The sequence below is a fragment of the Phyllostomus discolor genome, chromosome 5 (assembly GCF_004126475.2).
Source record: "Phyllostomus discolor isolate MPI-MPIP mPhyDis1 chromosome 5, mPhyDis1.pri.v3, whole genome shotgun sequence".
Classification (NCBI taxonomy): Eukaryota; Metazoa; Chordata; class Mammalia; order Chiroptera; family Phyllostomidae; genus Phyllostomus; species Phyllostomus discolor.
In genome coordinates this window covers 125,558,600-125,630,688 of record NC_040907.2, presented here as the reverse complement: position 1 = coordinate 125,630,688, position 72,089 = coordinate 125,558,600, and the positions used below count along the sequence as shown (strand labels likewise).

The window sequence follows — 72,089 nt, the reverse complement described above, 5'->3', positions numbered from 1 at the left end:
AGGAAGTTACTTTAAAGATTTGCAGTAAACGTTTGCTGCCTCTATTCAGGGTGGGGGAGTTTTAGCAAAAAGCAAGTTTCAAAGCGGCCCAGGTACAATACAGGTCTGTTCCCCATGGGAGAACCTATCTGTGGGTGTGGGTCCTGTGTGCCGAACCTAACTTTCTACTGGCCTTTCCGAGTGGGAGCTGGCTACATTCCCATGATACACAGAACGATCTCCTATACTTTTTGAAGGAAACGTAGGTTTAAATCTTCTTGACCTTGGAATAAGCAATGATTTTTTATATGTGACATATAAAGCACAAACAACTAAAGAAAAAATAGATAAATTAGACTTCATTAAAATGACAAACTTTTGTGCATCAAAAGACACTACAAAGACAGTTACAAGATAATCCATGGAATGGGAAGAAATATTTGCAAACTAATATATCTCATAAGGGCCTACTATTTAGAATATATAAAACACTATTACAACTTAACAATAAAAAGACAAAAAATCAATTTTTTAAACAAAGGATTTGAATAGCCATTTCTCCAAAGATATACAAAGAAACAATAAGCATATGGAAAAGATGCTCAACCTCATTAGTCATTGGGGAAAGACTAATCAAAAACCACAATGAGACACAACTTCACACCCATATGGCTATTAAGAAAAGAAAAGAACAAGTCCTGGTAACAATGCAGAGAAATTGGAACCCTTATACATTGCTGGTGAGAATGTAAAAGTGTGCAGCTACTAAGAAAACAATTTGGCAATTTCTCAAAAGTTAAAAATGGCTTACCATGTGACCCAACAATCACACTACTAAGTAACCAAGAGAAGTGAAAATATCTATTCATATAATAATTTACAGAGGAGTGTCATAGAAACGTTATTTGGAATGGCCAAAAAGTAAGAACAACATAAATGTCTACCACCAATATGCTATGTCTATACAATGGAATATTATTCAGCCCTAAAAAAGAATGAAGAACTAATACATGGTAAAACTTGGATGACTCTTGAAAATTCATGCTAAGTGAAAGAAACTAGACACAGAAGGTTATACATTATATTATTCCATTTATATGGAATGTCCAGAATAGGCCACTCCATAGAGACAGAAAGTAGATTAGTTGTGTCTGGGCTTGCAGAAAGGAGAAATTATCACTGGGGAGTGATTATCACTGGGCATAACGTTTCTATTTGGGGTGATGAAAATGTTCTGGAATTAGATAGAGGTGATAGTTGTACAACCTTGTGAATATGCTAATAACCACTGAATTATACATTTTGAGAGGGTGAATTTTGTGTTATGTGAAATTTTATGTTATATGAATTATATCGCAATAAAAAGGAGCTACATACAAATTTTTATTTTTTTTGGAATGAGTTTTGGTGGTTTGTGCATTTCAAGAATTTTGTCTGTTTAATCTATGTTGTCAAATATATTGGCCAAAGGTGTCTTGTACTATCCTCATATTATCCTTCTAATATTTATAGAACATGTGGTGATGGTTCCTCTTTTATCCTTTATTTTTGTAATTTGTGTCTTCTTTCTCAGCCTTATTTTTTTTTACCTGATTAGTATGCCTAGGGGTTTGTCAATTTTGCTGATTTTCAAACAACCAGCTTTTGAAAGAAGTCTCTTTCTCTCACTCCCCCTGCCCCACCATCCTCTTTCTATATTTAAAAAAATTCATCTCATATCTTTAGTATTTCTTTTGTCCTGGTTACTTTTAATTCAATTTGGTCTTCTTTTTCTAGTTTCTTGAAGGAAGCTTAACATATTGATTTAAGATCTTTCTTCTTTTTCCTACACAATTATTTATTGTTATAAATTTCCCTCCAGGCACTGCTTGAGATGCACCCCAGTCATTCTGATATGTTTTTTTGCATCTTCGACCAGTGAAAAATATCTTCTGATTTCTCTTGTGACTTCTTCTTTGGCTCATTGTTTATTTAAAGAGATTTCATTGAATTATCAAATATTTGGGGATTTTCCAAATCTCTTTCAGTTATTGATTTCAAATTTATTTCTGTTGTGTTCAAAGAACATATTTTGTATTAATTCCAATTTTCTTGATTTTGTTTTATGGTCCAAAATACACTCTATCTCTGATAAGTGTTCCACAAGCACTTGAAAAGAATATACATTTGCTGCTGTTGGTGGAGTGTTCCATAAATGCCAATTAGGTTAAGTTGATGGATAGTGCTATTCAAGTTGTTTCTATTCTTACTGACTTTTTGTGTACTTGTTCTGTCAGTTACTGAAAAAGAAATGTTGAAATCTCCAACTATAACTTTAGATTTGTCTCTTTTTTTTAGTTTTATCAGTTTTTGTTTTATATAGTTTGGAGCTCTGATGTTAGTACACATACGTGTAGCATTGTAATGTATTTTTAATTAATTGACCCATTTATCATGATGAAATGTCTCTCTTTATCCCTGGTATTATTCCTTGTTCTGACATCTACTTTTTATGATTTAGTCACTCTAGATTTCTTTGGATTAAGATTTGCATTGTATATTTTTGTCTATTTTTGAACCCTTTACCTATCTGTTTCTTCATATATAAAATAGGCTTCTTATAAATGATGTATAGTAGAGTTTTGCCTTGTGTCCCTGTATTAAATTTTTTGGCTTTTAATTGGAATGTTTAGACCATTTTACATTTAATGCAATTATTTATATCACTGGCTTACACTTTCTTGTTTTCATTTTCTTTGACTAGCTTCGCTCTTTATTTGTTTTATTTTTTCTTAGTTGCTCTAGGGTTTACATTGTGCATGGTTAGCTTCTGCCATGAAGGAGAAGGCAGCTGTTGTCTATATAATGCATGTATGATAGGCCCAAGAAAGAGTTAAGGGACCAGATATACCCTCCCATCTAACACAATAGATTTAAGAAAAAACAATGACAATATAAGAAGCAACATTTTCAAAGACATTAGACATCAGGCAATGATGGAGAATAATTTCTAAGAAACAGGAAATGAACCAAGGGAGCCTGCAATTGCTGCTTCTTGCTGCCTTGGAAGAGTTTTCAGGCCTTGGCGCAGGGAGGGGGGATCCAGGTGCAGCCCAGTGGACTCCCTGAGTGGTGGGAATGAAGCTAAGCATCAGAGGAGATGAAGACAGCTAGAATTTCCAAAGCAGAGTAGCGTAAGGAAAAAATGTTGCCCAGAGAGGGAAACCCAAGCATCTGCAGAGGAGCCCCCTTAAATATTCAGCAAATCAGTGCAGACATGTGAGAGAACCACACAAAGCTGAGGGAAAAAACAACACGAGAAGGTTAGAGAATAGTGCCCGAAGCTCACACAGAGACAGATAATGTACGTCTTACATGCCAGACTGGAAAAACTAACATTTCATGGGTATTGAGTAGAACACTTGGTAATAGGGACTAATTAACCATGGGCTAAGCACAGTCTGGACCTGCCCAACAAATCATAAAAGCTAGATCCAAGAGGGTCACAGCCTTCCCAAGTAATTTAGCTGCATCATCCCAGAAAAAAATATAAACAAGAATATTTATAGAAATATAAAGAGATCCAAGACTCAACAGGGTAAAATTTGTAATGTCTAGGATCCATTCAAAGGTTACCTGGCGTGCAGGAAAACATGGTCCGTATTGAAGAGAGTAATCAGTCAACTGAAACAGACCCAGGGGGCAACAGATATTAGAAGGGGCAGACAAAGGCATTAAAACAGTTATTGTACTTACATTCTGTATGTTCAATAGATAAGTGGACACATGGATGATAGTTTTTAAAAAGTGATCATCTAGAATTGACAGCCATAACATGTGAGAGGAAAAATCTCAGTGTCTGAGAAGAGATAAATGGCATATGAGACATGGTGGAAGAAAACATTAGTGAATTGAAAGGCACAGCAATAAAAATGATCCAAAATGAAACACAGGAAGAAAGATGCATTTTTTTTAATGATAAGAGCATCATTGAATGGTGTGACCTGAAGCAGCCTAGTATATAACTGGAATTCCCAAAGGAGAGAAAAGATGAATGTGGAGGAAACAGGAAAAGTATTTGAAGAAACAATATTTAAAAAAATCTAGATTTGATGAAAACTATTCACCCACAAATCCAAGAAAATAAATTAATCCCAGGCACAAGAAACAAGAGAAAAATGAAAGCAAGGCCTAGCCTAATTGCTCAAAACCAGTGATAAAAAGAACATCTTAAAAGTAGCTATAGGACAAAGGCACTTTACATACAAAGGGGTGAAAAAGATAAGGATAATATTGCAGATTCTCACCAGAGTAATGAAAGCAAAAAGACAGTGGGATATGACTTCTAAATTGCTGGAAAAAATGGTTACCTTAGAATTCTATGCCCAGTGAAAATATATTTAGAAAAAAAACACTGAAGACATTTACAGATGTGCAAAATGGTCTAACCACCCCAATTAAAAGGCCAAGATCATCAGATTGGATAAAAAAGCAAAAACCTAATTATATGTTATCTATAAGAAATGCACTTTAACTGCAACACAATTAGGTTAAGGTAAAAAGAATGAGAGAAGATAGAACATGCTAATATAAAACAAAAGGAAGATGGAATGGCTACTTTAATATAAGACAAAGAAGATTTCAGAGCGAAGAGTGTTACATGGGGTAAAGAAGTTCATTTAAAATGATAAAAGTGGTAAAGTGAAAGAGGAGTGTGTAACATTATGACCTTAATAGTAAAGCTTCAAAATACATAAAACAAAAACTCATAGAGCTAGAAGGGAAAATAGAGAAATCCACAATTACATTGGAAATAATCAATACCTCCTCTCAGTAGTACATAGGACAAGTAGGCAGAAAATCATCAAGAACACGGTAGCTTTTAACAACAGTGTCAACCAAACTGACCTAACGGACGCGGAGCTCTCCACCAAACGGCAGCAGGATGTCACTCCTTTGTGAACGCGAATTCACAGAACATGCATCAAGATAAGCTATATTCTGGGACATGAGAAAAGTCACAATTTAAAATGATTCAAATCATAAGGTATGTTCTTTGACTATAGTAAACTTGAATTGGAAAGAAATAACAAAAAGTTATCTGGAAAATCTCCAAATATTTGGGAACTGAATAACACATACCTAAATAACTCGTGGGTCAGAGAAGAAATCAAGAGGGACTAATGCAAACGCAGCAATGTCTCCTTACTTTTCAGAGCAAATTCCTAGAAAGACAGCATTCAGTGTTGCTGGTGATGTGAGGAAGTGGGCATTCTCCTTAACTGTGGGCAGGAATGTAAAACTGCAGTGCTTCAGGAGTCACTTGGTGGTGTGCATCAAAATGTAAAACGCTCCTGCCCTGTGAGTCAGCAGTCTCTTGCTGACATTTATCCTCCGGCATGGTGGCAGAGGGTGACCAGTTCAGAGCCACACTGCACCAGTAAAAACAGGAAACACCATCACTGCTCAGTAGATCGGTAAATAAACAGGACACATACAGGCTCAAAAGGCTCAGTTCCAATAAACATGCCCCAACTTATCCCCATGTGTACTTTTTTTCCTGGTTGCCTTTTAACTTAAACCCATGTTGAATATTTCTCTATTTGGGCTAGAAGGAGGGAGTTGGCCTCTGGCTAGATCTCCAGTTTAGGCGTTAAGGGGAAGCAACTGAATGTGCCTTGTCCCACCTGTCAGCTGGGAGAGGAGGCCACAGCTCAGCCCCCGAGGCTCCCTCACCTCCCTGCAGTGTCGTCTTTGGGGCAGGCTGCAGCTTGGAGCAGTCCTGAGCAGGCCTGGTTTTACCACAGTGCCTGGGGTTAAGACGCGCTCTCCTTCCGCGAGCTCTTTTCTTCCTGTGGTACTGTCTTCTAGGGATCCATGAAATGCCAGGGTCATCACAGGTCGAGTCTGAAGGCCTCTCCATTGCCTCCTGTTTCTGTGGCATAAAAATCACCTGAAAGATGTTACCTCAGCCAAATAATTAAGGCCAACAGCAACAATCATCAATCCCTTCAGATTGTATAGACCACTGTCAGTTTCCTGGGGCCACTGTTAGAAAGTACCAAACATTGGGTGGCTTGAAACAACAGATATTTAGATTCTGGACACTAGAAGTTTGAATTCTAGGTGTTGACAGGGCCATGCTCTCTCTGGCAGCTCTAGCCTCTTCTAGCTTCTGGTGCTTGCCAGAAATTCTTGGTGCTCCTGGCTTTTAGATGCATCACTGACATCACCTGGCCCCCTTCTCCCTGTGTCTCTTCACATCATATTTCCCCGTGTGTGTCTGTCTCTGTGTCCAAAGTTCCCCTTCTTACAGGGGCATCAGTCGTATTGGATTAGAGCCCATCCTAATGACCTCGTTATAACTTGATCATCTCTGTAAAGACCATATTCTAAATAAGGTCACTTTACGAGGTAGTGGGGGTGAAGATGTCAACATATATTTTGGAGAGACACAATCCCACCCTTAACAAAATTCAATCCATTTCGATATGCTGTGATGAAAAGGGCATTTTCCCTCTATGGTCTTTCAATGATCCATAACCCCAGGGTCATCATGGGAAAAACATCAGACAAATTCTGAGAGAGATGACACAGGGGTTTACACCTGACCAATTCTCCTCAAAACTGTCAGGATCATCAAAAACAGGGAAAGTCTGAGAAACTGCTGTAGCTAAAAGGAACCTAAGGCAACGTGATAACTAGATGTAATGTGGTACCCTAATGGGACTCCAGAACAGGAAAATGACAGTAGTGAAAACTAAGGAAATCTAAATAAACAAGGGACTTCAGTTAATAATAATGTGTCACTATTAGTTTATTAATTAGAATAAATGTATCATAGCTATTTAATATGTTAATAATAGGGGAGGTTGGGTACAGGGAATTCTCTGCACTATCTCAATTTTTGTGCAAACCTGAAGTTGTTCTAAAAAATAGTTTGTTGAAAAAAGGGGATTGGACAGCATCTGATGACATGCCGGAATCTGTGGGCTCCTGCTGAAGCAGCACTCGGGAAGTTTGTAACAGTAAACAACCTGTGCCAGAAAAGGAGCAAGTTCTCAAATCAGGGCCTTCAGCTTCCACCTTAAGAAACTAAAAAAAAAAAAAAGAAAAAAAAGCTAATAAAATCCAAGTAGGCAGAAGAATATAATAAAGATCAAAGTATAAATTAATGAAACAGAAAACAGGAAAATGATAGAAATGTTAGTGAAACCAAAAGTTGCTTCTTTTAGAAGATCAATAAAATTGCTAAATTCCAGCAAGACTAATGAAAAAAAAAGGGACAGGGTATATAAAAGACCAATATCAATAATCAGAGAAGAATTATTACTACAAATTCTGAAGAAAGAAAGAAATTAAAAGGATAATAAGGAAAAACTATTTAAAAAACAACTTTATGCCAGTAAATTCAAGAAGTTGAATAAAATAGATAAATTTCTTGGAAGACATAAACCACTATAGCTCACTTATGAAGAAATAGGTATCCTGAATCACCTTATACCTATGGAACAAATTGAATTCCTTCCCGTAAAGATAACTCCATGCTCAAATGGCTTCACTGGTGAATTCTATTAAGCATTTATGGACAAAATAATATCAACTCTACAAAAAGTCTTCCAGAAACAGGAGAGAAGGAAACCGTTCCCAATGCCTTTTACGAAGCAAACATTATGCTGGTACCGAAATCGAAGGCATTATAATAAAGGGAATCTATAGTCTCACACTGTACTTCAATGAAAAGCAGAACACCTTAACAAGATATTAGTAAAGGGAATCTAGCAATACATGAAAAAGGCCATGAACCATGACTAGTGGAGTTTATCCCACAAATGCAAGGCTGTGTTCACCACTCAAAGATCGGTGTATTTCACCAGCTTAATGGACTAAAATAAATCATAGGATCATCTTAACAGACACAGAAGAGCCATTTGAGAACGATGAATACTCTTCCATGATTTTAAAAAGAAAGACTTCAGAAAACTAGGAATAGAAGCACCTATGAAAACCTGACAGATAACATCACATTTAATGGTGAAAAGCCGAATATTTCCCCCCTAAAGTTGGAAACCAGGCAAGAATTTCCACTCTCACCACTTCTATTGAACATTGGAAGGGAAGCCTTAGCCAGGCACGCAGGCAGGGAAAAAACAGGTACAGAGACTGGAAAGGAAAAATTAAAACCGTCTTCTTCACAGATGACAAGGTTATGTCTAGGTAGAAGACCCTAAAGGATTTTTAAAAAGCCACTAGATTTGATAGGTGACACAGTGACAGGTATAAGAACCTATTGTATTTCCCTATACTAGGAATGAACAATTGGAAATTCAAATATCTAAATGCCATTTTCAAGAGCAAGAAAATATTAAATACCTTAGAATAAACTTAATGATATATTTAGGTCTCCAGAAATTGTAAATTTCTATACACTGGAGACCTAAATGATGGTGCGGCACACCATGTCCATGGATCAGAAGACTTAATTTCATGGACGTTGATTCTTCCAAAATTATTCTGTTTGTTGCATGGAATCCCAATCAAGACTCCAACAGGTTTTTTTTGTAGAAATTGACAACTTGATTATAAATTTTGTATGGAAATGTAAATAACCTCAAAGAGCCAAAAAGCCTTGGGGAAAAAAGTTGGAGGCTATACTATCTGATTTCAAGACTTATTATAAAGCTATAGCAATCAAAACACCATGGAATTGGCTTAAAGACAGACAATAATTCAATAGAACAGACTAGAGAGTCCAAAAATAGAACCACACATATACAGATAACTGATTTTTTACCAAGAGACAAAGTCAATTTAGTACAACAAATGGTACTAAAACAATGATATATTCTTACGCAAAAAACTTTGACCCTTACCATGTTATATACAAATATCATATACAAAAGTTAACTCAAATGAAGCATATACCTAGATATAAAACCTAAAACTAAAGAACTTCTAGTAGAAAACTTAGAAGAAAATCTTTGTTACCTTCAGTTAGGCAAAGGTTTGCTAGACCTGACACCAAAAGCATAACCCATGAAAGAACAAACTGATGAATTTGACCTCACCAAAATTAAAAATGTCTGTCCTTTAAAAATTATTCCAAATAGGATAAATATACAAGGCACAGACAGAGAAAATATAATCCAGTCATTCTATTATTAGGTATTTTCCCAAGATACTGCATATATTCATACAGAGACTTGTACATAAATATTCATAGTGGATTTGTAACACTCCCAAGTGGAAAAATTCAAATGTCTAAACATTCATCAACAGGTGAATGGATCAATGAATTGTGGTATATCCAAATAACAGAATACCACTCAGCAATAAAAAGGAATATAAGCCATTCACACAAAAAATGCATACTATATGATCCCATGTTTATAAAACTCTAGAAAACTGCAAACTGCTCTATGGGGGACATAAAGCAGACCAGTTCTCACTCGGTAGGGGTGCAGGATGTGGGGAGATGTTGAAAGAAGGGTTACAGAGAAGCATAGAGGAACTTTTTGAGGTAATGGATATACTAAATTTCTTTGTGGTCTGATAGTTTCACTGGTGTATGCATATGTCAAAATTGACCTCTCAAACATTTTAAATACGTGTAGTGTGTGTCAATTAGATTTCAATAAAGCTGTAAAGTATTTTCAGTCAACTGTACTTTAAAGAGATCAAAAATTATTTTTAGACCATCTTTTATATTTCCTCACCTTTCTACATTTCCACCACTTTTTCCCACCACATATCTAATGATATTTTAATAGAATGATACACAAAAGTATAAAGATACTAACCAAACCAGAAATGAACCCAAAAACCATCCTCACTAAGGGTCACGTGTTGGGATGTCTGACAAGCCCTGAAGGGGTCCTCACAGGAAGAAAATCTAAACGCCTTCAAGTCTTTTAGAATCAAAAACCCTAAAAATGTCCAGCCTAGTGTAAAAAGATAACACTTACAACAATGACTTTAAAACAGTTTAAGAAATGCTGTGTCTTTAATTTTATATTCCATTATTTTAAAAATGTATAAGGCATATACTTAGTACATTCTAAATTATTCAGTAATCACCATACTCATTTAAACAAACCATCCAATTCCTTAATCTCTCACTCTGAGTTTATTATGGCTTCCCCAAGCTTATTCAACTAATGGATTGTTGCAGCAACCAGGCTGTCACCTCTCACGAGAAGACTTTTTATTTTTTAAAACCGCACTTTGAGTAAATGAGCGTGCACTAAAAAGAGTTTGTGGGGTGGGAGGACACTGTAGAACTCCGATGGTGCTCACATTGATTGGCAAGTTTTGCAGCTTAGTTATGTAAATCTTTTAACGCAGAACAAAGACATTAGAAAAAGGTTTGGTGTTAGTAAAAAACAGTGCCTGTAAGGCATAAGTTAACCCCTTTCAATATATTGGACTGTTTCACACTGTGGGTTAGCATTATTCATAACTTTAAAAAGTCTACACAAAATCTGATTATGATTACGACACCCTGTCTTGAAATAAAGATCGCAGTGTATGAAAACCCTCCCACTCAAAAGACTTGGGGAGCAAAGAGATAGGCAGTCAGAGCTGAGGGGTATAAAGAAAAACCTTTTTCTCACTTCATTTCATTAAAATTTCTGCAAGCATACCAAACTGTGGAGGAAGTATTTGTTTTGAGGGTAGTGGGGGATGTTTTGAGAAACTGCAGAAAAGTATAGAGAAATATGCCTTACAGTACACATGTACCGTATTTGTCAGACTATCAGATACACTTTTTCTGCCCAAATTTGGGAGGAATAATGGTTGTTAATGCTGCTGTTGAGTTCTGTTTACATTTACATTGGTGAAATACTATGTTATTTATGTTATTAAATATTTCACCACAGTTTTTGCTTCAATTTTTGTTTCCTATTTTCCTCCTCTAAAACCTAGGTGCGTCTTATGGTCCGAAAAATACAGGCAAGTATCGCACTGGTTCCCAAGGATTCTCATTGCTTTATCACTCGATAAGCATTTGTGAGAAATCCACCGAGATGCGCTGGGGACGGCTGTTGTAAAGAACACACACACACCAGCAACTGCCCTATTCCCTACCAGGGGTGTCCAAACTTTTGGCATCTCTGGGCCACACTGGAAGAAGAGTTGTCTTGGGCCACACATTAAATACATTGTGACACGTAATTGCAAAAAATCTCATAATGTTTTAAGTAAATTTACGATTTTTTGTTGGGCCACATTCACAGCCATTCTGGGCTGCACGCAGCGCACAGGCCACAGGTTGGACACCCCTGAATGTTTAGGTAATGCTCACACATGCCAGAGAAATACTGTCATGCCAGCTTCCTAAGGTTACCTGATTCATGTACCTGTATGTCACAGTGCCTGATCCACATTGATGCTCATTACCTAGTCCGCCAGGAGGTTTTCAAGTGAAGCTCAGATGAAGAAAGTGATCTCATATAGAATTCGCAGGTCAGCAAATTCAAGTCCACACTCACATCAGAACATCAACACCACCCAGAAGGGACACCCGACACATGATTATGGATTTAGAATCTCCAGCTGCAAGAATGTGTGTGGCAGCTCACTGAGCTTCTCAGAGTTGTTCCTTCTCAGCCATGTCTATGCATTGACCAATCCCCAGGCATTCTACGGAAGAAGCTCAGTGTTAGTCACTGGATTGGGACAATGGCCGCAGAGGTGACCAATCAGGAATGGGTTGGCCCCTGGGCAGATGACAAGAAATGGCAGCCTGAGATTTGAACCCTTGCCATGCTAATCTCCTGAGGACCCCTGCCTCCACTCTTGATTTCTGTCTATCCAAATTTCTACCTGGTATTCTTTCTTTCCTTCCTGAACAACTTGGGCATCTCTGTCATTTCTGGTCTATTTCTAATGCTTGATTTTTTACCTGAAATGGGTCATATTTTCCTTCTTCTTTGCATAACTGGTAGAATTTTGACCCCCAAGACAATTCTATTCTTTAATACAGGGAGCTGTGATTATATTAACTCACATTAAAAGGGTACTTTACAGATGTAATTAAATTTACTAATCACCTGACCTTAAAATAGGGAGATTAAACTGGGTTATCTGGGTAAGCCCAACATAATCACATGAGTGAGTCCCGCAAAGCAGAGGTGGAAGAGGAAGTCAGGGAGATTCAGAGCATGAGTAGAACCTGATGCACCACTGCTGGGTTGAAGACAGAGGGGGTGTCACAAGCAGGAATGGAAAAACCTCCAGGAGCTGAAGGCAGCCCCTAGACGGCTGCCAACATGGAAACTGGGGCCTCAGTCCTGCAACCACGGGTCCTGAGGTTAAGCTGGGAAGACCATCCCAGGCTCCAGAAGAGAACTAAGCACACCGACACCTTGATTTCAGCCTTGTGAGACCATGAGCAGGTGCCCAGCCGTGCTACGCTATGCCCAGACTTCTAACCCAATGAAACTGTGAGACAGTAAATGGTGCTGTTTGAAGCTACTGCGCTTGCGGCCACTTGTTACGTGGCAACAGAAAATACACCTGGTGATTTTGGGTTGGGTGCCAGACATTGTGAACCTTACCTTTCTGAGTGCTGGACATGTATGTATTCCCATAAATATTCTTAAGTTTTGCTCTGGGACAGAAGTTACTTGAAAACAGTTGGATATTTTCCAGTCTTGTTTTACCTTTTTCCTGGTGATTCTAGAGCACCCTATACTCTAGGGCTCATTTAGCCCTACTGCTGAGATCCTACGTTTCTGGAGACCCTGGCTGATGTCTTCCATGTTACCGGGTGGGCCGCTCTGACTGGGGCAAACAAGAACAGTTCCCGGCCCCGTTAGAGCTCTGGGACTTGTTCAGTCCATTGCTGTCCGGTGGTTCTTTTCCTGGTGGTTTTCTTTCACACGCGCTCAGGTGGATTCTCAGCCAAAGACCCGCAGGGACCCCTCTGCAATGCTCTGGGGCTCTCGTCCTTTCTTCACAGCGCTCACCTCTCTCCCCAGAACTCTGCCCCACAAATGCCAGCCACCTCGGTCTCCCTGGACCTGTCTCTGTTTCCTCAACTCCAGGTGGTAACTGATGAAATCGCAGGGCTCACCTTGCTTGTTTCCTTTCTCTAAGCAATTTACAGTCTTGCCCTGCCTGTTGTTCCATGCATAAAAACCATCACATCCTGTTTTTTTTTTTTTTTTGTCCAGATTTCTAGTTGTTTAAGCTGGAAAAGTAAATTCCATTTTTATTACTCCCTTATAGCTAGAAACAGAAGTCTCTGGGGAACACTTTAAACATTGAAGCATGGATCTCGTCCCAGGATGTCCTGGGGGCAGACCTAGGCATTTTGAAAAGCTCCCACAATGGCTCTAATGTGCAGCCAGGGTTGGGAACCATTGAACTGGAGGCTCTATAAAAATTCTTATTCATAGAAAGCATCTGCCATTGGTGAGTACTCGCCATGCCCCAGGCATCCTGCTGAGTGTTTCCGTATCTATCCCATCTAATCCTCTCAACAACTCTGGGAAATGGGTATCATCTTTATTTTACGGAAGAGGAGGCAGAGGTTCAGGGAGGTTAGTGACCTGCCCCAAGTCACCTTGATGGTAAATGAAAGAGCTGAAATGTGAAACCAGCCTGCCTGAGCCTGAAGATTCTTTCCACAATATATACTGCCATGTCCTTCTCATCTTATTGTGGGAGCCTAGGCCGCCTCAGGCAGGGTTCTGAGGAGGATGGACAGGCCCATGGGCCAGGATGCCCTGGACAGGGGCTGGGCTCTGCTCTTGACTTCCCAACTTCCAAGTGGCTTCACAAGGGGCTGAGGGCCAAGGGGACTCTTTTTACCTTCTCCTCAACTCAGAGCCCCTCCTAACAGTTCAACTCCCTTCTCTGTTCCTGCTTGAAGCTGCTGAGAACAACACTGATGGTCCCTTGGACTCTGCACTCACTCCCTAAAGATGGGGAAGTATCGGTTGCTAGGGAGATGGCACAGCTGGAGCTATTTGGTGGGGGCAGATTGGCAAGGAGAATGGCTTCTCTGGGTCCTCCATTCACTCAACTCCTGGAACGGGGGTCTGGATGTGACAGGAGAACACAGTGGTGTCAGGAGAAAGTCACAGAGCTGACAGGATCCTTAGAGACTTTTTGTCCAGTGCTTTCCTTGTGTAAATGGGGACAGTATGCCCAGAGGCAAAGGGACTCTCCTAAGGTCATTCAGAAACCTATGGGGAGGGGACAGCCAAGTGTCCTACCCTCCTGCCCACCCCTCCTAGGACCAGGGGCCTGCTAAGGGACTCCAGCTGCTCCTAGCATCCTTGCCAGAGGAAGCTCAGGGAGGAGGTGCACAGGGAGCCACCCGGGATCCCTCAGTGGGCTGCAGCAGAGCGGGGGTTTTACTGTACGGGCTGCTGCTCTGGAGAGTTGAATGGCCACTCCATCCTGGCTCACCCGCCCTTTCAGGGGCCTTGATTGAGCCATGTGGTTCCCTTGGAAACAGAGCCGCTTGTCTCCTGGGGTCAGCAGCACTTAATCTGCAGTTACTGCAATTTTGATGCTAGTGGGGGAAGGGATCCCAAAGTCCCCTCCGCATTCCTACACCACGCCCTACACCTGCTGCTTCTGAGAGCACACACTTTCCGTCCTCATTCTCACACTCAGGGTCCCTGCATGTGGGGGCACACATGCACACACACACACTTTCTACCATACTCAGAGAGATTTTAATGACTCTGTTTTCTAACCCCCAACTGAAAAGGAACAATCATGTCCCTACCAATTACCCTCCCTTTGTGCCTCATGGTTGTCGGAGAACGGGAACTGGAACACCCTTTCCTCTCAAGTGCTGTCTCCACAGCCTTAAAATCAGGTTAGCAGCGGGATGGGGGGAGTGGGCCAGATAATTCACTTTCCTTACCCCTCTGCCTTCTAAGAGACTTCAGTGTCTGCAGGGAAGACCAAGGCTGCATTGGGGCATTATTTTGGACACAATGAAGTTTTAAGTAATTACATGATAATTTGTCAGTGTACAGTCTGCTCCTGGCTGAGTCCTTTGAGACTTTCTGGCTTTCTGTCTAATGCCCACTGTGGCTCCCTAGCCCCCAGACACCCGGCGTGTTTGTGCTGAAGAAAGAGAGCCTTCAGGAAGGCAGAGATGGACGCATCCTGTGTCCTGATTCTGACCTGTGAAAGCAGATGACATCATGGAAGAAAAGAAGAGGCTCTTTAAATGCCAATTAAGCCCTGGCTGGCATAGCTCAGTGGATTGAGCGTGGGCTGGGAACCAAAGTGTCCCAAGTTCGATTCCCAGCCAGGGTACATTCTTGGGTTGCAGGCCATAACCCCCAGCAACCGCACATTGATGTCTCTCTCTCTCTCTCTCTCTCTCTCTCTCTCTTCCTCTCTAAAAATAAATAAATAAAATCTTTAAAAAAAAATGCCAATTAAGTCTCATCAGAGACCCAGGTAGAGAACGGAAGGAGAGACACAACCAACACCAGCAAACAGGAGTTGGAAATGAACCTGCAGTTTGGAGGATAGTGCCTGGAATGAGGATAAGTGGAGGTGGGGTGGAGGAGGAGCGAACTCCATCAAGACGGTAAGAAATAATAATAATAAAGGCGGCAACGGGACTTTTCACGGCACCCAGAGCCTGCCGTCACTGGAAGGCCCCGGGCGGTGCAGAGCTAAACCAGGACAGGGACAGGAACCTCGAGTCCTGTCTGGCATCCTTCTCCTTCAAGGACACGGTCAGGATAGAGCCTGACATGGGGGCTCTGGAACACCTGAATGGTGGGAACAGCAAGGGGCAGGGCAGCGTTTTTTAAAAATTACAAGACAAGTGCATGTATTTGGTAAAGAAATGAAATTCTAATACAAAGATCAAAATAAGATAATTCCTCCCCTCCTCTCCACACCAGTCCTATTCTCCAGAGATGCTTAAGGGTTTTTTTTTACATATCCTTCAAGATATTTTTTGAATATATATATACAAATATTAATAATTTTTTAAAGGTTTCATTTATTTATTTTTAGAGAGATGGGAAGGGGGGGAGAGAGGGAAAGAAACATCAGTGTGTGGTTGCCTTTCCTGCACTCCCAGCTGGGGACCTGGCCTGGAACTCAGGCATGTGTCCCGACTGGGAATCGAACTGATGACCTTTTGGTTCACAGGCCGGCACTCAATCCACTAAGCCACAGCAGCCGGAGCTACATATACATAATTTTAAAACACAAATAGAATCATATTGCCAGACAGTTCTGCATTTTTCTTTGACTTAATGTGTCAGAGCTCTTTCCATGTCAGCCCAGGAAGCTCTATTTCATTTTTGCTAATGGCTGAAGAGTAGTTCATTTCATAGGTGAGTCGGCGTGAGCAGCCACCTAGAGACAAATCTTCCGTTTGTTTCTAGTGCTTTTACAATCTTGCAATGAATATTCTAGTACATTTATATTTGAGTTGTGTGATCAAATCCCTAAAAGCAAAGACATATGCATTTAAACTTTTCATAAATATTACTAAACCACCTCTCAAATACTATATTGTGGCCATTTACGCTTTCACCGCCCATATGAGCAAGCGGCCGTTTCTCCAGGTCCTGGCTAGCATTAGGTTTTATAAGATTTAATCTCATTGTTTTACCTTAATCAGAAGAGACTGAGCATAAATTCACATGCTTATTGGCCTTTTGTATTTCTTCTTTCTATAAACTGCCTATTCATATCCCCTGCTCATTTTTCTATTCCTTTTCTTATTGATCTTTATGACCTGCTTGCACGATAGGAAAATTAATCCTATGTCATAATTGAGACAAACATTGTAATCAGCTTTTATTTTGGAGAGGTTCTTTTTTGTTGCATAGATTTTTTGCTTTTTTTTTTTTTTTTTTTTTTTTGCATTTTTAAATGTTCCCACGTGTAAAGGCAGACACAGGGATTTTGTCCCTCCTAGTTTGGGGGCAGTGTGGTTTTCTGCTTGGGGAAGTGTGCCTTCTTGTGTGAACAAGTCATCTTTGCAGCCTTTTGAAGAACTAGGAGATGTGTTTGCAGGCAGCAACCCTTGAAAAATCATGGAAAACGTGAGAGGGGTGAAAGGAGGACCATAAGCACCCCAGTTTTCTAAAGAAGAGGAAGACAGATTCCAGAAATGTAGACAAATTAATTTTATGCTAGTTCCAAATAAAACCGTAGAGTGGATCACTAAGCAGGCAGTCTGGCAACAATTATTAGAGGGCACGTGGGCATCAGGGGCTGGCCTGGGGTCACCAGAAGGAGGTCATGCTAAAGCCAGGCACCCCATGTTCGTCAGGGTCCGGCATAGACGAAGCAGGGACTGCTGTGGGCCCAGGACTGCTGGGTGGCAGTACAACATCTGAGGAAGCCTCCAGACCTCCCTGGGGGCAGGGTGCTAGGCAGATCCATAGCTGGTTGAACAACTGTGTCCAAGAGACTGATTTGTGAATTAGTATCAAGTAGGAGGGCTCTCTAGAGGCTACAGGGCTTTCTCTAAACTTGACCATGTCTAGTTTAATGCTCTTATCAGTGGCTTGGATAAAGCAAAGGCACAGAAGGTCACTTATCAGATTTACAAAGGACACAGGCTTGGAGAGAAAGCTAATATACAACAGGATGTTGGAATCCAGATACAAAAATATATTGACAGCTTGAAACAGAGTTAAGAGGAGTAAATGTAAAACCTTGCACTTTGTGGGGGTGGGGGAGTGGTGAATAAGCAGACCTTGAGAGAGATAGGAGTTAAAAGCAGTAATTCACGTGAAAAAAAGACGGCAGATTCCAGCTGTGCCTGGCTGTGGGAGAACAGTCTCAGGAGCCTCCAGGGACTGTCCCGCTCAGCTCCTGGATCCCTCATTGTGGGGAACGTTCCAAGAGGCCATTCACCTGGAGAAAGCCTGAGGGGACATGCCACTGACGCTAACTGTGGCAGGGCCATCCTGAGAACAGAGAGCAGACGGATGCCTCCTGGCTCCAGTGGGCTGAATGAGATCCAGCTGGTACAATTACAAAACAGGAAAACTGGGGTTCACAGAGAAAAATTTCCTAAACAGCAGATTGCCCAAGGGTCAGGGATCCATGCCCAGGCTGGGAGCTGCCTGGCTACCTTCTGGCCCAGGTGCAAGGTTCAAATAGATAGCTTTGCTGTAGCTTTGGATTCCATGAAGATTCAAGGTCACCTTCAAATGCAAACACAGCTTTAAGACAAGTCTTGGCTCCCCTTCCTGCCAGTCTGCTGCTCCTAAGCCCCTATGTACAAAGCCTGGATCCACCACTGTGCTTCTCAGACACTGCTCTTTACCCCTGGTCTCGGGAGCTCCACAGACATTTCACGTACTGGTGCTAGCCGGTGACAGAGCAGACCCCAGCATCTGGTACCTCATCTCATTTTCAGAGACTTTCTGAACCCTTTAGGCAGAGCAGGGCCCAGCATCTCCCTCAAGTGGAGCCTGGATTGGGGAAGCCTTGGGGTAGGACTGGCTGGGAGAGCAGCTGACTTCTGAAAAACAACAACAACAACAACAACAAACAAACATGATCTTCTGTCCCTTCAGCACTCCTTCCTGTGACTGGAAGCCATTCACATAGTGTGACATGCCCAGGACCCCAGACCAAGCCAGTGTCCAGGGTACATCACAATCTTCAGAGTTAGCTTGTCACAGGAACCACATACCCCGCACCCTTAGGCACTGGCGTAACTGCTGCTCAGTCCACCACGCCCACCTCGGGGATCCAGACACCACCGCCCTCTCCAATGTGTTCGAGGTGGTCAGCTAGGAAGGTCCCGTTCACCCAGCCAGCTTTGGGCCCCACATTTAATATTCTCAATGTACACCACCTGCAGCCACTTCCTGTCGCACAGTCACTTCCTGCCACACACTCAGCAGTCCAGAGAGCCCTTTCAGCTGAGGGGCACCCCAGCTAACTCACCTCCTACCCCGTTTCCACCCTCCCCTGGCATCTGCTTCCTGCTTCCTTCCCTCCCTTCCCTGTTCTCTCCTGCCACTCTGCCATCGGCCCCAGGTCGGCTCCCAGCTCTGAAGTCACTTCCCAATGCCCCAACGCCACCTGTCTGCTGGGGAGTGGGGGAGTGAGGTTTATTGTCCATGTTATTCTCTGACTCCTTTGCCTTGGGCTTTCAGAACCCCAGCTTTCTCTGTACAAAATGAAGATGATATTCCTCCTGCATCCAGTATCTAATACCCTAGCATTTTGTAAAATTCTGCAAGTCCTATACAAATGGTTTGCATGTATGAAGTGCCTATTACCTGCCAGGCTCTGTCTGTAGTGGGCAGTATCTCGTTCATGCGTCCAGAATCCCTAAGAGGTGGTAGTGTTAGCAGCCCAGTTTTGCCAGAGGGGAGACTGAGGCAGTGCTGAGAGGCTATGAACTCATCCACAGCGAGTGAGCCGGCCTGTGCAGAGCTGGACGGAAGCCAGGTGGTCGGGTGTGTTCCGGGTCCACACCTCAAGTCCCAGCATGGCTCAGGCTGCAGGAGATTCTGGAGTCTGAGCTTCCACCTTATTTGTGATGAGGATAGAGCAAATGAAACTCTTTTGTCCTGACAGCCTCGAGCAGTGATGGCCCCCTACTGTCAGGGGGATCTCCAAAGAATCCCTCTCAAAGCTGCTGCCCACCCTAATTTGTTCCAAGACTAGCATGACAAGAGATTGTCTTCCAGTGTAACAGGACAGACTTGGGTTAGGCAAGGTTAAAAAATAATTTTTCATTTTTGCCAAGGTGGAAGAACCAGACAGGGCACATGGGCTTCAGTGAGAAGAGCCTGCCTCGTTGAGCCCCACCACTCAGCGCAGCTGCCCTGAGGCAGCCCTGTTTAAAACTCTCGGCCGCTCCTTCCCACAGTTCTTTCATCTTCCTGTGGTACGGTTTGCTGTTTCTTGTCACTGGTTTTAGCCACTTCTATTAACTTGAACGGAGGACTTCTGACAGGATATGTACGAGTGCTCCAGGAGCAGATGTGGAGGGGATGGGGAGCGGGGCAGGAAGAATGCACTTTTCTGGAAGACAGGGGTTGAGGAGCTGGGGTCTAGGGACAGGGGTGGCCTATTAGTATGAGGGATAGAGGGATGGCCCTGCTAAAGGGCAGGGGACAGCCGAGGAGTCTGCGGCTCAACCGTTGAAGCCCAAGGCACCCCACGGTTCCAAGACTAAAGGAGCAAGTCTCTCCCTTCTCAACTCACGTGGCAAGCCACATGCATTTCCCCCTCCAGGCTGCCTGGAACGGGCTTGCTTCTCCCACTCCGCCCTGCAGTGCCCTCTCTCCTTTGTAGCCTTGTGTCTAAATGCTACTTGTCCCTCCAGCCCTAGCTCAGTGCTTCTTCCTCCATGAAGCCTTCTTGGCCTCCCTGCCTCTCCCTTTCCTTGAGTTTCTGAAAACTGGGCCATCAGAACAGCACAGCTCATACTTCTCAGTTCTCGGTCAACTCGGGGTGCATACCTGGCCTCTCTGGTCGGACATCAAGGCCCAAAGAAGCAGGGGCCTCCCTGTTGGCTCACTGGCACCCCAGTCCTGAGTTTCACCCTGGCCCTCATGAGGGTGCAGGGCGCGGGGTTGGGGATTATCACAGGTTCTGCAGGAGGCCCCACAGCAGGGGGGAAGTGAGTCAACTAGATCCCACGTGGCATCACGTCTCTGCTGCAGGGGGTTCTAAAAGAATAAAATGTCCAAATTGCCCTTTACATTTACAAAGCACTTTTAGAACCACCCTGGGCATTATGCATTGCCAACTTGACAACTTGAAGGAGGAATTAAATGAGGCTCAGAGGAGTTTTCCAGAAGTCCCACAGCTAGAAGGAGCAGATCTGGCCTAGAAGTTTGGGTCTTCAAACTTGTTCCTCTGTCCCAGGGCCCTATCCGCCACAGCCCCCTTCTCCCCACTCCCCACCAGCCCACACACACATACACAGGAGTGGGTATTGAACAAAGGCTGCTCTGGGAAGCTGCCAAATCATGTAGGGGAGAAGGTCAAGTGTCTCCCAGACTGATGGCAGACAAGGCCCAGCTGCTTCCCTCTCCTGCGCGTGGAGCTCTGTCAGCAGCCATCTGCACTGCCGTGTCGCTTTCATCGCCAGGCCCTTGCCCCGAGGTCCAGGCCAGGCCCAGCTCACCTGAGGGAAACACCCTCACAAGTACCCACCTCTCAGGGATCTCACATAGGAGGAAACTGGGGCTTGGGTGGGGCCACAGCTCACCCAGTGCCAAGCTGCCAGTTGGTGGCAGTTAGGAGAACTGGGGCTCCGGACTCCCCACTGAAAGGTTATTCTTGTACTTGCAGCACCTGGCCAGTGGAGTGAGGGAAGAGGGGAGTCATGTGCAAAGGAGGGGGAGAGAGTATAGCGTGTGCCCGGGTGGTGGGAGACGTGCGTGTCCACGGCCAAGGGTGTGTGTGTCACTGTACCTGTATGTGGGTTTCAAATAAAAGAATGTATGACTCCTGCAAGTTTACTGTTGCCTTGGCCAAAGCAAGTTATAAGATAATGTACAGCCCCATAGAGTTATACACACACATAGACATAAATATTTTCTTAGATCAAGTTGCCGTAACAAAATGCCCCAAACTGGGGGCTTAAACAACAGAAACTAAATTTCTCACCTTTCCTGGGGCTGGGAAGTCAAAGATACCAAGATTCCAGCCAGTTTGGTTTGTTTGGCTTCTGCTAAGAGCTCTCTTCCTCGCTGGCAGATGGCCACCTCCTCAGTATGTCCTCACCATGACCCTTCCTCACCCGGTGTATGTGTTCGGGTGGGGGACACAAGGTCTCTGGCGTCTCTTCTTACGGGGCACTAATTCTGTGGGATCGGGCCCCACCCTAATGGCCTCGAGAACCTGCATTACCTCCTTGGAGGCCCTGTCTCTGGCCGGGGTCAGGGTTCCGACATACGGATGTAGGGCAGGGACACAGACACCCAGCCCAGATCACACATGCAACTAACATGCGTGAGTGTGAGAGCGTGTGTGTGAACGTGGATGTGCATCAACCGTGCCCTTTGTCAGTTTCCCCTGGGACAACAACATACTTCTCGTAAACATTACAACTTTTAAGAATAAACAAATCTACCACGAAGACGCAAGAGGGGAGGGGGGACAGGACAGCCTCACCTGTGTCCCCGCCTGCAGGCTCGCAGCGACGGCGACCTCAGACACCCGTCGAGAAAGTGGAAATTCAGCCAGACATCCAGATATTCCACACCGCTGCTGGGCACGGGCACGCAGAACATCTGCTGGCCCGAAATACCCCTGTCCCTCGGCTGGGAACTCACCCTCAACTTGTCCTTTACCATTTCCTGTGACAAGAGCCTGACGGGGACTCCACCAGGTGCTGCGGGCCGCATGTCTGGCAGGGACGTGGCACACACGGCCTCCCGCCGAAGGCCCAGCCAGGGGAGGCCGGCACCAGTCGTCCTGTGGCCCTTCTGTCGCCCTGCTGTACCTGCAGGCCCAGCGGGCCAAGGACAATGTCGTCCAGCTCTTGGCCCATTCTCTGGAGGCCCAGCCAGCAGCAGACGTCTGGAGCAAGCACATCCAGAGGCACGAAGGAAAATCAATGTCCCATTTATCCCGGGACTCAGACGTTCCGTGTCTTTGAGATGAGCAGTCCGCAACCACCACGGCTGCTGGTACCGAAGGGAAACCGAAGGCTCAGAGAGAAAATCCATTTCCCATGACAGAGTCTGACAGTCCCCAGCCCCATCCTGACTGCAATGGGCTGCCTCCTGGCTCTGGGGAGGGTGCCCCTGCCCACACAGAGCCCAGAACAGGAGGGTGGCACAGGCTCTCCCTCCCCCACGCCCCAGCGGCTCCTGACAAGCTTGGCAGCTGGATCCCAGGGAGTGGCTGAATCCATCACCGGGGTCAAAGACAGGGCCTGGGGTATGTGTTAAAACAAGAAAACCAATCAGAGCTGAAAATGAAAGGCAGCGGAGGTGTGAAGCAGAAATGGAGACTGCCAGACAGGGAGCAAGGTGGCTGGTGAGGCGCAGGGCTGGCGCCCCCACACCTGCCCCCCCTCCTGTCAGCGTGGGTCCTCCCAGGTGCCCCGCCACTCTGGGAGGCAGGTGGCCCTTGGGAACCTTGGGCCTGCTTCTCTCCACTGACAGAGCAGGGCCCCAGCCCAGGGCTCCAGTGACAAGTAGATGAGAGAGAAAGAATCTCCATATTTATAGTTTGTCTGCAAGAGCCTGTCAAAGTCGGCACACAAAAGTCCCCTGTTGTGACACCCATGACAAGCCAGTTCTCACCCATCGAGAGTGGTCTGGGGTCCTTGGATGACAGAGTCCATGTGGCGTCTGGCTTCCTGGCTCTAAAGCCCGCCTCTCCCTGTCAGAGCTGGGGGGGAGCAGTGTGGGGGCGCCAGGTCCAGGAACGGGAGGCTGACTCCGACCAAGCTCATGTCCTGGGCTTGCCCACTTACCGTTTCACTGAGTCCTGTGTCACCCTGTGAGAGAAACACTATTTTTGTACCCACAGACTGAAACTCTGGGTGCTAGTGACTTGCCCAGGGTCACAGAGCCATGGAGGGGCAGAGCAATGAGTGACAGCTGGGGGTTGCTGACAATAGACTGTCCCTGCTAGGGCAGCTGTTCTCTCCTGGGCTGTGGCCACGGTCTGACCCTTTTTGAGGGGTCCATGGCCTCCATGTTCAGTCCCTGGGGCAGACTCAATCTTGGTGTCCCTTCAACAAACACTAATGGAGTGCCTCCTGTGTGCTGGGCACAAGGCCACAGTGAGGCCAGCGAGGCTCCTGTCCTCTCAGAGCTTGCCATCCTTAAGAGGACAAAGTCCAGAATCCTTCCTCCTTCTGTCCCCTCAGTGGCACCCTCAGTGACAGGAGACAGATCATTGGCCCCTGTTGCTGACCACCCATCAGCACTGCCACTTGTCTGAGCTCCCATCTGACAGGATGGGAAGATGAGGTCTGTTGTCACACAGAGGCACGTGCTGAGCGGGGGCAGCCAGTCTCCTGAGGCCTCCTGGCAGAACTCCCTGCAGGCCCTCCTGGCTCATGAGGCAGCAGGGCCTGAACTCTCCTCAACGGCATGGCTGAGGAGTGAGGCCACCACCTGGGGGACCCAGGAAACGGCCCAGCAGGAAAGACAGCAGAAGGAAGGGGTAGGGTGGGAGACTGGGTGGTATGCGGAGCCTGGAAATGAAGGGAGTGGGCAGAGTGAAGCCTAAGGAACACGTTATGCTCGGAGGCTCAGTGCCAGGCACTGACTGGGGCACCAATAACCGGGGCTGGACTTGAGGGGACTAGGGAACTTGGACGCCAGGCTGGGCCAGCAGGGTGCCTTCCTCAGGCCGGGGGCTGCGGTGGGCTTTAGGCTCTCATCAGCACCCCGCTTAGATCTCCAGACGAGAGAGCAGAGCCAGGTGGCATAGTCAGACTGACAAGGTGACTGCCTGCTCTTGGAGAGAGAGAGGCCAGCCTGGGCTAAGCTCCCACTTTCCCCTCTGCCTGGCCACCCCGGCTGACAGGCCCAATTGCTCATGCTGGCCTTGGGCGCCCAGCAAAGCCCAGGAGAGGGCTGGCAGCCGCTCTATTAACACACAATCCAGTGGCCCGGCAGCTGCTGACACTGGGGTTAATTAAATCTATCTTCCCATCAATTCTCATTCAACTACTATCGACAGCCATTAGATGGGTGACAGAGTGACAAGGAAACAGTAATAGACTTGTCGTAACCCTCATGCTGTGCGGAGAGGGGGCTCCGCACTAGGGTCTCCCAGGAGAACCCTGCCCTCCTGCCGTAATCCCAGCCCCCATCTAGGTAGAGTTTGGCTCAGTATAGCCGCTATTCCTCCTCCCAGCACCTGTCCGCCAGCCAGGTTCACCTCATCCTTGTTTGCTTTGCAAATTCTTCCTAAGCGCCTCCTCTTTGCCAAGCTAATAGACAGAGAAGATCATGGCAGCACTTAGACTGTCCCCTTCTCTGCACCTGACTCAGTTCTTCCTCTACCAAGTCAAGTCTATCCAAGCCTGTCCCCTCCAAGAAGCCTCAGGCCAAACCTAGCTCCTATAGCCCTGACGGTTGCTGCCACCCAGTCCCTTTGTGGCCAACAGAATAATGCCTCTCCAGAGACATCCACATCCTAATGCCTAGGATCAATGACTGTGTTATCTCACCTGGCAAAAGGCACTATGCAGTGTGATTAACTTAAGGATCTTGAGGAGAAATTTTTCTGGACCATCCAGGTAGACTCAATGTCATCAGAGGGTCTTTATAAATGGAGGAGAGAGACTAGCAAATTGAAGATGATGTGACAAGGGAAGCAGTATAAAAGATATGCAAGGTGAGAAAGGCTGGCCATTGCTGGCTTTGAAGACAGAAAGAGGCCATGAGTGAAGGAATGTGAGAAGCCTCTAGACTCTGGAAAAGGTGTGGAAATACATATCCTTTAGGGACACAGCCCCCGTAACACCTTCATTTTAGCCTAGTCAGACCCATTACAGACTTCTGACCTCCAGGACTATAAGAAAGTAATTTGTGTTTTAAGCCACTAAGTTTGTGGTCATTTGTTACAGCAGCAACAGGAAACACCCCTTCTGCCTATTCTGTGCTCTAACCACAGCAGGCCACCTGCAGCTGTGTGAGCATCCCAGTTCCCATCTCCCTGCCTCAGCACGTGCTGTGCCCTCCTCCACCTGAAGGCTGTTCCTAGCTAGTTGCCAATGTCTTACTTCAAAACTCTCCCCAGCATTCCTTGCTGAAGCCTTCCCTGATTTCCCTTCTTTGTGAGGGGAATCTCAACCTTGGGGTCCCACTGAACTTGCTCACTCCTCTTCCTGAGTGTAGCTCAGTTTTGCTCTCAGAGTCAACTCCTATAGTATGGAGTTTTATCCAACTGCATAACTCCAGATCCTGTCACATGTGGCAGTTCAGGAAACATCTGTAAAATGAGGAGGGATGGCCTGGTCTGTTATGTGCTACCTGAGTGCAGAAAGAGTAGACCCTGGCAGTTGAAAATGTAGGTTCATGTCAATGTTACAGCAAAAGAAAAAATTAGGGCTTCCAGTCAAGGTGGCAGCCTAGGCAGACATGGCTCACTTCTTCGCACAACCACATCAAAGTTACAACTAAAATATGGGACAACCATCACTCAGAACCATCAGAAATTGAGTTGAATGGATGCCTGACAACTACGGAATTAAAGAAAACATCCATGCAGACTGGTAGGAGGAGGGCAGATGCAGAATGGACTGGTCCCACACCCACATGTGGTAAATAAAAATTTGGGAGGGATATCTCCAGAGTGAGGAGTTCCAGCCCCACACCAGGCCCCCTAGCCCAGGGTTCCAGCACCAGGAAGATAAGTCCCCACAACCTGTGGCTGCAAAAAACAGTGTGAATTGAGTAGGTAGAAGAAACTGCTGGAGCCCCAAGCACTTCCTCTTATAGAACCCACACATGGACTTACCTACTCAGACTCACTCCCTCTGAGCTCCAGCACTGGGGTAGCAGCTTGAAAGGCACCAGTGGCATACTGGGAGAAACTGAAGTGTCTGGAATCAAGGTGAGCAAAGGCTATTGTCCCTTTTCTAAGACCTCTCCCAACATAGCCACAGAGCTGACAGGCTGGTGCCATATATGAGACTCCATCAACCTGGCTAACACTGTTTGCCCTGCCCTGGAGATCCTCAGAGACTCTGTTCCACCCAACTTGTGGGCCCACCCAAGCTGCTTTTACATATGAATGGCTAGTCTTGGCTTATGCTGAACAACTTCCTAAATCCTATCAAACAAGCAACAGCTGGCCTCAGTGAGCCCAGGCCTGGCACTAGCAGCAGCAGTCAGCCTAGATTCACAGCTTGGCTTCACCTGGGAGTCTCCAAGCTCAGCACAAGTAACAGCCATCTCAGATTGCTTTATAGCTCAGGCAGGGTGGCCCAGGCAAAATTCAGATGGAGGCTGACCTTGGCATGCACCACCTGGGAAACCCCAGGGTCTGTGCACCCAGTAGGCAGCTATAACCATGTCAGAGCACCACCACTCTGCCTCTGCACAGCTGATCCTCCACAGAGGGTGGAGGTTGGTGGTAAGTGGTCACAGCCAATTCTTGCAGCTAACTGGCCTCAGTAAATCCCTCCCATTGACCTGCCAATAGCAACCAAGGCTCAGCTGCAAGAAGAGGGAGTACTCAGTCCACAAGATGGGTGCACCTTGAGTACCCAGCTTGGGTGATAGGAGAACCTGTGTCACTGGACTCTACAGGACACCCACTACATTAGGCCACACTACCAAGACACAGAGTCAAAGCTCTACCTAATACATAGAAACCAACACAGGGAGGCTGCCCAAATGAGAAGACAAAGAAACACAACCCAAACGAAAGAATAGATCAAAACTCCAGAAAAAGCTAAATGAAATGGAGATAAGCGATCTGTGAGATGCGGAATTCAAAACAATGGTTATAAGAATGCTCAAGGAAGGCCCCAACAGCATAAAAAAGATCCAGTCAGGAACAAAGGCTAAACTAATTGAAACAAAGAAAAATTTACAGGGAAACAACAGTAGAGTGGATAAAGCTGATAATCAAAGCAATTATTTGGAACACAAGGAAGAAAAAAACAACCATTCAGAAGAAGAAGAAAAAAGAACCCAAAATAAATGAGGATAGTATAAGTAGCCTCTCAGACAACTTCAAGAGGTCCAACATTTACATCATAGGAATGCCAGATGGAGAAGAGAAAAAGCAAGAAATTGCAAATCTATTTGAAAATATAATGAAAGAAAACATCCCTAATTTGGTGAAGGAAATAGACATTCAAGTCCAGGAATCACAGAGTACCAAACAAGATGGATTCAAAGAGGCCCACTCCAAGACACATCATAATTAAAATGCCAAAGGTGAAAGATAAAGAGAGAATCTTAAAAGCAGCAACAGAAAAACAGTTAGTTACCTACAGGGGAGTTCCCATAAGACTGTCAGCTATTTTCTCTAAAGAAACTTTGCATGCTAGAAGGGGTTGGCAAGACATATTCAAAATCATGGAAAACAGGGACATACAGCCAAGATTGCTCTACCCAGCAAAGTTATCATTTAGAATTGAAGGCAGATAAAGAACTTCTCAGATAAGAAAAACTAAAGGAGTTTATCATCACCAAACCATATTACATGAAATGTTGAAGGGACTTATTTAAGAAAAAGAAGATCAAAACTATGAACAATAAAATGGCAAAAAACACAAATCTATCAACAGTGGAATCTAAAAAACAAACTAAGCAAACAAGAAGAAAAGAGACATATCATGGATATAGAGAACATTTTGATGGTTTCCAGATGGGTGGGGTGTAGGGAATGGGTGAAGAGGTGAGAGGATTAAGAAATACAAATAGGTACTTACAGAATACTCACAGGGATGTAAAGTACAGTATAGGAAATAGAGCAACCAAAGAACTTAAATGCATGACCCACAGACATGAGCAATGGTGGGTAATTGCCTGAGGGAGTGAGGGGTGCTGGGTGGAGGGGGGAAAAGGGGGAAAAATCAGGACAACTGTAATAGCATAATCAATAAATTATAATTAATAAAATAAAGTGCTTGCAATACACCCTTAAAAACAAAAGAAAAAATTAAATATTATATTCTAGTTAATATTTATGATGAAATATTTAGGGAATATACACAAATATTTACAACTCATTTTTAAATGCACCAAAAATAAGACTGAGGGGTGATGGGACACAACTGAGTGATGAAACAAGCTTAGTGGAATGTTAATAGTATATGGGTGTTCCCTGTAAAATTCCACCAACTGGTCTGTATGATTAAATTTTTTTATAATACTGGGAAAAATATACACTGAGATTGTTAATTTTATACACCTTCTTGACTGGACTAAGGGATGGCCTATCACTAGTGAAGCATTATTTCAAGGTGTGTCTGTGAGGGAGTCTCCAGAAGAGATTAGCATTTGAATAAAGACCCACCCTCATCAGTGGCAGTGGGCACCATTCAGTCTCTCCAGGGCCTGAATAGAACAAAAAGGAAGAGGCAGGGCAAATTTGTTCACTGCTTGACCTGGGACTTCCATCTCCTTCTGTCCTTACACAGTGGCATTCCTGGTTCTCAGGCCTTCTGACTCAAACCCCTGGTTCTTAAGAATTCAGGTTTGTTTCCTGGCCATTGTGGCTCCATTGGTGGGAGTATTGTCCCAAAGCCAAAACGTTGCAGGTTTGATTCCTGGTCACGGCACATACTTAGATTGTAGGTCCCATCCCCAGTCCAGGTGCATAAAATCCTCGGTCCAGGCACATAAAGGAGACAACCAATCAATGTTTTTCTCTTATATCAGTGTTTCTCCTTCTCCCTTCCTCTCTTTCTAAAAGCATTGAAAAAAAAATGTCCTTGGGTGAGGATTAAAAAAAGAAGAAGAATTCAGGTTTGGACTGCATCTATACCACGAGCTTTCCCGAGTCTCCAGTTGGGAGATCATGGGATTTGTCCATCTCCATAATCATGTGAGTAAATCCCTCACAGTAAATCTATGTATCCTATTGGTTCCACTTCTTTAGAGAACCCTAATGCCCTAGACAGGGGTGTCAAACTCATTTTCACTGGGGGCCACATCAGCCTCGTGGTTGCCTTCGAAGGGCTGAATGCAATGTTAGGACTGTAAATGTAACTACTCCTTAACAGTTAAGTGAGAGCTCGGAGCTGCTGCCAGGTAGAAACAAGGTGACAGGGCAGATAAAACAAGGTGGAGGGCCAGATTCAGCCTGCGGGCCTTGTGTTTGCCACCTGTGCACTAGAACTAGACAGTCTGAGACCAAATCTTGGCCCTACTATTTCCCAACTATATAAATGTAAGCAGATTGTTTAACCTCTCTGGGCCTCAGTTTCTCATTTATAAAATGAGATAATCATCCCTTGCATGGTGTTATTGTGAGGACTGAATGAGTTAGTGCACACGAAGTACTTAGGAGCAACCCAAGTGCCAAAGAAACATTAGCAGTCATCATGGTCTCCTCTTCCCGATAAGCCCCACCTCTCCTGCCTCTTCACCCCCAGGAGTCACTAAGCTACACATGGCAGACACTTGGGAGCCTCTTGGTGTACTGGGGAATGGTTGTCCCAGGACTGGGGATAGAAGGGAGAGAAAAGAATCTGCTAGGCAGCCTATTTTCCTCAACCTGAGGAAGGATTGAGGACCTTCCCAAACATTACACCCAGCAGATGCCAGGCACTGCTGCTCCTGTCTTTCGACATCAGGGCTGCCTTGGAATTCCAGGCAGAGGGAACAGCCCAATAAGGCACAAAAGCATGAGAGCAGTTTCTGGAAACAGTAGTGGTTACTGGAGGTAACCAGGGCCTCATTGAACAGAGCGTCTGAATATCCAGTCATGGGCTCTGTGGGGGAAACCATGTTCACATGTGCTTAGGACAATTACCCCTGAAACATGGCATATGAATGAATGGGAGGGCAATGGGAACAGAAACCCAGGGACCAGTTAGGAAGCTCCTGCTATAATTTAGGGTAGACATGAGACACAGTGGCAGAGACAGAACTGAGGGATGACTCTCCTCTTCTGGGTCTATGAAAAGGATCATCTTATTCAACATTCTGTCTCTAGCCTTTACCCCAAATCTGACACATCAGGTTCACACCAGCTTTTAAATTCAATTGGTGCCATTTTCACCCCACCCAGCACAGAGGTCATCCAGAACAGGAGTGATCAAATCAGTTCACATCCTACCTAAGTAGGTGCTTATTAAGTTTAAGAGAATAAACTGACCCCTGCTAGAGTGCGGAGGTCACAGCTTGTGGGGTCCTGGCGCTCAGGGATGGAGGGAAAGGGTACTGGATTCTTACTGCCCAAGCCCTAGAAGGGGGACTTCAAGGCAAGGAGTGAGACCAGACTAGACCATTTCTTCCCTCTGGGCTTAGAAAAGGGCTCTGCATCTTGCAACCAAGATTCGAGCCATCCAGAAAGGTACAGGCAAGAATGAGGTCTGTGGGTCAGAGGAGCCCAGAGACCCAGAATGATCAGAGACAAGAGGGGCATTAGCTTCATATAGCTCTTGATAAGCTTTCTCCAGGTTAAGAGTGAAGGACAGTTAGTGAGCTAAGACCAGTGGTGAGGAGGCATGCAAGATCAGCAGTACAGGGGACTCTGAGGGTAACTGGCATTGGAATGGCGAAGAAACCTGAGGCCACTTACCCTAGAAGGAAAGGCTCATGCACAAGTCTAAACATGATCCTATAGATGTTGCCCATGTGTAGGTATGAAGGTTAGAGAGAAAATGAAGAGGAGCCAGCTTTTAAGGTAAGAGCCAGAGGGCTAACAAGCTTGCCTCCAGCCCATCAAAAGAATGAGCCAGTGGCTTAATTAAGACCAAAGAACATGCATCCAGAGCATCTTAAAGTTATTGCACAATGGCCATATCGATCAGAATGTAACTGAACACAGGTCCAGCTGCCAGCCACTTCAAAAGCCAATACTTGAGAGGCAGGTGCTGATGTAAAAAGAAAGTATTGGGTTGGCCCAAAAGTTTGTTTAGTTCTTTCTGTAAGATGACTACACTGGTGCTTAGTTGTGTCTAACCCCATTCTAACTGATTTTGTTAGATTGTACTGTGACAGCTGTCACACCAGCATGCATTTAAAAAATTGGTGTTTTTTTTTTGTGTAGCCATTTTAATATTGAAGATGAAAGAAAACGTAATGTTTTTGGCATATTATGCTTTGTTATTCCAAGAAAGGTAAAAATACAAGTGAAATGCAAAAAGGATTTTGTAGTGTGTGGAGAAGATGTGACTAATCGAACGTGTTAAAAGTGGTTTGCGAAGTTTCGTGCTGAAGATTATTGCTGGGCGATGCTCCATGGTCAAGTAGACAGTTGAAGTGATAGCAATCAAATTGAGACATTAATTGAAAACAATCAATGTTATACCACACAGCAGATAGCTGACATATTCAAAATATCCAAACTAATAAAGTTATTGGTGAAAATAAAAGTGTGTCTTTTATTTTATAGAAAAAAAACCATATTCACTTTTTGGTCAACTCAGTAATTTTATTCAGGTGCTGGTAACCTGGAAGATGGGGGACTCTCATCTCAAAGCCCATCTTAGCATCTCGGGCGTCCTGGCTAGTTTACATAGGGGAAGGGAGGGGAGAGGGGGACTAAGGAATTTCTGGTGATGAGCACTTTCTCAGCTCTGCTGCTGGGTGTTTCAGTGTTATCTCCTGTACATGTCACCATGTTGTTTCATCAACTCCATCTGCAGTTTCACTGCTGACACCTGGACAGGATGTGCAGACAGCGTTTCTGCTGGTTCTGACAGGAGTCGCTGATGCCCAGTTTGTCGTGGTCAGGGCTGTTCCTTGGTGAAGCAGGAGCTGCAACTGCTGATGTCTACACAATACTTCTAAGGATGCTTTTAATACACGAATCTTCTATGAGGGTGTTAGTACCTTTTACTCTAATTCCATTTCATGGTAAGTTAGAGTAGTATAAAGCTTTTATTCTCTGTTATAAGAACAGACTGACTGAAACAGAAGAGGAATTTGTTAGATAGCATGGAAGCCAGAGAACAAGGCTCAGCCAGAAACAACCCCCTCCCCAAAATCACAGACAGAACTGCTTCAAGATCCCACTGCTGCCACCTCCAAGCACAAACTGTAAGATCAGCTGAGAAAGCAAATTTAAGATACTTTTATTTCTGCAGTAGGAAGACACTGACACATCTAGATGGGGAAATGCCTAGACAGAAGGAGGACTTAGGTTCACAGCAAAGGAAACAAATCCTCAAGCATCCACTAAGTACACCCCTTTTAATACCTAACATCAACAGCCTCTTCTTCCTATTCTTCAAAAAAGTATGATACTTATTACTTAGGTAGCCATCTCTGGCCCCCACCAAGAATATCCAAGTCATTCCACTGCCATCCAACAAAAGGTAATATCCATTCTTTTTAGTTCTGTTTGAATTTTGTCACAATACTGTGACATATGGTCTAGAATGTGCAAAGAGTCTCCATCACAACTTATATAAGAGGTACACAGTAGTCACTGTAAGGAAGATAAATGTAGACCATTGTCAATGATCTTTCATTATAACAGTTACAAGGCAATGGTTATTTGTGGCTCATCTTCCAAAACAAACTCCATTGTTCCCTTTTCCCTTAATCTAAGATTTCAGTTTATTTTCAGGGGTGTCTATCCTGTGGACCATAGGCTGCAAGCAGCCCTGGATGGCTATGAATGGAGCCCAACACAAAACCATAAATTAACTTAAAACATTATGAGATTTTTGTTTTTGTTTTTGTTTTTGTTAGTGTTTGTATATTGAATGTGTGGCCCAAGACAACTTCTCTTCTTCTGGTGTGACCAAGAGATGCCAAAAGGTTGAACACCCCTGATAAATGGGGAAATGATCCAAACTTTTATTACTGAAATAAGTATATCCTTGGTAGTGCTGCTAATGTAAGGTTCCTATGGTCTTCTAATCTACCCAGCTATTAGGGTTTTTTTCAGGGGGTTCCCTGGATCATACTATACTTCCCCTGCCTCTCTTGCATAAGGTAATCTTATTTTATTTGACATCATTTATAAGTGTCTAGATTTTTCTCCGTGAGTCATAGGTGGCAGTACGACAGGTTTAGTGATACTATGTAACCAACTATTTGTGCAATTTACATGTGTTCATAGGATGTACTTGGGCCCTTGGACTACTGGACATGCCCAGTAATGGCTGGACACATCATCTCATCTGGTCAGTGTAGGCAGTATTTGCTTTCTACTAGGGACCAAATAGACAGTCAAGCACCACTTCAAGAGCAGTTACTTGGGGGACTTCTGGTCAAGATGGAGGCATGCATAGACATACTTCACCTCCTTGTGCAACCACAAGAATTATAATTAACCTCAAAACAACACCCAGAATTGCCATAATATAGAACTGTATGGAAGTCCAACAACCAAGGATTTAAAGAAGCCACACTCATCCAGACAAGTAGGAGGGGAGGAGAAGCAGAGTCAGGGAAGCAAGGCAAGGAGATGCAGTGTGGTGTAGAGAGCCAAGGGTGGTGGTGGTGGAACGGGTGGCCCCACATTTATGTGTGGTGGATAAAAATTGGGAAGGACACCTTGGGAGTGAATGTCTCAGCCCTAGGCCAGACAACACAGCCCAGGGTTCCAGCACCAGGAAGATAAAGTCCTATAACTTCTGGCTATAAAAACCAGCGGGGGTCACAGAGGCAGAAGAAACTGCCAGTTTCTCAGGATAATCTGTTTAAAGGACTCGCATGGACTTAGAATGTATAGAAACCCACCCACTCTAGGATATATCACCAGGGCAAGAACTGGAAGGGTGCCAATTACATATAGGAAGTAGATGAAATAACTGGAAATGGGGTAAATGCCAGGCAAACTTCCAGAAGCCAGGCAGCAGAATTGTCCCCTCTCCAAGCCCTCCTCCCACAGAGAGCCACAAAGCGGTGAAACAGGTCTCCCTGCCCTGGCGAATACCTAAGTCTCTGCCCCACACAACTTAACGGGCACACTAAGACAGGGAGTCAAAGCAGCTCTACCTAATACATAGAAACTAACACAGGGAGGCTGCCAAATTGAGGAGACAAAGAAATATGGCTCAAATGAAAGGACAGAACAAAACCCCAGAAAAAGAACTAAACGACACAGAGATAGTCAACATATTAGATTCAGAGTTCAAAACACTGATGATCAGGAAGTTCAAAGAACTCATCGAGTACAGCAACAACATAAAGGAACAAGTAAAGTTTACACTAAGAGGAATAAAGAAAAATCCACAGGAAACCAACAGTGACAGGAAAAAAGCCAGGATTCAAATCAACATTTTGGAACATAAGGAAGAAATAAACACTAAATCAGAACAAAAAGAAGAAATAAGAATTCAAAAAAGTGAGGGTAGTGTAAGACGACTTTGGAACATCTCCAAATGTGCCAACAGCCAAATCATAGGGTTGCCAGAAGGAGAAGAGGAAGAGCAAGAAATTGAAAACTTATTTGAAAAAATAATGAAAAAAGATTCCCTTAATTTGGTGAAGGAAATAGACATACAAGTCCAGCAAGCACAAAGAGTCCCAAATAAGTTGGACAGGAAGAAGAACACACCAAGATACATCATAATTAAAGTGCCAAAGGTTAAAGATAAAGAGAGAATCTTAAAAGCAGCAAAAGAAAAGCAGAGAGTTACCTACAAAGGAGTTCCCATAAGGCTATTAGCTGATTTCTCAAAAGTAACTTTGCTGGCAAGAAGAGACTGGCAAGAAGTATTCCAAGCCATGAAAGGCAAGGACCTACAACCTAGGTTACTCTAACCAGCAAAGCTATCATTTAGAATGGAAGGGCAGAAAAAGTGTTTCCCAGACAAGGTTAAGTGAAAGGAGTTCATCATCACCAAGCCATTATTACATGAAATGTTAAAGGGACTTATTTAAGAAAAAGAAGATTGAAACTATGAACAGTAAAAAGCCAACAAATTTACAACTATCAACAACTGAATCTAAAAAAAGCATACTAACCAAACAACAAGAACAAGAATAGAATCACAGAAATGGAGATCATTTGGAGGGTGATCAGTTGGGAGGGGGAAGGGAGAAAAGGAGGGGAAAGGTGCAGGGAATAAGAAGCATAATTGGTAGGTACAAATAGACAAGGGGATGTTAAGAATAGTATAGGAAATGGAGAAGCCAAAGAACTTATATGTACAACCCATGGGCATGAACTAAGTGGTGAAGGATTGCTGGAGGAAAGGGGGTACCAGTCAGAAGGGGGCAAAGGAAGAAAAACTGGGACAACTGTAATAGCATAATCAATAAAATACACTTTAAAAAAAAGAGCAATTACTTGCAGATGGCAGCCTGGCTTTGCCCTAAAACGCTATGGGCTTCCACTGAGATTCTATCAGGGATTGCCAGGAGTTCCACATAGCATCCCAGTTTGCTAAAGACACTTGGACACAAACACCCTGCTGGGTTATGAGCACCAAGGGGCAGAGCTGCCCAACCACGTCCTGTTTTGGCACCTCTTCTTGCTCTGGGCACCACTCAGGACCAGCTTTTCACGTCACCACCAAAGGTAGAGCAAGTATGGCATGTGACCGGCTTTAAAACAAAGCCCCCCACCAAGAATTGTGCTTCTTACCATGAACAAGCAGGTATAAGTAAGATCCAGCAGCATTGTGTTCACTAAAGTGTGGCTTTGGACAGCAAACTAGTCCCTTTTATAGCAAGAACCACGTTCTGAGTCAAGACAGAGCTGGGGTGGTTGCCAGGTGGCTTTAAGGACATTTTGTGCTTGGTGGCAGTTTGTTTTGTTTCCACACGGCACAGGCTTGAGAGTCTCAGACCTTCGTACCAGTTGGATTATCACTGCCTTCAGCCCCGGCTGGTCTAGCAGGATAGTCCATTTCTCTTAAAGTCTAGTTCCTTGCAGCCAGCCCAGATCGTGATTTGTCAGCCAGGGTGCTTGGTCACAAGCAACAGAGACTGATTTTGGCCAATTTAACCATAATGAAGACTGAGGGCACTCATAGAATCCTCAGGATGGCTGAAGTCCGGGGCTCCGAGGCCACACAGCAGACCTGTCTCACTGTTGAGGACAGCTCAGCCCCCACCGCTGAGTGCTAGGTGATGCAGTCACCTCTGCTGGTGGGACAGAAACATGGCCATGTCCAGTGCTGCCTGGAGCTTGGTCTTGTTGCAGCTGTCACAGTTAATAAAGAGGAGGTTACCATCTAAAGTCCTAGAATCTTTGCCTTCTAGGCTTCTATTCCAAAGCCAGAGTGAGCACACTAGTCCATGGAGCCTGGGTCACATGTGTACATTGCCTGCAAGAAAGGCTGGGGAAGGGGTTATCTGAATTTTAGTTTCTGCAGTGGCAAGTGAGTGCTGCTTCCCTCTAGAACTAAAAGGGTGGAGATTTCTGCAACCATGGGCAAAGGGACTCAGACTCCAGGTGGTCACAGGCAGCAAGTACAGCCTGGTTAATCCATGATGCCCTGACTTCCCCAGGTCTGGCTCTTATGTGCTCACACAGGATGAAAAACCCTCACCTGCTCTCCCTTCTGCCACATCCAAGGGACAGCCACAGTCCAGTCTTCAGGAAGATGCTGTCTGACTGGTTTGCTGCCTTTGAAAATGCCTTTGTTCTTAGAGCCACTGAGGGAACATCCCTGAGGCGAAGCCACAGCCACCGTGAGAAAGCCAGCTTCCATGTGGGGCCTGGGCTGCAAGGCCACCACCACTATCAGGGTGCCAGGGTAATGCTGGGCTCTGAGCTGAAGACAGGGGTGAGGGAGAGAAGGGGAGAAAATGTTTTCACAGCCTTGTTAGGAAGATACCCAGGGATCCAAACTGCAATGCCTCTGTCCCAGCTGAGGCAGGGAGATGGACAGCGGTGATGGAATTGGTAGGGAGGGAAATGCCTAGTCCACAGGGAGCACATATCAGTCCAGGCAATGCTAAGCTATGGTCTCATAACAACTCAGTCCATGGTGACTTAGCACAAAATTTACTTCTAGCTCAAGTCTCACTAGGGTAATGTTTGTGCAGGTCTCTTCCTAGGATAGACCCAGAAATGTTCTATCCCCAGCTATACCATCTAGAATCCATAGCTTTCAGGGTCAACCCCCCTGCCCCGCCCATAGGAAGAGCACTGCCTTGGATAAGAAGTGACGTCAGTTCTACTTATATCATGTCAGCGAGAGTTATTGATGTGACCCATGATGCATGAGGACTCTGAAGTAGAGGGCATGTAGATGGTCACTGAGCATTAACAGCAAGATGCCCAGATTCCTGTCACCGGCGCTGCATGTTACACTTGCACAAGAAACAGCATCACTGTGACACTGGCTAAAGAATTCTTTGATGAGGGAGAACAGCCCTTGGCCACCCTGGGGCCAGAAGGGATGCTAAAGGTGGCCTTGCGCGTGTGCGTTTTTACCTGTCACTGCTAGCACTAAAGATACCAACACAGAAGGACCTTCTGGGGCCAGCAACATTCAGGAACAGGCTTGAATATAGATGGATCAAACATGAGATTCCTCACTTGGACACAAAGATAAGTCACCCTCGGGGCAAAGCCTACCTCGTCCTCTAGGAATGCCTGCCTCTCAGCAGTCACCACAACTAAAGTTGTTGTCCCCATAATATGAGGACGTGAAGGTAGTCAGAAAGGCCAGCTTCATACACTGCATGGATACAGTCAGGATGTCAGCCCAACATGAGCTACAGAGCTGGGAGACTGCCTCTGAGAGCGGACCTGATCCAGGTCTCAATGGCATGCTTGTCATAAGAGGTCTGCAGTGACCCTACAGCCTCCTTCACAGGGAGGGCAGAGGCCTTCCCACCACTCACCTCCACATCCGCTGCCCGAGCTGGTGCCTCAGCACAGACGTTCATACACACCTAGATGGTGTTCATTGGTGCAATTAACTGTATCTTCTGGCCACTTCAGAGTGGCTGCCTTCCCCAGGATCGCACCCTCGGGGGCCTCTCAGTGAGGACATAAATGTAAAAAGAGCTGAAGTACTCTTTAATAAAGAGAAGCTACTAGAAGTCAGCTAGATGCTGCCCACCAGGCCTTGCTCATGAATAGTAACTCTGAGCAAACTCAGTGTTGGAAGGAAGAAATTGCCATGTGAGAGAGCTACTGCTCATCAGGAGAAATGGGAAAGACAGCGAATGGGTGGACATGCAGCAGCACAAGGATGTAGCTCCTTCTGCAGGTGCGGCAGACCTTCCATTGGGAGTGAGCATGACCTCTAGAGTACAGGACCCCAGATCCAGGCCAGGGGCTGCCAATTTATGTAAAGCTAATTAGTGAATAGAGACAGGACACTGGATCTTTGTATAATGCCAAAGTGACAACACTTTGAATTTCTTCCTAATGACAAGAGATACAGACTGTGTATGATTATAGGGTCAGATTACTGCCACTCTGATCCAGTAGAAGTCTTATCACTAAGGATATTTTCTGATATCATGCAACGTGGAGTGTTATTAGTATTATCAATAATGGATTCAAGTTTAGTACTTTTAGCTAGACTCCATTAAGCATTTGGATGCAAAACTTAGGTTCCAGAATACATACAGGATAGAGGGGCAAGCTAGACACTGTCCACAAGCTAGACAATACTAAATAGCAGTAACCAAACCAGTCTGTCACCAAGAAGGTGTGACATTCTACAGAACAACCTAATTTGATCCCTTATAGAACAAACTTCAAAAGGGATGGTACTAGATTAAAACTAGACAGAACGAGCTGAGGCATGGTACTGGACTGAGAACTGTTTGGACAGACTATAGAGGACAATTTGGTCTCATTTCATATGTTATCTTAAGTTAAGAAAAAATCTGGAAGTACTAGACCATTGCAGTAGTGATCTCTGATCATCAGAGAGTGACATTATCGCTTGTCTACTTTCTATAGTAATAGGGTGCTAGTTTTGTAACAAAATGGAAAGTTATCGTAAAAATAGAAGGGTCTAGAAGTGGGGTACATCTTATTTGACTGAAGCCAATGACTTGACATTAAATTCTCAGAAATGATCCCACAAGTTCAGACTCTTGCAATGTCTGCATGAATACAAAGAATGAACTTGACTAATGCTGGAGATGTTTACTGGCAAGACGGCCCCAAATGGCCCCAATCAGGCTGACGTGGACACCCCAGCAGTGGTGACAGGAAGCCCATTGTGGTGGGCAGATGCCTCCTAGATCTGTGCCAGTTAGAAGACAGCCTTCTTTCTAAACTTAACTATGTTCTAGGCATTCTAAAAGGGCTGTTTGTGGCAGAATGGTTTTTTCACTGCTCAGAGTGTCAGGCTCAGTTCCCAGCCTTACAAACATAAATGCCCATTCCACCTACAAACATGGATGCAAAAGACTAAAAAATTGGCTAACTAAACCCAATGCTGTACCTAAAATTATGACATGAGCCCTGGCTGGTGTGGCTCAGTGGATTGAGTACCAGCCTGTGAACTACAGTGTCGCTGATTCTATTCCCAGTCAGGGCACATGCCTGGGTTGCTGGACAGGTCCCCAGTTGGGGGTGTGCAACAGACAACGGAGGGATGTTTCTCTCCCTCTCTTTCTCTTTTCCTTTCCCTTTCTCTAAAAATAAATAAGTAAAATCTTTTTAAAAAGTACAACATGAACAACAAGGTTTTATCCCAGGAGAAAAAGAGTTCAAATTCAGAAAAGTCTAGTGTTTCACCATGTTACTATACAGAAGAAAAAAAAAAAAACAAGTGCTTTTGTTTTTGCTTTTTTACTTTTCCAGCAAAAAAGTAGTTTACTTGTTTAGGATTTAATAATTTAGCAAGCCAGGAAAGGGGAATGTCTTTAACTATAAGGTTTCTAGGAGTTAACTTAAGAAAAAAGATTCTCATAAGATTCTTTTAGAATGAACAGTCCATGTTCTTGAAAGAACTAAAGATTTGGTTACCTCCAAATTAGTTTGTAAATTCCAAGTAATCCCCAAATCCTTGCTTAATTTGAATTACTCAAATTTATACTACAACCTATATAAAGAAAAATGTCCACAAACAGCCAATTCAGCTGCACAGAAATATAAAGAAGGGGACTTGCCTAGCAGCAGGGTGCAATAGTGAGAGTGGTATGGCATTTACATGATGGACAGAGGAGCGAGACCTAAGTGTGCATAGGAGCGAACTATGACAAAGAGGCCACCACACATCAGCGGTAAAGGACAAGCTTGTCTAAACAGTATGGAAAAATAATGTGACTCAAGAGAAAAACAACTGAATACCATACCACTGCATGTTTCTATTCTTTTCAAAAAGCTCTTTAGCCATAATTATTTTTGTAAGAGGGCCTAGATAGACTAGAGACCTATTAAAGAAAATAGAAAGTGATTTTGTGAGACCCTAGTATCACAAACCTTAAGTCAAAAATATGAGTTGAATCAAAGTTAAGTTTCTGTTCAATGGAAGATAACAGTGGACAATGTTATGTCAGAGAACAGATTGAAATCCAATATAAAACCAGTGAGGGACTATTATCTTTGAATAAGAGGAATTCTTTAAAATAAGACAGATGGGAACCCCAAAAGAAAAGGCAAAGTCAAGGATACCCAAAATGCTATAAAAGAAAATGTTCGTCCTCAGAAATGAAAATGACATGATGTGATCCCTTCACGCCCATTAAGCTGGCAAGTGGTAGGAAGCTAGATTATATGAAATATTGATAGGGATGCAAGAATACAGAAATACTCATGCATTGTCGTGGGAATATGCACTGGGACAGCCATTCTGGAAAACAATCTGGTATCATTTAGTCAAATTAAGCAATTCTATTCCTGGGGGTAAAACCCAAAATGTTTGTCCTACAGATATATGGGGCACATGTAGAAAGATGGTCTTCTCAGTGTTTGTGGTGACAGATGGAGGCAATTGAGTGTACATCCCAGGATAGCATCAAGGAAAGGTGTAGTGGCCACCTGCCACTGAGTATCACATAACAGATAAACAGACTAGGTGTACACATAATGTGACTGTATCAGTTAAGACCAAGTGGGGGAACTTCCAGCCAAGATGGAGGCATAGGTAGATACACTGTGCCTCCTCACACAACCAAAAGAAGGAAAATAACAATTTTAAAACAAAAAGCAACCAGAACTGATAGAAAATTGAACTGTACGGAAGTCCAACAACCAAGAAGTTAGAGAAGAAACACCCATCCAGACTGGCAGGAGGGGCAGAGAGGAGCAGCTAGGCAGATAGGACTCGAGGCAGAATGGTGGTAGAGGACCGGGGAGGGTAAGACCATGGCTGGCAGACCCAGTGAGGCGGCAGCTGGTGGAGTGGGTGGTCCCACATTCACATGAGGATAAACTGGGAGGAACACCTGGGTAGACATACAAACCTCGAAACCCTGCGTCCCAGCACAGGGAAATAAAGCCTCAAACCACCGATTTAAAAAACCTGTGGGGGTTGAGCGGGAGAAACTCCCAGCTTCACAGGAGAGTTCGTTGGAGAGACCCATAGGGTTCCTAGAACGTACACAAGTCAACCCATCGGGAATGAGTGCCAGAAGGGCCCACTTTTCTTGTGGGTAGTGGGGAAGTGACTGAAATCTGGCAGACAGCAGAGCAAGCGCCATTGTTCCCTCTCGGGTCCCTGCCCTACATTCGTCACAACACAGCAAAGTGGGTTGCCCCGCTCTGGTGAACACCTAAGGCTCTGCCCCTCACTACGTAACAGGTGTGCTGAGACACACACAAAAAAATGTCCAAATGAAAGAACAGCTCAAAGCTCCAGAAAAACTACAACTAAGTGACGAAGAGACAGCCAACCTATCAGATACACAGTTCAAAACACTGTTAATCAGGATGCTGACAGGATTGGTTGAATGTGGCCACACATTATATGAAAAAATGAAGGCAGTGCTAAGTGAAATAAAGGAAAATGTACAGGGAACCAATAGTGATGGGAAAGAAACTGGGACTCTAATTAATAGTGTGGACCAGAAGGAAGAAAGAAACATTCAACCAGAACAGAAAGAAGAAACAAGAATCCAAAAAAAATAAGGAGAGGCTTAGGAACCTCCAGGACAACTTTAAACATTCCAACATTCGAATTATAGGGGTGCCAGAAGGAGAAGAGGAAGATCAACAAATTGAAAACTTATTTGAACAAATAATGAAGGAGAACTTCCCCAATCTGGCAAAGGAAATAGACTTCCAGGAAGTCCAGGAAGCTCAGAGTCCCAAAGAAGTTGGACTCAAAGAGGAACACTCCAAGGCACATCATAATTAAGTTACCCAAGATTAAAGAGGAAATAATCTTAGAAGCAGCAAGAGAAAAAGAGACAGTTACCTACAAAGGAGTTTCCATCAGACTGTCAGCTCATTTCTCAAAAGAGACCTTACAGGCAAGAAGGGGCTGGAAAGAAGTATTCCAAGTCATGAAAGGCAAGGACCTACATCCAAGATTACTCTATCCAGCAAAGTTTTCATTTAGAATGGAAGGGCAGATAAAGTGCTTCTCAGATAAAATGCTTCTCAGATAAGATCAAGTTAAAGGAGTTCATCATCACCAAGTCCTTATTATACGAACTGTTAAAGGGACTTATCTAAGAAAAAGAAGATAAAAAAGATGAACAGTAAAATGAAGCAAACTCACAATTATTAACAACCACACCTAAAACAAAAACAAAAACAAAAACAAACTAAGCGAACGACTAGAACAGGAACAGACCCACAGAAATGGAGATCACATGGAGGGTTAGCAACAGGGGAGTGGAAGGAGGAGAGATGGGGAAAAGGTACAGAGAATAAGTAGCATAGATGGTAGGTAGAAAATAGACAGGGGGAGGTTAAGAATAGTATAGGAAATGTAGAAGCCAAAGAACTTGTGTGTATGACCCACAGACATGAACTAAAAGGGGAGAATGTGGGCAGGAGGGAGTGTACAGGGAAAAAGGGAATAAAGGGGGTGAAATGGGACAATTGTAATAGGATAATCAATAAAATATATTTTTTAAAAAAGAAGAACAAATTGGTAGTTACAAATCAGTCATGGGGATGTAAAGGATAGCATAGGGGTGTTAGATGTGTACTAGATTTATCAGGGTGATCGCTTTCTAGGTTATATAAGAGTCTAATCACTATATTGTACAGTGAAACATAATACTGTATGTGAACTGAAATTGAAAAATAAAAAAATATGTTTTAAAAAAAAGACCTAGTGGGGAAAAGACAGCATGAGACTCATTAGTATATGCACATAAGACATTTTGTAATAATGCAAGGAAATGTTCAGATATCATACACATCACATTGGTTGTGTATGGGCAATTGGGAGGGAGAGAAGAGAGGGTATAGGGAAAGGTAATACATGGAAGGATTCCATATAGATCAGTGATGCTCATATGCCATGAACTAATGGGAAAGTTTGATTAACTAAGCTATTTCCACTGGAGGTTCCCAAAACTGTAGAAGATAGCATCTTAGAAGAGTGTTGCACTTTGGAAGGGCCCTGGTGAGTTGTGAGGCTAAATCTATAGACTTTTCTCATTTATTGTACTAAGAGTCTAGGAGCCTTTGCCTTGTTTTGTAATCTGCCCAGGTTCTGTCTAAACAATGATTCTAAGTATGGACACCATGACCGAGCATGCTTCCTGCTGTGCAGACATCTAGTAACCACACCCTGTTCTTTCTGTGAGCACAGCCCTGTACAGCCACTAAAAGACACCCCCTTAAGAAAATCTTGGTTTCCTCTTGCCCCTTCACGTCAACTTATCCAAAACCTGTTCTCACCATTGATCCCTGATTAAGATTCCAGTGCAAAGGGAGACCACCTAATCGAAAATGATGCAACCACATTAACTCAAGGGCATAAGGGACTAGAAGTGAGAGAAGGAAGATCTAGGAGAAGACAGATTTACAAGAACCTAAGCTGTGTGTTGTCTTTCAGGGACAGACTTTGAAGAGAAGCTTTTTAAGAACCTGGTACAACCATAAAAATCCTAGAGAAAAACAGGCAGGAAATTTTCAGATATCCCACATAGCAATATTTTTGCCAATATACCACCTAGGGCAGAAATAAAGGGAAATATAAACAAATGGGACTACATCAAACTAAAAAGCTTCTGCATGGCTAAGGAAACCATTATCAAGATGAAAAGGGAACTGACTGTATGGGGGAACATATTTGCCAATGATATCTTGGACAAAGGTTTGAACTCCAAAACATATAAAGAACTCATATGACTCAACACCACGAAGACAAACAGTCCAATTAAAAAATAGGCAAAAGACCTGAATAGACACTTTTCTAAGGAGGACATACAGAGGGCCCAGAAACACATGAAAGGATGCTCAGCATTACTAGCCATCAGAGAGATGCAAATTAAAACCACAATGAAATACTACTTCATACCGGTGAGAATGGCAATCATAAACAAATCAACAAACAAATGTTGGAGAGGTTGTGGAGAAAAGGGAACCCTTGTGCACTGTTGGTGGGAATGCAGACTAGTACAGCCACTGTGGAATGGAATTTCCTCAGAAAACTAAAAATGAAACTGCCTTTTGACCCAGTGATTTCGCTGCTGGGAACATATTCTAAGAATCTTGAATCACCAATGCAAAAGAACTTATGCACTCCTATATTCATAGCTGTGTTATTTATAATAGCCAAGTGCTGGAAACAGTCTAAGTGCCCATCGATAAATGACTGGATCAAAAAACTGTGGTACATTTACACAACGGAATTCTATGCAGCAGAAAGAAAGAAAGAACTCCTACCTTTTGTGACAGCATGGTTGGAACTGGAGAATATTATGCTAAGTGAAATAAGCCAACTGGTGAAAGATAAATATCATATGATTTCATCTATAAGAAGAATCTAATGAACAAAATAAATGATGAAAAAAATAGAACCACAGGCATGGAAACATGGAACAGACTAAAGTGACCAGAGGAGAGGGGAGAGGAAGATAATGGTGGAAAGAAAAAGAAGGGACTAGACCAGGTGTGTCAAACTCATTTTCACTGGGGGCCACATCAGCCTTGCAGTTGTCTTCAAAGGGCTGAATGTAATTTTAGGACTGTATAAATGTAACTACTCTGTAAGAGTTAAGTGAGAGCTCAGTGCTGCCACTGCGTAGAAAGAAGGTGCCAGGCCGGATAAAACAAGGTGGAGGGCTGGATTCAGCCCACGGGCCTTGTGTTTGCCACCTGTGGACTAGACAAAGAACATGTATGAATGATCCACAGATATGGACAACAGTGTGGGCACTGACTGTGGGAGTGGGGTGGGATGCGCAGGGAAGGGCAAAGGGGGGGAAATTGGGACAACTGTAATAGAATAACAATAAAAATGATTTAATAAAAAAGAAAAAACTAAAAAATAATAATAAATAAATAAAATTAACTACTTGCATTAAAAAAAAAAACATGGTACAGAGGCTGAGAGTATTGTTGACAATTCCAGGCTCAACAATCCTGCTTCTAAATGAGTTCTTTATCTGTTAGAGCTCAAGTCAGTGCGCAGTAAGACATTAGCATCATTACAAATATCTACAAAGTGTGCTGCCTGGATTCCATGCTTTTCTAGATCTGGGTGCATTGGCTGTATAATCACTGTGACTTGTACCCTCTCATACTCCCATGTGGAGTTGAATTTTATGTGTTTCCCAGACATCGAGCAGTGTACTTCCAGGACTGATAGATGTCCCTTTAGTCTGTCATCTTAGAAACCCAGCTGTTGTCTCTGAGAGACTGGAGAGCCACAGTTCCTTGGCCAGGGCAGCCCTTCAGGAGCTCCTTAGTAAAGGATTTATTCAACTAGTTTCAAAGCACAGAGCTTAAGTAATTTACACAAGAAACACCAAAGGTGGGGATGCCCCAGCTATTGGTGAAGATGCATGAACAACATGTCCCACCAGCTGTACATCTTGAAAAAGGAAACTTTATTAAATAAAATAATTAAAAATAATTAAAAAGTTAGGTTCCTTGACCCCATTCCAACATGACGGGGTCCCCCCACACAAACACACAATCTTTGGAAACAAGCAGGTTGTCCAAGAATTCAACTCAGTTCTGTAAGTATCTACCTGGGCATAGCATCAGATTTCATGGGTTAAGGGTTTTGTCCTACAAGACTGTCCCCCCAACACACACATGTCAGATGCCGGATGCCAGATGCATGCCCAGGCTCTTCCTAGTGCTTCTGACCAAGCGGCTATAGGTAGAGGTTCCAGTCACCTCCTCAAACTCTGAATGACAGTTGAAAATCTAGATTTTTACCGATGCTTCTAACCAACTGGCTATTAATCAGAGGTTCCCATAACCCGCTCCTTGGGTTTGATTCATTTGCAAGAATAACTCAAAGAACTCAGAGAAACATGTTACTTACTAGGTCACTGGTTTATTGTAAAAGGATATGAGTCAGGAACAACCCAATGGAAGAGATGCAGAGCAAAGCACGTTGGAAGGGGCTCAGAGCTTCCATGCCCTCTCCGAGCACACTCCTCACCCGACATCTCCATGCATTCACCAACCTAGAAGCTCTTTGAACCCTTTCCTCTTGGATCTTTAGTGGAGGCTACACAGGCATGTTGACTAACTTATTGGACTAGCAATTGATTCAACTTTTAGCTCCTCTTCCTCCTTCCTGTCCTCAAAGGTAGGTGGGGGACAGATGGAGGGTTTCAAACTTCTAATGTGTAGTTGGTTCTCCTGGCAAGAAATCCCCATCCTTAGGTGATTTCCAAAAGCTACCTCATTAATATGACAAAAGATATTTTTATCCTTCTCCATACTTGGGAAATTCCAAAGGTTTGAGGAGCTGTGAGCCAGGAATGAAACTTCATTTGAATGGGTGACCCAAAAATACTAGGATGACCGATACATACTAGAAGTATATATTTCTAATAAATCACAATATCACAGGTATGATAAATCACGTTCACTACCATGTGCCATGTAGTCTATCTTGACCAGCAGACACAGTGCCCATGCTTAGGGAAGGTATCCACAATTAGGAATCCCATATATTCAGGACTAAGTCCTATGTGGGGAAGGGTCTTCTGTACATCTACACATTAGGATCTCATCAACAGGACTAAGTTGAAGAACTGTCTTGGCCATGAACTGGGTTTTACTTCAGAGGCTCAGATCCCACCCTGGGGTTCATCTGGTACTACTGAGCCTCCTGGTTTCTTAAGTTAGCATGAGTACCCTCTGAAGGCCAGTGCTAGCTTCTCTCCTAGCATCCTTTCCCCCAACTCTTGGAGAAGCCAAAGCAAGATCTTTGGTTGTCACTTTCTTGCAGCTACAACTCAAACCAGACTAAGCCCAGAAACTCAATGGTGCCTCTACTTCAGTTTCCATACAGTGAAATCTGTAGTTAAAAAAGCCTAAATCTGACTTGCCCATCGCGAAGTTCAATGCCTCCATTTCAGGTGACCCGGCACCATGACCTAGTTGGCAGGTTTCTTCTTCAAGTACAAATCCTTCACATGCTATCAGCCCGAGGTCCTGAGCACCTCTTGTAGAAAAATCTAAGTCAGGCCAGGGGCCACCTGGACTTTGCTACTAGGCAGACCTCAAACTGCCAGAGACAGATGCTACTTATATGATTTCTTGTGAGCCCAGGAAACTAAAACCAATGTCAGCTTAGAGGAGAACCAATAGAAATCAAAAAGTTATGTGAAAGACATCAGGACAGGTCCTCTCTGATCTCCAGACCACTAGCCAGGTTTAGTGGTCCCTACCAGTCCTTTGAGCTCAGTTCGATGAAAGGGAGGGCCTAGAGACATACTTGTACTTAGAAAGGAATGAAAGCTAAAGAACAGACAAGACCCAGTCAAGGAGAAGGTGACCATGTCAGCAAGTGATAAAGGTTTCTTCATATCATCCCTGTCAGCCAGAAATGTCAAATCCAAAAGCCATAGGCAATAGCATTTCTGGCCAAGAGTTGATTATACGTGGACAAGAGTTTAGATAGAATCTCAGACCCTAAGAAAAAGGGTATGAAAATGCCATGTTCAAAGGTCTAGAAGAGACCAGTCAAGACCCAGGGAAGACTTTCCTGGAGAAGGTCCCAGTCCCACATTCAGCTAAGCATAAAGGAATGTAGCTGCCAGTCTTAATGTGAAAGTCTTTTTTCAATTATTGGCGATTAAGGCATCAGGTAGAAAAGAGTAAGATCAGGAAAGAAGACCCTGAAGAATAATAGGCATAGTGAAGAAGAGCAAGGCATCAGAGCATATGTAGCAAGAATGCCAGATTCTGTCTCCTCATTGAGAGATACTTTGCAAAAGATAGTTACTCCTAGGAGGAGAAGAGGTGAAACCCCCAGTGGAATGAAAGAAGAAGGAATTTCTGTCAGGTCTTATGAGAGAGATCTGGAGAAAAGCCCTTTGGGTACTCAACAAGTGAATCCCGAGAACCTTCCAGCATGAGGGAGGCCCATGCCAGCTTCCACACCTTCCCTCCAGTCAAGGACAGTGGCCAAAGCAGATAGAACAGTCTACAGGTAGCTTATGTATGTATGAGCATATTTAGTCCATCACTGGGGCCAGTGTCAATGGACAATATGCCAATGGCAAATCAAGAGGAAGTCACATGGCTAACCCACACATGTAAGTATTCCACCACAATACTACCACAAAATATGATCCCAACTCAAGCTATTGAATATGTGAACTAAACACTAGGACTAGATCTGCAGTGTGATGTTCCACATGGAAATGGTTATATCCTATTTTCTTTCATTGTAATAGTACATGTTTACTATTGAAAGTCTATAGTAACCAGTACATTCTTAAAATTAAAAAGAGGTGCACGTGCGCGCACACACACACACACACACATACACACACACATATCTTCATCATGTGGAAAAGATGATGTTTCTAGTATGGGAAAAACCACTTATTATATTCTTGAGATAATTGTCCAGATTTCTGGGAAAAGTTAGACCCTTGAATAATACCAGAAGCAATCATAGAATACAACCCCATGCAACTAGAAGATGACAAGATGTCCTTTTGGAAGGTGGAGGTCTTCTAACTATATGTGCAAACATAGCAGGAAAATAGTCTCAGGGAGCAATGGTGGAAGCTAAAACAAAAACAGGGTCTTAAGGGAACCCACTAAGTAAGAACACACCAGCTTAAAGGCCTGAGCCATGAAGAACAAATGAGAAGAAACTCCAGTTTGACACTGCTGAGGAGTCTGTGCCAGGGTGCTGGGTGGCCATCAGGCAGAACCAAGGATAGTCACACTAAACTGACCAAGAGGACACAGCTAGCTTAAGGAAAGCAATGTCAAGGCTGCCTAATTGAAACAACATGTGTCCTGACTAGTGTGGGTCAGTGGGTTGGGTGTTGTTCAGCAAAATGAAAGGTCACCAGTTCAATTCCCAGTCAGGACACATGCCTGGGTTGCTGGCCAGGTACCCAGTTGAGGGGTATGCGAGACGTAAATGATTGATTTTTCACACATCGATGTTTCTCTCTTGCTCTTTCTCCCTCTCTTCCCCTCTCTCTGAAAATAATAAATAAATAAATAAATAAATAAATAAATAAATAAAATCTTAAAGGAGGAGGAGGAGAGAAAGAAGAAACATGTAAGCATTAATAAGGGGCAATAAATGCCAAATCATAACAATCACAACTAGCCTGATGGCCCCAGAAATTCTAGAGACAGAAGGTGAAATTAGGACAAAAGCAGTTCAAATGGGTCCAATTCACAGGGCAGCAGAAAACACAAGCAGGAGGAGCCAGCATTTTAAAAAGCACCTGAGATACAGGCCGGGAACAGAGCTACCTGTAAGGAGAACACAGTGGACATCTGCAGGAGACCCGACAGTTCAGTGACAGCATCTATGACAAAGGAAAGAGAAGCAACCCAACAGGAATAAGTGACACTGTAGACCATATGATCCCTCTAGAGACGGCATACAACTGGCCACCATGAGACAGCTGCTCAGCCCTACATAACTACATGTCCACACATAGTCTATGTCTTACCTTAAGGAAAGAGTCTTTCAGAGACAAAATTTAAGATTGGACTTTAGGGGTCTCAAAGGACACATCCACCTCATCTCCAAGTACTGATTCTAGAAATAGTCTTTTAGGTGTTACAGAGGAAACTCCCACCACATCCCGTCTCTGCCAGTTTGATCAACAGACTCAACAGCCAAGCTTGACAGGATTCCAGAAAGAGGGGTTTCTTCCCCACAGACCCAAGAAGGGTCTTGTATGTACCTGCATATCATGTCCCCATTAATGGAACAGTCCCAGGTCTCATTCCTGGCCATGACCCAAGTCCTGCCACATGAACAACTCATCTTCTCCATGGTCTCCCTACAGAGCTGGCTCCTTAATGCCATGGGAATCTCACCTCATCTACATGAGCCCCTTCTAGTGACTATTACCAGCCTTTCTCCCATTAATTCTCCTGCAATGGGAAACCCTGAAGGACTGGAGCCAGAATCATAATTTTTCCTATTTACCCACTGACCCAGACACGCACCTCCGCAGGAACCCTAGTGCTGCTGCCTGTTTTCCAGTAGGTTCCACTTCCCTGGCTTAGCTTCCAGAAAAAATCTGTGAAGATAAATCCTACCCCTGAGAGATGGCAAGTTGGGTCAAACCTTCCAAGGCAGCCCAAGAAAACCAGCCACCCAGGCTGAGGCCTGCAGCATCCTGTAGCCTAGGCCCCTGACTGGTCAGCACTGTGCAAGAGGCCCAGCACCTTCCACGAGGCCATCGGAGTCATGCTGAGGGTGCCCAGGGGCTGTGCTGCCTGACACCTCAGCTCTACCAGAGAGGAAGATACACCAGGAAGAATCCTCTCATGCTGCTTCCTAGGATCCCTTGCCATTTACCCTTAGGATTGTGAGGCCAAGTTAATTGTCAAAAGGCCAGACATGTTTATAAAAGTACATGTTGGCACACTGAGATCTCTGGTCACTGGCTTGACAGCACCAGGAATTTCTGAATAACTTGTGACCTAATGTCTTTGCTGTACCTGTGAGCTCAGCAATAAGGAGCAGTAGTCTGAGGACATCCCTATGCCCTGTGTTTGAATTTCACATTTGCAGATTAGAGAATAGAAGATGAAAGCCAGAAGATCTCATGAATAAGAAGAGTCTCAGTCTTGCAGAGCCTGGAGGAAGTCAATAGAAGTTGTGAAGTTGTATTACTCCTTCCCGCTATCTACCAGCCCTAATACTGGCTGTGAACCCAGGTATGAGGGGCAATGGAGAAACTCAGCACCTTTACCAAGAGTCTGTCCTGAAAGACCCTATGCCAAGGGTCCCGTCCATACACACTGTAAAAAACCTACATAGAAAGGAAGACACTACTTAAAAAGAAGAAGAAGAAGCAGAACGCCACATTCAGAATCCCAGAGAGCAGTCTATAGGATGAAAATATTCACAGAAGAAGGACCAGACCTGTGCTCAGCAGACCAGAGATGACCAAGACAAGCTATGCACCATTCTGATGCCACAGGTCCCAGGTAGAAAGAAGAAGCAACAGGTTTTAGGTCATGCAGATAAGCTGGACCACAGGAAAGAACTTGAAGGAGACCTTTGATTTTCAGTATCTGGTTGAATTTTATCCCTGGGAGTATACCCCAGAGGGCAGAGATGGAAGATTAAAACATTAGGATACACAAAACAGTCAGAATACCCTGGCAGGTCCATAGTCTGAGACAAAGCCAGCTGATGGCTGTCCTCTGTGGAGAAGATAGGGACCTGAGTGATACCTTATGTCCCCAGCACTGTCCTGTCTACCTAGGCCCAGGAAACTAACTCATCTCCCAGCCAAAAGTCCTTAGCCTGAAACTCAAATTTTTCCTAGAGGTGGAAGATGCCTATAGCTAGGATTATATGACACCTTTCCTATAGAGAGAGCCCCACATCCAGGAGTTTCTATATTTCTGCCTTTCTGAAGATGCTAGGAGACTTTCACCTGGTATTTAGTTGTCTCAGAGATACTGGGATCTCGAACCTATGAGAGTACCCAGAGTTCCTGCCAGTCTCAACACCAGCACTGCCAGTGACTTTTCTATCTTGCTTGGAGGACTGGCAGGGCTCCTGGACCCCCTTCACTCAGCCAGTACATTCAGGACCTCAATAACCAAGATGTTCCTCACTCTATCCTCAGCATGCCCTATTGCTCAGCTATCACTGACCTGTTAGAGCACCAACTCCAAGACCAGTTCTAAGGTAGAGCTGGGAGTTGTCCCATAGACCTCAGACAGATCCAGGGGTACGAGGGAAAGAAGGCAAGAAGCTGACTCTTGAGCTCACCTGTCCATTGGGTCCCCATCACTTCAGCCCTTCTGAGTTCACGTAAAGGAATACTGATGGTCCTCAGCAGCCATGAATCTGGTTGAGATACTGACACGTCTGGTTCCAGGAGAAGGCCACAGTTACAGCAAGAGGAAATGAAGAGTGAGCACCTGTGGATAATGTGGCTCCAGAACAAACAGATAAAGGACTTCATAAATGACTAGATCCCGTGGCCAGGATGAGCAAAGACAACTTGGGGAGCATGACAACCTAACCGAGAAGGGCTGCAGCTGAACTGACCCAGGCAGAGCTAGCAGATATGGGCTGAGATGCTCCGGAGGCAACAGATTACAGCAGGGGACCTCCAGAGGTCAGCCCAAGTAAAGAGAATACCAGGAAGCTGCAGCATCTCTGGGCCTCTTAAACACAGGGAGCAGAGACGCAATGGAAGCATGTGCTGCCCAAAGGTGCTGCAGGCCATGGAATCAGGAGAGGAGTGGAAGGGGAAATGTTGTTAATGAATCAGAGCTTAAAATCTGCTCTCTCAGCATTGTGTTCTCACCCAAGAAGGTGCCCATGGGAGGTGGCTGACATGGTAAATTTACTGTGGTAACGGTTTGCAGTGTATATGAAGTATACATGTTGTTTATACAGTTTGTCAACCATACTTCCAAAGAAACCAAATAAGCTTCTAGAGAAAAGGTAGATGTCGTGTTACATAAAGGCAAGTCTACAGGAAGCCCTCTGACAAAGGGAGAGGCTTAAGTAGTGAGCCAAGAAGAAAGGGAGAGATTCTAGGACATGTGATACTTTCTAGAGTTGTAGGTACAACTGGCCACCATGTGCCACATGCTCAGCCTCCCACTGCTGTATGATAATTCCATGTCTGCTCTTAACAGGAGGGACAGTGTCTAAAGAATAGAAGCTCTAAGAACTTTATTCTATAATTTATATCTTTACCTTATATAGGTGATGAGGGAGGAGAAACAGACCAGCAAAACATAAGCCCTGAAAGCTGTGTTTAAAAACATGTATTTGACTTCCACCCTGGCTGGTGTGGCTCAGTGGATTGAGTGCTAGCCTGTGAACTAAAAGGTCGCTGGTTTGACTCCCAGTCAGGGCACATGCCTGGGTTGTGGGCCAGGCCCCCAGTGGGGGTATGTGAGAGGCAACCATGTTCTCTCACACATTGCTGGTTTTATCCCTCTCTTACTCCTTCTTCCTCTCTCTCTAAAAGTAAATAAATAAAACCTTTAAAAAATAAAAATACATAAATAAAAACATGTATTTGACTTTCAGTTTCTGATTCTATACTTAAGGAACTTATAACTTGCCACTCTGTCCCGACCTAACAAGTTACAAGGCTGAACAGAACAACAACAACAAAAGCCTCTTCTGGTAGATGAGAGAGAAAAGGACAGAACAAAGCACTGTTCCCAGAAATGCAGGCAGTCAGAATTCACCAAAACAGAGACCTGGGAGCTGTCACTGACCTGGAAGTGACAAGCTGCTGGAGGCTCAGTGCTGACCACTTTGAGAGTGAAACACTCCAGAGACCCAGTCATAGGGGTCCCCACAATACTGTAAGGCTTACCTCCAGGAGCTTGATCAGGGTCCCACAGTAAATATCTCAGAAAAACTCTTCTAACTCCAGCAGGAGGAAGGAAGAAGAGCCATTTTGAAATATGCCAGAACACTCTGTTCTTAACAAGGTTGGCCCTCAGGGGAAACTAGTTAACTAAGCCTTGACTTGTTGAATAGGAAGGGAAATACCCAACTCCAGCCCACTCTAGCCATCCAGACCCACCCAAGGGTGGGGGGAGAAAAACCAACTGAGAAACCCTTGTGCTGTTCAGTCCAGAAGTATAATCTCATAAAGAGACTGAGACCTAATCACAGGACTATAGAACTCTCCGCTCCCCACCCACCTCACCACTTACTAAAGGCCTGTTCACAGCAGTTTCTTTCACTCGGAGTGCATTACGTGCGAATACCAAGCTACGAGGCATACTAGAAGGCAAAGAGACACACTTTGAAGAGACAAAGGAGAAGTCAGAACCAGACATGGCAGGAATGTTGGAATGATCAGACTGGGAATTTAACTGATTAATATACTAAGGGCTCTAATGGATAAAATAGACAGCATGTAAGAACAGATGGGCAATGTAAGGAGAGCTGGAAATCCTAAGAAAGGACCAAAAAAATGCTAGAGAGGAGGATAAAAAATTAACAGAAATGAATAATGCCTTTTAAAAAAAGATTTTATTGATTTATTTTTAAAGAGTGGGGAAGGGAGGGAGAATGAAGGAGAGAGAACATTGATGTGTGAGAGAAACATCCACTGGTTGCTTCTTGCACGTCCCAAATGAGGATGTGTCCTGTAACCCAGGCATGTGCCCATTCTGGAATCAAACTGGAAACCTTTTGTTTTGCAGGACAACACCCAGCCCACAGAGCCACACCAGTCAGGGCATGCATGATGCCTCCAATGTGCTGACTGATAGAGTAGACACGACTGACGACTGGGGAAAGAGTCTCTGAGTTAGAAGCTATACCAATAAAATTCTCAAAAAAAACAAAAAGCAAGGAGAACAAAGACTGAAAACAGAACAGAATACCTGATGACTGAGGGCAAGGTGTGACATATGCATAATGGGAATGCCAGAAGGAAAAGAAATATTTGAAAGTATAATGACTGAAAATGCCCCCAAATTGATATAAAACACCAAACCACAGCTCAGAGAACACCAAGTAGAAGAAATGCCGAAATAATTTTTTCTCATTTTCAAGTTACAGGAAATCTAAAAGAAAAACTCCTGAAAGAAGCCAAAAGAAAAAACACTTTACCTATAGAGGAACAAAGATAAGAATTACATCCTACTTCTCTGACGCCAAGTAAACAAGAAGAGAGAAGAGTGCAATATTTGAAATGTCAAGAGCAAAAACAACAACTTACAACTCTGTACCCTGCAATTTATCCTACCCTTTGGAAGTGAAGAAAATGGAGACTCTCAAACAAGTTGAATTTGTTGTTAATAGACCTGTGTTGCAAGAAATATTATAGTTTTCTTCTCTTGAAAGAACTTCTAAGTCAGAAATTTCCAAGTTTACATAAAGAAAGGAAGAATAGCCCTGGCTGGTGTGACTAAGTGGATTGAGCACTGTACTGTGAACCAAAGGGTTGCCAGTTCGACTCCCAGTCAGGGTACATGCCTGGATTGTGGGCCAGATCCCCAGTGGGGGGCACTCAGGAGGCAACCACACATTGATGTTTCTCTCCCTCTCTTTTTCCCTCCCTTCCGATCTCTAAAAATAAATAAAACTTTTAAAAAAAGGAAGAACAAAGAAGGAATAAGTGAAGATAAAGTTTCATATTCTTAATTGCTCTAATAGTGTGCTCAAAATAAGTAAAATGACATGACAGCAATGATAAAGGGACAGGAGGAAAGAATTAGGATTGTTTTGTTATAAGGTACACATCACCCATGAAACAGCATAGGGTTATTTGAAAGAGGACTTACATTAGCTGTAAATAGGGTAATCACTAAAGAAAATAGAAGTATAACTGATGAGAGGCAATAGAACCATATAATGTTCAATTAAAACAACAGAAGGCAGAAGAGTAGAAGACAAAAAATAGGAAAAACACAAGGGCAACAAATAGAAAACAGTATTGAATGTGGGAGAGATTAATACAATTATGCCAATAATTTCATAGGGAGGTAGGACTCTGAAATATGAATTTCAGAGGTACACAATCCAACCTCCAACACTACAGTAACCTTCAACCTAAGGCCCAAGGTTCTGCTAAATCTAACTTGAACCTAAAGCTGAGCTCACAGGTGCAGCAACAAGTCCTCAGCTTCCCCTCACTTAGGGACTGTTGCAGAGGCTTCCCCTAACAATCTTCCCAGGGCCACAGGAGGCACATTTTTATGTTCCAACAGATGAGTGGCCTTTCGGCTGGGTTGTTCAGGTCCTGGGTTTCTAACCCATGCTCAGTTGTTTGTTCCTGCAGACACCTTGTCAGGTCTTGGCTGGTCATGGCTGAGGGCTGCACCCTTTCTTACCAGAGAGTCAGAAGGGAATGGTCTCCTCTCACCATATCCACCAGAATACCCAGTTTGGCCCAGGGGTTACTCTGCCTCAGGCAGGGCAATTTCCACTGAGACAAGTTCCTGTAGATCTAGATGACCAAGGTCAACCTATGGGATCTTTACATGTGCACTCCCCTTTTCTACCTCTGATCTGTTAGTATATAATTGAAAGAATAGCATGCCACGTGGCCAAGACTCATCATCCTAACTGGGCTGAGATATGTGTCTTCATTAATACCCTCCCCACTCCAGAGGACCACAGGGTAGTATTAGAGAAGGCCATTCAAGGAGCCAAAAGGCTCCATGAATTACAACCAAACAATCCAACCAGGACTCCAGCAACACAAGCCATCCCTGGAACAGAACCAGGATGGAACCCCAGTGACCCAGGAGACCAGGCAAAGTTAAGCCATTATAAGGAGTGTTTGATAGCAGAACTTCTCAAAGGGGCCCCAAACCAAAGCGTTTGAGTAAGATCCAGGAAATACAGCAAGGGCCCAAGGAGAACCCATCCACCTTCCCTGAAAGGGATTTCAAGGCTTACCAACAATATGCCAATATTGATCCAGAATACAGAGACTGGTCAATGTGATCTTTATCAGTCAGAATGCCCCAGATACAAGAAAAAAGCTAAAACACTGGAAAGGGGGTTGGGGTTGCCAATGTCTGAATTGGCTGAGATTGCTTTTAAAGTGTTTGCTGACCGAGAACGAATTCAGGAAAGGCCAAAGCAGTACGGCATGAGACAACAAGCTGCTCTGCTCTCTGCTGCCCTTGGCCATGACCCGCCAGGACCCAACAAAGTGTCTGCAGGAAAGAACAAACAACCATGTGTAAGGTCCCTGGGACCCTCCCAACCCAGCAAAAAAGGCCATCCATGTTTTGGACCACAAAAATGCACCTTTGGTAGACAAAAGGATATTGGAAATGGGAGTACTCCAACCTTCTTTGGCAAGAAGGAAAAAGGACTTGCTCCAAAAGCTCTCTCCAAATGCCACAATTCACTGATAATGACCAGAAATAGTGGAGCCCAGGGACACCCTTAGAGCCATTAACCAAATTGTAGACATCCAGTCCCTATACTTTGCTTACAACTTTATCTGGGGACTTGCTGGTTTATATTTCTGGACTTAAAATATGGTAACTGCGTACCCCTAAGTCCTGAGTTCCAGGAACTGTTTATCTTTGAACACAGTGATCTGGAGACTAATATAAAACAGTATTGCTGGATGGTACTTCCACAAGAATTTGTAAATGTCCCCCGCATCTTGGAGGAAGTCATAGTTCATACTTCATGGAGGCCTCAGTCAAGAAAGACTAAAAGATGAGGATGTCAAGTAATCAGCGTAACTTGGAATGAGGTCTTATCAGTTGCCCTGCAGCAAGTAAGAGTAGCTCCTAGAGTAAGCTCCAGTGAGCCTCTACAAAATGTTACATGGGAGACCTTCCTTAAGACTAAATATTATGATCTTGAAAATGATCATATTATAAAAGCATTAGATATTGTAAAATGTGTACACTTTCTAGGTGCTACTTTATCTGTTATACATAAATATGCTTCTAGCCTATTAATGTTTCCCATGACATGTCCTCACATTGCATGAGCCCAGGGATTAGAGCTTCCTCCTAACTTGGAAAAAATCAACACCCTGAGGGTCAGCTACAACCTAAGTGGAATGGACCCTATGAAGTTCTAGTTAAACTTCGGATACACCATTCACAAGTAACATTTGTGAACACTTAACTGATAAAGCTTGGATACCTGAAATTACTTTGCAAACAAAACAGGAAAACTGAGTCCTGGCTTGGTTAGGAAGAAGAGATGTGAACATCTGGTAAGTAGCCTGCTTCTGCCCAAGAGTAAAATATTCTATACTAAACACCCCATCTTAACTTGTTGTTGTTTGGTTTAAATGATATCTGTGTTTGCTTTGGTAGTACATATACTAAAACTGAAATGATACAGAGATTAGCGTGGCCCCTATGCAAGGGTAACATGCAAATTCATGAAGTGTTCCATATTTTTAAGAGTAAAGCTTTTTACGACAGGGGCTGCAGAACAAATCAAGCACATCCTGGCTAATTTCAAAAACTACCAGTAGTTTTTGGTGAAAACATGAATCTGGATGCCATGGCTCTCTGCTGGACTATCGTGAAGATGGTGGGACCCATACATGATTTTCTTTAAGGATGGTTTATAAATGGAAAAATGTTAACAAATTTGGCAGTTTGGGTCAGTTAACTGTCATAACTGGCTGCTGCTTTTCATCTTCACACCAGGACTAGGGCAAATGGGACTGATGTTATCTTGAGCTCGTCATTTATTTTGACCTTGATTTTTTTGGAGCAGAGGCATTGTTTTTAAGAAAAGAAAAACATGTCATATAGGTTTTCTAAAAATGAAATGCATCTAAACTTAAAAAAAGAAAAGCCAGTGTGTTTTACTTTCCTGGTTGTGATATTTGCTTGTGTAGTCCTACAGGGTGGTCTACTTTTTATGCTTTCTTACACTCTTCCTGGCTCACTCTGTCCCCTTATCTATAGGAAGTAGCAAGAGCAGTTGTGGCCAATAGTCCCCAAGACTGAAGAATAAACAACAAAAGGGGGGTAATTGTCACTGCAGATCTAGCTCAAAGAGGCCTTATCCTGAGGCCTCTTTCTTGCAGGATACTGAGTTGTTTTCCAGAGACCAGAGAACTAACTGCAAGCCACGTAGCTCCAGCATGCACAGAGGAGAGGCTAAGCCCCCTCGCTGGAAACAAGGGCAGGGACAAGAAGCAAAGGCTCTGCTGTCCAGAAGATCCAGTGCTGAAATCCCTTGACTCTCGCCCCAAACCTTGTACCAGGGAGACAGATTTGAGCCTTGCTGGGTGACATCACAATAATGCTTTTTCTTTTCTCAAAAGCCAGTGCCATCACATTGGCTTCTCTGTGTCAGGCAGTGAGCCCTTGCTCAGCAACAAATCCATAAGAAGGCACAATTTGCAAGTATCTACAAAAATGGGAATATTTCATCAAAAGTGATATCAGCTTAAAAGAGCCAAAATGGGGCACTTTTGATACCCATAAATTAACCTTTTTCATGCACTCAATTGGGAAAAACTGGCTCTAAAACTGAGCTCAGTGAATGGGATGCTTACCTTGACCGGAAAAGAGAAGCCTCCAAGGAATGCAGATAAATTTTCTCCTCTTCAGGAAGTTAAGAAGAAACTTTTAAAGGCTGGGTTTGAGCTCAGATAAAATTTCTTCTCTTTGGGAAGTTCGTAAGAAACTTTTAGAGGCTGTCTCTGAACTAAAGGAGTCTTCTGAAACAGCTCAAGGCCAGTACCCCAGGTACCCCCCCACTCCCCAGCGCCCCACTACCTCCTGAGCTCCTTGTGCAGACTCGTCCTCCCTTCCTCCCCCTCCTTTTCTCTCCTCAACATCTTTTCCACCACCACCCTCTACTGACTGAGGGGAAACTAAGAATAGAAAGCCAGACAAGGATAGGCTAGAACAACCAGAAATTCTGGCAGCTTCCTTTAGAGAAAATCTGGTCTCAGGATGAGGGGAAACCGGTATTAATTGACTCTCCCTGGACTAAAATAGAATTAAGAAGTCTAACTAAAGATTTTCCTAATCCTATTCAAGTCCCTTATGGGTTTGCAAAGGAATCTGATTTGTTAGAATATATGATCCTGGCTTTTCTGACCTGTTCCAACTAATACAACCAGTGGTTTCTGAGAGCAAAGCAGCAGAATGGTTAAATAAGGTTTGCTGTGAAGCTCCTACAGAGGACGTTTTAAAACAAAGAGAAACAGACCTGGAAAAATGCAAGTAATTAGCCCACCAGCTTCAACCCATCCTTGAGATATTTCTCCAGAAAATAGACTGAACAAAAATCCAGCAATATAAACAAAAACTTGATGAAATCATACTTAATTATTTTTTTAATATTTTGAGAAAAACTTTCAAACAATATTTAGGACTATCTTCAGACAGTTTTAAGGATCTTTAAAATGATCCATTGCTCAATTCAGCATTTTTGGAAGGATTAGATGAGGAGCTTTTAACTCATTAAACAACATGAATTAAACTGGCCAACAACACATACTAACATACTAGCAATTCTGGTCAAAGAATTATTTAAAACTATTGAAAAGAAATAAAAAAATAAAGCTACTAGTATCATGAATTTACAGGTCCAGCAGTTAAGCAATCAGGTCAAACCTCCCTGAATTTTTTTCTATGAGGGGAAAGATGAGTCTGCTTTTACTGTAAAAATCCAGGTCCTGTTAAGGAGGATTGCAGAAAAAAAAAACCCTGAAATATGATTTAGAAAAAGAAAAGGAAGAGGAGAAAGCACAGAGTAGATCTGAGGAATATTAGGGGGCATTTCCTCTCCTCCTTGCCAATACTTTTGGAGAAATTGAAATTACCATAAAAGGAAAAACCACTAAGTTTGTTGTAGACACTGGGACTGGTTTATCTTTTCTTAATCCTACCCAACTAAGTTGCCCTCTCCCTCAGAGTAAAGCTTCTGTCCAAATGGTAGGGATATCTAATCAACCAACGTTCATTTCAAATCAGAATCTATTCTCTTTCAGCCAGGGAATGGTACAGGGCACATATATTTTTACTAATCAAATCTGCCCTGATAGGGTGAGACTTTCTTGAAACCCATAAGCCCACATATCCTTTTCTCAGAAGGGTGAAATGTATTTAGAACTGTATGAATTAGATGCTGAACCTACTGAGAAAACAATGATTTTTAAGGAAGCTTCACAAGCAGAAATTAATCTCTAGGCTAAACATTTGCTGTAGAACATTCCTGTGGAACTCTGTGTTCTTTTCAGCACAGATATTGACAAGATTAAATCAGCCACTCCTATCAAAAGAACTATTGACAACACTTTGCCTCTACCTAGTATTCATAAATATCCTTTAATATCTGATGCACTAGCTGGAATTAGGCCCATGATACAAGATTACTTTAAAGGGAGCCTTATGATTCCATGCATGAGCCCCTGTAATTCTCCTATCATTCCAGCAAAGAAGCCCAGTGGAAAAAAAATGGAGATTTGTACAGGATCTCAGAGCTATAAATAAGTAGTTATTCCCAGACATTCTGTGGCTCCAAATTCACACACCCTATTTTCAGCCATTACTGCGCCTCATAATGCCCCAAGGTTATACAGAAAGTCCCACTATTTCTCTCAGATACTAAATGCTGATTTTAAATGATGTTGAATTTCCCAGAGATTCCACTATAATCCAATATGGTGATAATTTACTTTTGTGCTCTAGGACATTGCTAGATTCCCAAAAGGATACAATTTATCTATTACAACAGCGAGCTATCAAAGGACAGAAAGTCTCAAAAGACAAGCTTCAATTCTAATTAATCCTGAAAGACTCAGAGGAATCTTATCCTTTCCTCCTTCAAGAACTAAGGAACAGATTATGGTACTTCTAGGACTGGCTGAATACTGCCACAACTGGCTTCCAAATTTTTCATTTATGGCTCAGCCTCTATGTGTCTTATTAAAATTAGATGGACCTGATAAATCCTATGGACCCCCCAAGGGGAAGTGAGAACAAGCTGCAGAAGCTCTAAGGAAGATTTATCTAAAGTTCCCACTTTAGGACATTCTAATTATAAACTTCCTTTCTTCCTTTTCATGCATGAAAATATAAAGCAATGCTTTAGGAGTTCTAATTCAGTGACATGGAGATCATCATAGACCTATGGGATATAATAGCCAGCAATTAGACTCCGTAGCAAAAAGGCTCCCTGCCTGTATAAGGGCCATCACAGCCATATGATGCAAACAAACAGAAGAAGTAGTTATGGACTCTCTTAAGAACTCATGTTCTTCATTCTGTTGAGGTTTTGCTAAACTCTCACCATACTCAGCATTTATCAGCCAGCCAACTGGCTCCTTATGAAGTACTCCTGCTTTCCACACCTAATGTTACTTCAGCCTGATGTAAGCCTTAACCCAGGAACTTTTCTGCCTTCTTTACGGGGTAAGGACACCCACAGTTGCGCTTTACTTACTGACCACCTTCTTGCTCCTAGGAAAGATTTATAGGAAATTCTATTGTTGATGCTGACTTAATTTAGTTGGCAGATTGATCTTATCTTAAAAATGAACAGGAATATTACCAAGCTGGATATACGATAACTCCCATGGTGTATGTATCGAAAGGTCTTATTTAACTGAAATAAGATCAGCCCCAAACCCAAATTAATTGCTCTAATCCAAGCTTGCCAAATGGCCAAAGATTAAAGAGCCAATACTTACACTGCTAGTTACGATGTTTTTGGTGTAACTCATGACTTTGAAATGTTATGGAAAGAGCAAGGCTTCTTAACTTCCCCAAGACAGTCTATAAAGAATGAAAAACAGGTTGCAGAATTATAAAATGCCACACGGCAACTGGGACAATTGGTAATTATCAAAATTCCATGGCATTCTAAAGTTACCACCGTGGAAGCAAAAGGGAATCATTTAGCTGATGCTGCCGCTAAACAAGCAGCACTAAGCAATCAAATGATCCAGATCCATCCAGAATATTCTTTGCTCCCTGATAAATCAATATAAGCCCTTTCATAGTTCCAAAAGATAGCTAGAGAAAAAAGAAAATATGGCAACACAAAGGGGAATCTTTAACCCAGACAAAGTGATATGGCTTGAACCCGGTGGAAAAACAATCTTACCTAGAGGGACTCAATTGCTTATACTTCAACATGTACATGAACTAACACATTGGGGTCCTGGAAAGATATTTTCAGGGAGTGAACAATATTACTGGAAACCTTCTCCAGCTGTAGCTCATAAAACATAAAACAGATGCTCCATTTATCCAAAATATAATCCTGGAAAACCACTCTGTGAATCCCACTGACATATCCTGTTGCCTTTAGATCCATTGGAGGGAAGGCAATTGGATTTTATCCAAATGCCACCAACGCAAAGACACAAATATGTGTTAGTTATGATTTGTATGTTCTCTCATTGGGTTGAGGCATTCCCTTGTAGGAGAACAACCACCTTAATGATAGGTAAATTTTTATGGGAAAAAGTAATTCCCAAATGGGAAATTTCCTTTGAGTTACACAGTGACTGAAGGACTCACTTCAGTGGGGAAATAATGTGATCCAATTGTAACATTTGGCTTAGCATACAGCATTTTCACTGTGCTTATTACCCCAGTCCTCTGGGTTGCTGCAGTATACCAATGGTACAATTAAAATTCAACTAGCTAAAATTTCAGAAACTTTTAATCTCCCTTGGCTAAAAGTTCTCCCTATAGTGCTCTTCAACCTACTCCTCCTTTGAGGATCTACTCCTTTGGAAAACAGCCATTCTACTTATAAAATAGTCTCTGGATGCCTTATACATCTGGATGAGAGGGCATGTGAATCAGCCTTACTGAAAGGAGACATTCTGCATTATTGTCAAGGACTTATTAACCGGCTTAAAGAAACTAATAAATTAGCAACTGACTCATTTTGTATGAAGACTTAAAAGATGATGGTTTATAACTAGGAGATTTTTGTCTATTGAAAGAGACATCAAATAAAAGACTCTCTCCAACTTTATCAAAAGGGACTTTACTAGGTATTACTAACTAACCCATGTGCAGCTAAAACAAAAAGAGTAAACTCGTGGATTCATATTTCTCATCTAAAAAAGACAGCTAAACATGAATGAATATCTACTCCTATCTGAAACTTGCCCCTATCTACAACAGACACCAAAGATTCCTCAAGGATAAGAAGCCACCGACATCAGAGGCAGGCGGCTTTCCCAAGACATTGACAAGGTGTGTACATCAGCAGATCGACGCTGAAGTCAGAAACCAATCGTTTGATTGGTATGGTATTATTCATAATAATAGTTATACTTATTCTTTGGGTTTTTTTTATAGCCCTACTGTTAAGGATTACTGGAGATATACAGAATAACTTTTAATACTTTTTATGGCTTATGTAAATGTTATATTACCTGCAAAATACAAAAAAAAAAATGAGACAGCAAAACTCAGACGATGATAGTTCACAGGATAGAAATGATCCAGACTGTTTTTTGCAATTGCTGCTGTAGACAGTCAGTGGAAGTGTGGGAAGCCAGTAGCAAGGTGAGAATGGGCTTAGCTGGACATTTTGGAGGGGTATGCCATGTAGAGGTTGTGCAGGGGGTGCAGGAGCCACAGGATCCAGGGGCGCCCCACAGACTCCAGCTGGCTTTTCTATATGTGGAGTACTAGGTCCAGCACTGGGTTAAGGACTGCAGCACCTACAGACTTCCTGATGGTGGGTCCTGCAGCAACCCTCTTCCCACTGACCCTCATACCACAAATAGTCAGGGAGCAACAGGGAGTCTCCCCCATTTGCTAAGATGGTGCAGGGTGTGGGAGGGAGCACACCAAAAGCTAGAAAGATGAATGGATAGGGCTCAAGTACACCAAATCTAGCAAGATAATTGGATAGAAAAAAAAAAAGTCTCCCATCCTTATCCCTATACAAATCACAGGCTTAAGCAAGAAGGTGAGATGGTCTTTAATATAAGAGTCTACCATTCTCCTGGATCACGGAACCTGAATAAACCTCTTTCCTTTTGTACCAGAACATGTCTCAGGAGTTTGGATTTTGTTGCCACTGGAGCTGAACGTGTGTTTCAGTTACACAATGAAGTCCATAAATCTGATTGCCTTCCATTTACCTGCTTTTTCCTTTTAGGAAAATTTGGCCTCAACTCACATCTCATAATGGTACTTCCTCATTCCTAATGGTCCATCATTTTCAACAATGTGATGTTGATACTGAGACTTCCAAGGAATGGAGCTTCCCAAAACTGTGAGACCATACTATCCAACCAAAGGGTTGGTCCACCAATGCATCCTTCAGACCACTTTATGACCAGAAGGGGGAAATGTGAACAAAATGGGGCTCCATAATAACTTTGACAAAGCTCAGTGACTGAAAGTAACCTGACAGGGTGATCTGACCCCAAACTTATAACTGGATGGGTCACTGGGCCCACATCTCAGGCCCATAACTTCCCTAGTAAAAAGTTTATCTTTGCCATAATCAAGCCCTCCCCATTGTTCTTGTGCTTCTCTGTGGACACCTTTGAAGAGCCAGAGTAATCCTCTTTCTCAGACACCTTGGAGTCATAGCCACCCTCAAGGAAGCACATCATCTTGTTAACTATCATATAATCCAGTTACAGAGATGTCTTTGCTGACAACCCACCCCTTGTTGATAAGGGAAGTTCTCACTGTAACTAGTTGTTCTATCAGGGTGTATCTGATTTTCGCTTTCTCCCACAGGTGGGACCAAAAGTCTAAAGGGCACTCACTCCTTTTGTTGTTTCTGCTATGATGCCCATGCTTTTGAGGTTTCTCAGTTACTGAAATAACTGATAGGAGAACTCTAGAGTTAATGATTTTAGCCTTAACTGATAGGCTCAAGTGATTAGTTCACTTGCATAGCTGTTATCCCAGGAACTAGAATACCTGACATACCTGCCAGTCTTTGTGCCCCAGGGGCTCTGCAACAGATGCAGATGGTCTCTGAGTTGTTTATCAACAGATAAGAAGCACTAAGAAAATCGCCCCCAGACTGCAACTCTTTTTCCCAAACCCCTTACCTACCCTTTTTTTCCTTATAAAAAGGTTGGCTTGAGATCAGATGTTAAGTGGTTTTTGAGGGCACATAACCCAATGTCTTCCCAGATCACTGGCATCTGAATAAAACACCCATAAAGATCCAATCCTTGTGTCTACTTATTGGTTCTGGTAGTGACAGGCAGCATGAATGCCAGCTTTTCCAGTTTCACAACTAATTCAAATGGCAACCCTGCCTGTGAGATTCCAAGAGCTTTAGTCTGTTTGACCAGTATTTTTGTTTTCCCAAAGGCAGTCAGTTTGTTCAACTCCCCAGTCCTACATATATCCCTTCTTAAGTAGGTGATATACTGGAGAGAGACACTGTGCTAAATGGAGTATAAAAATTCACCAATACCCCATAATTACCACAACCTCCTTTGGTATAGGGTAGCCTTGTACTTTGTCTGTGATAGCCCTAGGAACACCACAGTTCTTACCCAACCATATGACTCCCCAAAACTTACTGCAGTGCCCAGACATTGAATTTTCTGCAGATTCGCTGCCCAGCTTCTGTTGTAAGTGGTTCAGTAAAGCCTACAAGACTTTGTGTCCCAGAGGCAATCTTCACAGGTTAACATGTCATAGTATAATAAGCCCATTTCATAGAGGTAGTAAAGGAAAATAGTGACAGGTCCCACTCCACCATCCTGTGGCATATAGTGGGCTGTGTGCCACGGGGGAGCACCTAGAAGATATGCCCCAAGTGGGAAACACATTTTCTAACATTTTCTTTGCCACTGTGAGGCCATCAGCCTTATGGCAGGAAAAGGCTTCAATCCACCCAGAACATATACATACAACAGCAAGAACATATTGAACCCATGCTAAGTGGCAGTTGAATGAAGTCCAGACTAAATGCACTATGGTGTATGAGAAATGCAAAAGCCAAAAATGGGACTTGCCAGGGAGCCTGGAAGAACCAAGCATCTTTCTTGGGTTTCTCATAGCTCTGACTATTCATCTAATTCATAGCTATTATTTACCCACCTTAATTTCTAATTCAGGAGCTGAATGTTGCCATGTTACAGGGACATCAAGATGGCAAAAGTCTGACAATGAGGGGTCATTTTTGCTGAAGCAGAATGGACTTCTTCCATATTTACTACAATCTTTATATATTTTGTTGCTGCTGAATTTTCATAGAAGTCAGCTAGGGCATTTCAAACACAGGTTAGGCTTTACTTAAGATTCAGTTTTAAAAAAAGATTCAGGTTTCTTATGTAATTAAGGACCTGATTAAGACAACATAAAACACAGAAAATTATTTTAATAAGGAATCGAGGCAGATAACTTTCATAATGATGTCTTGCCAGGAGCAGATCCATAATACAGGAAACTTTTAGCATAAAGTGAAAGAGAACCAAACTCTAATTTAACATCAGCTTACTTTTGATACTCAAACTAATGTACTAATTAAATTCATTTCAATCTTATCTTGACCACATAAAACTTTCTTTCCAAAGATGCCTTTTTCACAAACCATCTACAATTTTTGTCCCTTTTAATCTGTTTCTTCTTACTCATTCAGAAGTAACCAAGGCCCATTCCTTCAGTCTTCTGGCTGGCTCACCCATTGTTATGTGAAGTTTCCCAGGGCTGAGAGGTGAGAGGATGGGTCTGACAACTCCAGAACTAGACCAAAGAGTTTATTATGGGACTTACATACCAGGCATATCTTGGGTGGCAGCAAGAGGATGATGTGGATATCCTCTGCACCACATGGCAAGTGCTAAAGAATTACTGGGTTGGCCAAAAAGTTCATTTAGTTTTTTCCATAAAATAAAAGACACACTTTTCATTGTTACCAGTAATTTTTTGACTTGAATATTTTGAGTATATCAGCTATTTCCTGCACAGTATAATATTGATTGTTCTCAATTAATGTCTCTATTTGATCTCTATCAACTTCAATTGGTCTACCAAACTGTGGAGCATCATCTAGTGAGAAATCTCCAACAAAACTTCACAAACCACTTTTGACATGTTCGATCAGTCACAGCACCTTCTCCATCCACTGCACAAATCTTTTTTTGTGTTTCAGTTGTATCTTGAACTTTCTTGAAATAATAAAGCATAACATGCCAAAGATGTTGCACATTTTCCTCCATCTTTAATATTAAAATGGCTACACAAAATTTCACCAATTTTCATAGGTTTTTTTAAATGCATTCCTATGTGACAGCTGTCACAACACAATCTAACAAAATTGTTTCAGATGAAGTTAAAGACAACTAAGAACTACTAGAGTCATCTAATGAAGAAAAAAAACTGAATTTTTTGGCCAACTCAATATATAAACTAGGGCAAGATGCACAGGGGTAGTGGGGTGTGACCTGCCTGTATAAAGAGAAAATGCCTTACATGCATGCCAGGGACAGGGCCATGGCCGGTTCAAGGAGCCAGCAGCCTTGCAGCATAGGAGGGGGTTACTCAGACAGTCTCTGAGGGGATTTACAGAAAGCAATCTCCATTCTGGCCCAGATCCAGTCATGTCATGGAGCAATAGAATTTCCTCCACAACAGATCACAGTCTCAAGATAGGTGTTCATCTTGAGGTTCACTGCACTGGATCTCCCAAATGGCCATCTTCAGCCAGACACTCTCGAAAAAACAAATCCCAGCATTGTTCAGCACAAGGGAGATGCACAGCCAGCTAGCTCTTAGGCCATCCATGCAGGTGTGAACATTTATCAAAGGTAACACTACAGGTAACACTGCCAGTTCCACCAACACCAGCATACCTGGGAAAAGTGGCACCTGGAACCTTGAGATTCATGTGGCCAATAGACAAATCATCTGACAATAATCAGATCCAATCTGATTATTGTATATGCCTAAGTAGATGCACATATATGCCTAAGTAAGGTATATACTAGGGTAGGCCTAGGATTGGGCTTGAAGTTATAATACAGTAATAATTATTTGTGTTATTTTCTTCTATAGGCTTTTCTAAAACTTCCAAAACTAAATTTATTCTTAAGAACTAAGAGCAAGATTCCAAAACTACACCCTGAAAATAGAGGCCCTGTGGCTAGGGGAAGGGAAGACAGCTTGGGGACACTCAACTGACCGTGGAAAGCAGCAGGTGGTCTGAGTGAAGCAGATAGAAATGGAGATTCTGAAGGGAAGCTGCTAGGATTCTGGGAGACCAGGACGGAGGTTGGGCCCCAGATGTAATAATTCCAGCCGAGGTGATAGCCTCAGAAGTCAGACCCAGAGAATGAGAAGAGACCAATGGAGGTGACCCAAGGGATGGAATGAGGAGGGTCCCAGGGTGAAGAGCACCGGAACACATGCTGGAAGCCATTCTCTTTATAGGAACCAGAGCTCCAGGTAGAGAGAGGGTGGTTGCCTAGTTACCTGAGGCCTACACCTGCACAGAGAAGCCATGGCCAGAGGGTAGGCCAAGAGACTGGCTTTATGAAACAAGGCAAAAAAAAAACAGTGACCCTAAGGCAAGGGGAATGCTACGGGCCATGCAAACCCCTGCAGAGCAGATACTGCCACATGCAGTGAAAATATGAGAAAACTACAACATCGTCTTGTATCCAGAGGAGTCTGGACATGGGCCCAGCTGAAGAGTCAGAACATGCTACTGATCTCAGGGGACCTTGCCACATGGGCCCCAGCAGAGGGGAACAGAACAAGACAGATCCCAGGAGAACTACCTGTGACTACCCAAGAGTGAGTAAAGACCAGTAGTCAGAGAAGTTCCTGCCTAAACTCTCTGTTTGGAGGCCTGCAGGACATTGCCTTCATAGTCAAATGCAACTGAGAATTAGGCTAGACCAACATCCAGGCAGAAGTGCCAAGAGAGAAGGACCGTTATTGTTGGCCAGGAAAGCTCTCCACATCAGAATGCACCAGCAGGAACATCAGCCCACATGGAGAAAGTAGGCACCAAACCCATCTTACTGCCAGGCCTTGGATATGAAGAGTCTGTAGCATGAAGAGCTTAATGCTCATGGAGACAGGTGACCAGAAACAGCACTCGATGTATCCCACCTACATAAATCTTCACTGAAAACCTGACTCACACCCAGGCCAGTTACCTGCCCACAGCCCAGCCAGGTACCATGGACTGTGGCTGCTGTGCCAGCTACTCTGGGACTAAGGGCAATAAGCAGCCCCACTAGAAGATTCGGGAATAGGAACGAAGGGACAGAAGAGCTCAGCAGGCAAGAATCCACAGCCTAGAAGTTGCTGAGGGTGAGCAGCGAGTCCCACCCCCGACCAAGGCAGCCTGCAACCTTCCACAGGAAAAGAACAGCTCTGGAGGAGGCAAGACATTTAGGGGAGAGGATGCCACCAGCATGGCCATTAGGAACAGGTCTCTATTTGCAGCAGAGACACAGGAATCAAACAGAGTCCACAGGGGTCATCTCTGAACACACCTGGCCACTGAAACACAGGCATCAGCAGAGTCTCCGTCTGATCTTGAGGACCTGCTTCATACCTGTTCTTCCTAGGGTGTCAGGAAAGTGTAACTGAATGCCGGTTCAGCTGTCTGCCGCTATGAAAGCCAATATTCGAGAGGCAGGAGTGATGTAAAGGAAAGTGGTTTATTGTCAGGTGCTGGCAACCTGGAAGATGGGAGACTCGTGTCACAAAGCCCATCTCCTGGGATGATGGGAGACTCATGTCTCAAAGTCCAACTCCACCTCTCAGTGGAGGCAGAAGTTTTTGTAAGGAGGGAGAGGGGAACAGAACAAAGAGATCAAGGAAGGTGGTTGGAAAGTCTCTACGTGCAGACGAGCACTGTCCAATAAGACAAGTAACAGGCCAGTGTGCATTGTCCTGGCTTCTCGTCACCCTGGCTTTCCAACATCCTCACTCCACAGCTGAAGGTCAGCAAATCTCCCGCAGCTGGGATGCCTGAAGGTCGGAGTCTGTATCCTCTGGAGTTAATGCCTAGGATTCTTATACAAACATGCTCTTCATCTACAAGCTACACATCAGTCAGAGTCAGCACTTACAGAAACGATGTCAAAAGAATGGTGGGGTGGGTTACAATTTCCCACCGTTACAATTTTCTGCTGTTACAAAAGTACCCCTGCCTTCTTCCAGGCAGTAACGTACCACTGCCTATTCAACAAGCCTCAGCCAGTCCTCATGCATTTGTTTGTAACAGCCCAAAATAGGAAACTCGAGTCCATCAAAAATAGATTGGCTATTCCAATCGTTGACTGTAGAGTAGTCCACAGCAGTACACATGAACTATTACTGCTATTTGTACCATAGATAAAGCCTCAAGTATTGAAAAATAATTAAGTACTATGATGCTTTTATAACATTCAAAGACAGAGGCAAGATTGAAATGAGCTATGTTTTCTTAGTATCAGTTGAACTTCCTGCCTGGGCATGAGGGCTCAGACAAAAGGAGCAGGACTCTGGAGGAAGCAGGAAAGATCCCCCCCCCCACCCCGATCATCCCCAGATTTGTCACAACAGAACCTGAAGGTCAGGGTGGGCCAAGTATAGAGCTAGCTGAGTACATCAGCTTCACCACGTGGCTCAGCCTGGGGGCAGGTCAGATGATTTACAAAAAACTGCAAAGCTCTCTGTCCTCACAAGAGGTTCAAAGAATGCCCAGACCTAAAAAC

At 43.6% G+C, this 72,089-nt stretch overlaps 3 long non-coding RNA genes and 1 other non-coding gene across 4 annotated transcripts; 2 read left to right on the top strand and 2 right to left on the bottom strand.

Moving 5' to 3' along the window:
- Window positions 1-20,266: 20,266 nt before the first annotated feature.
- Window positions 20,267-46,398, bottom strand: LOC118500470. The gene is made up of 4 exons (XR_004903029.1): window positions 46,210-46,398; window positions 35,254-35,263; window positions 23,433-23,437; window positions 20,267-20,279 (listed from the first exon to the last, which is right to left on the bottom strand). It is a non-coding gene; the product is annotated as an uncharacterized LOC118500470 (long non-coding RNA).
- A 2,079-nt stretch (window positions 46,399-48,477) lies between these two features.
- Window positions 48,478-59,192, top strand: LOC118500469. The gene is made up of 3 exons (XR_004903028.1): window positions 48,478-48,488; window positions 57,999-58,003; window positions 58,856-59,192. It is a non-coding gene; the product is annotated as an uncharacterized LOC118500469 (long non-coding RNA).
- On the bottom strand, window positions 56,024-59,165 carry LOC118500468. Its single transcript, XR_004903027.1, has 3 exons — window positions 59,104-59,165; window positions 57,335-57,342; window positions 56,024-56,035 (listed from the first exon to the last, which is right to left on the bottom strand). It is a non-coding gene; the product is annotated as an uncharacterized LOC118500468 (long non-coding RNA).
- On the top strand, window positions 58,749-58,852 carry LOC114498243. Its single transcript, XR_003684687.1, has one exon. It is a non-coding gene; the product is annotated as a U6 spliceosomal RNA (small nuclear RNA).
- Window positions 59,193-72,089: the final 12,897 nt, after the last annotated feature.